The 72,089-nt window shown below is 44.0% G+C and overlaps 4 protein-coding genes and 1 long non-coding RNA gene across 6 annotated transcripts; 2 read left to right on the top strand and 3 right to left on the bottom strand.

Annotated features, from left to right (window-relative positions):
* Positions 1-5,642: 5,642 nt before the first annotated feature.
* Positions 5,643-7,922, top strand: LOC133889074 (SWI/SNF complex component SNF12 homolog). Its single transcript, XM_062329529.1, has 2 exons — positions 5,643-7,319; positions 7,420-7,922. Exons 1-2 carry the CDS (start codon positions 5,794-5,796, stop codon positions 7,496-7,498), a joined length of 1,605 nt encoding a protein of 534 aa, XP_062185513.1. The 5' UTR covers positions 5,643-5,793; the 3' UTR covers positions 7,499-7,922.
* Positions 7,923-10,308: 2,386 nt separating this feature from the next.
* Positions 10,309-29,274, top strand: LOC133889075 (exocyst complex component EXO70B1-like). Of its 2 annotated transcripts, none has more exons than XM_062329530.1 (2): positions 10,309-12,652; positions 28,908-29,274. In XM_062329530.1, exon 1 carries the CDS (start codon positions 10,560-10,562, stop codon positions 12,624-12,626), a length of 2,067 nt encoding a protein of 688 aa, XP_062185514.1. In that variant the 5' UTR covers positions 10,309-10,559; the 3' UTR covers positions 12,627-12,652; positions 28,908-29,274. The 2 variants fall into 2 exon arrangements, with proteins under 2 accessions (XP_062185514.1, XP_062185515.1); XM_062329531.1 differs by lacking the exon at positions 28,908-29,274 and adding an exon at positions 25,490-28,320.
* Positions 21,478-22,810, bottom strand: LOC133887854 (uncharacterized). The gene is made up of 2 exons (XR_009903658.1): positions 22,726-22,810; positions 21,478-21,665 (listed from the first exon to the last, which is right to left on the bottom strand). It is a non-coding gene; the product is annotated as an uncharacterized LOC133887854 (long non-coding RNA).
* Positions 29,275-30,118: 844 nt separating the features above from the next.
* LOC133888261 (SNF1-related protein kinase regulatory subunit gamma-1-like) lies at positions 30,119-35,631 on the bottom strand. Its single transcript, XM_062328432.1, has 6 exons — positions 35,179-35,631; positions 32,846-33,018; positions 31,995-32,201; positions 31,636-31,911; positions 31,109-31,272; positions 30,119-30,657 (listed from the first exon to the last, which is right to left on the bottom strand). The coding sequence occupies exons 1-6, from the start codon at positions 35,336-35,338 to the stop codon at positions 30,360-30,362; spliced, it is 1,278 nt and encodes a 425-aa protein (XP_062184416.1). The 5' UTR covers positions 35,339-35,631; the 3' UTR covers positions 30,119-30,359.
* Positions 35,632-57,272: 21,641 nt separating this feature from the next.
* On the bottom strand, positions 57,273-58,239 carry LOC133888798 (uncharacterized). Its single transcript, XM_062329162.1, has one exon. It carries the CDS (start codon positions 57,990-57,992, stop codon positions 57,393-57,395), a length of 600 nt encoding a protein of 199 aa, XP_062185146.1. The 5' UTR covers positions 57,993-58,239; the 3' UTR covers positions 57,273-57,392.
* Between the last annotated feature and the right edge of the window lie 13,850 nt (positions 58,240-72,089).

Here is a 72,089-nt window from a genome sequence, read left to right on the forward strand (position 1 = left end):
AGTGGATATTTATCTCTCCGATAGGATAGAAGGTAGTTATCCGGGATAAGGCTCAGCAATTTGACCGGATCCTGGATATTTATACATTATGATAACTTGTACACCAAGCTACGCATGGCCTATAAATAGGAGGCCATGGTCCTCTGGGTGAAGAGAACGGGACGGATACAACAAAAAAGAACACAAAAGACAGCGAACGCTGTGATACTCCTCCCAAAGTGATACATTTTTCTATCATCAATGTATTTGTGGCGTTCCTTCCTCTCAAACTTTATCTCCAAGCTTGAGTCTCCTACTTAGAATAAACTCTCGCCGTACTTGTTGGGGCAAGATGAACTATTGCTCCAACAGCGCTTATTTTGAATTTTCACATGAATAGCATGGAGAAGAGTATGGCCGAATTGCATGGGATGCTTAAGACGGGTGAGGAAAGTATTAAGAAAAGCTCTAGTCATGTGATTATGGTTAAGAAGGATTGCAAGAAGAGAAAGCACAAGGTCAAGGCTAAAGCTTCAGATGAGATCTCGAGGTATGTTTGAGAACCTCTTGGCCCTTGCTTGGTTCTCAAACATGACTCGGAGTCCCACAATCATATCATGGGTATCTGTGTTCTCATATTTCTTCTAAAGCTCAAAGGACATGGTGGCAAGCATGAGACAACTAACATAAAGTGAATTGTTGGTGTGCTTCTCATAAGCCTTCCGATCAGCAGCAGATGTATTATCAGCTGCTTCATTAGGATAAGGAACATCTAGAACATACTCCATTTTCTCTTATTTGAAAACAATTCTCAGATTTCTATACCAATCAATAAACTTTATTCCGGAAAGATTTTCTTTTTCAAGAATTAAATGCAAATAAACTGGAATTGACGTTAATAGTAGGTGCCATGATCTACAACAGAAAATAAACATGCAAAGTTCAGCATTATGTTTATGTAAATCTTTTATTAAACAAGTTAACAAAAGATACTTCTATTATATGAAATCGTCTCCCTCTAACGACATATAGTGGGTCAAGATCCATATTCAACTAAGTTCTAGTGAGCTTTAGCATCACTGCTAGAAACCCAGTGACATAGGTAAGCAACACTTTGCTAATCATATCATATATGACTCTTGTTTGTTGGGTGACATCCACTGCCCCAGCGCCTAAATCCATGCCCTAAAGCTCAAAACTGTTTTGATAGCTTTATTAAGTAAACTAACACTATACATGTGGATGTCTGACATCCACCATATCTGGTTAAGATAAATGATGGCACCCTGCTTTGGCAGACCTACAAAAAATGATCAAAACCTATGTAGGTGCAGCTACTGTAAGGGCATCAATTAATCTTAATTTTTCTGAGGGAAGCTATTGTATCATGTAAATATAACCATCTCATAGAAAATATGAATAAAATAGCATGAAAAGAACATAAACAAACATCACAGATAATCATATTAACTGTGACATAGTATGGCCCTTTCACATTGTGATCTCCATTGCCTTGGTCCCTGTCATCTGGGTCATCATGCTTCAAGTCTCCGTGATCATGTACTAGACTACTACACTTAATAGCTAGCAATGAATTACATGAGAATATGAAGCATCACAAGTCGGCACACAGACTGTTATACAATAAAATGATAGCCTTTGGCTACAATTAACCATGACATGCAAGCCATGAAAATTACACACATGCATCATATACACATAAAGGCCATACTATTCACATCATACCCTGCAAAAACAAGTTAAACGCAAAATCAAATTCTAACGACGCGATGTGAACATGTTATCCTTAAAAACTCTAGGCTCAGACGCAAAATCAAATTCTAACGACGCGATGTGAACATGTTATCCTTAAAAACTCTAGGCTCAGACAGCACGGCGGGGTGAGGGGGAAGCCACCCCATGCGGGTTTGAGGGCAGCACCCTAAAAACCTCTCGGAAATATATATATTGTATCTATGAAATCGCTATGAAAATATCATCAAATTGATCCCATCAACCCGATTCTGAGTCATTCACAATGCCTCAATTTCCATTGGGTCAATCATATTGATCGTCGCGTGAGGTTTTCTGGAAATGGCGACTACACACACAACCTCGATCTGCTACTCTTCCAAATATGCAGCGGTGCATGCTGTTAACCCCCATGGTGATTCCAACTGGTAGGGGCAAGTCACACACACAGCCAGGTGGGAGAGCGAGCTAAAGGTTGTGTCTGCACCCAAGTTGTCTATGGCATTATGTTGCATCGTTCGTTTCTCTCCGCTGTGTTGTAGGCTCTTCTGCTTGGCTGATCTGTTGTTGATCCTTGTCCATCAGACCATCTTTAATATCTTTCAGGTAATTATTTTACTTTATTTTATTTGAAGTATATATTTGATTTATTCTGTTGAATTCTATGTGTATCAACTATTTGATCCAGGAACTGATACATGAGGCATAGGGGAACCCGAGGTAGGGGTTCTGACAACAACCATGGAGGATTACGCAGACCTTTGGGTTGAGGCCGCATGAACCACATTCACGTGTAGGAAGCTCAGGAAGTATCGAAAGTTATACTCGGTGAGTTCTCCATCAGTTCAACTCTTGCAACAATATTATTTGATTTTGGAGCTTCACATATGTTTGTTTGTTCAAAGTTTGCTGCACTTCATAAGTTATCAAATGTGGTTTTTAAGAATCCTAAGCTTATTCAACTCCCTACGGGAAATATCTTATGTCACCTAGGATTCCCCAGGGTTAAACTCATTTTAAGTGGGGTAGAGTTCCTGACTGTCACACCCTAAAGTCCTAATCTATTCATTAAGTATGCATACACATTATAACATCATAATTTATGTTTTTAGCTTTTATTTTAAGTGTTCAAAAATGTTTTGGAAAAATATTATGTTGTTAATCAACGTGAGTTCCCACCATATGCTTATGAGTGGGAATTGTTTAGAAATAATTTAGATAACCAAAACCATTTAGGAAAGAATGGGAAAGGAATTGCAAGAAATAGGGAAAAGAAATAAGACTTTCACCACGTAGGCCCTACTCGCGGTCTTATCGGGCCTCCCCACGGTCAGACTGCCACAGCTCAGAGGCGCCACTTAAAGCCATCAGCCAACTCAGCCAATCTCTCCCCCTCATATCACTGTTCAGTGGGTTCCATGTGTGGGCTCCACCTATAAATAGTATCTTTTCATAATATTTTTTATTTAATTTTAGATTAAATCTTCTAAGAGTTATAACTTCTTCATTCTAACTCTAATTCCAGTGATTCTTTCGCCTAAATTCATCTAAATTAGAGATGTCGCTAGTGGAATACATCTACTCAGAGATGTAGCTAGTGGAATATATCTCTTCAGAGAAGTCGCTTCACTATTTAACCAATTCAATTCATATGTCATGAATCTTTGGTGATTGTGAAATCCTTGATGTCGTGCGGGATATGATGGGTGGTGTGTAAAATAGGTGAAAACTATTTTGGTGGATGCAAGTAGTGTAGTCCTCCGATAGAGGATGCTCTTGGGGACTTGAGTTATCTTTGTGGAATTCATTGCCAGCTAAAGATGCCTGCCCTAGAGGTATAAGTACCGAATCACTACGCCATCATGCTAAGCCACCCTAGTGCAGCCATGCGTCCTATACAGGCAGAACTTGATTTTTTTATCTTCTGACCAAGCTAGACTTTTACTAGGAGGGCCGGTGAGCATTGAGAACCCAGGTGTCTATCAGGTGCATCGTGGGGGTGTTATTGAACTAGACTCTTTACGAATGTCCCAATGGTACCCTGGTATCCAGTACGAGATCTAAAGCACTTGGGATATCTTGTAGTATAGTTCGGTAAGGGAAGGTGATTAAAGTATCTCGGTATGATTCACTCTTCCACTTGCAACGGTTGGAGGCTAAGCATATTGCGTGAACAGTATACAACATCTGCATAGTGTAAATATATTCGAATAGCCGTGACTACGGTCATGGACATGCAAAGCAATGACCTCACTTGGTTAAACTCGAGGCATGTGTGTCTTTGATGAGTGAGTGTGTGGACTAGATGTCCATGTGATAAGGTTGTTGACTCAGTCTACCAGGAGCTATGTGATACTAGAGGTACACCAGACATAATGACAGGGACTGCAGAGCAAGGTGTATCCCCTCCTAGGACTAAAAACCCCTTAGATATACATTGTTACCTTGTTTACACTGCTTTCAAAGATAATGGTAAAGAATATAACTGGATACAAACATAAACTACTTTACGCTTAAAAACTAAACCCATAAAGTCTTGTCCTTGAGATATCCTTTATACATCTATTAATACCTTGAAGTAGTATAGGACTTGCTGAGTACCTTCCGTACTCATTCTTGCTATCATTCAGATGACGAAGCAGATACCAACTTTATTAGAGACAAAGACGTGGATGAGGAGTAAATTTAGTATTCACGTTTGCACCTAGCTGTCTGTTTGTTCCGCTGTGCTTTTGATAACCGGTAGCCAGATTTGTAATATACTGTATGATTTGAAGACCTTTTGCACTCTGTAACTTTAATATTTTTATGTACGATGTATGAATATGATGCTACAAATGTTGTACTATACATATCAGTTATTTAATCTAGAGACTAATGTAGGAGACATAAGAGATCCAGAAAAGGGGATACACACACATACACACACACACACATATATATATATATATATATATAGGAAAACTAGTATGTACTCCTGGGTGTATGTGTGTGTATCCTATATGTCCTATATATATATATATATATGTGTGTGTGTGGATGTTTGTTTCTTTGACTTATATGGATAATGCAGCAATTTATTTACTGAATGAAAACAAATCTTAAAACAGATTTCAAATTAAAAGGTTATGCTCGCTAGAAGGTGAACTAAACAAACTAGTACAACAGGCCCATAAACGTGATGAAAATTTCACCCCACGGCAGCCTACGTGAAAAAAAAAACTCAACCTCAAAACTCAGCTCAAACTCTGGCCCCCGCTGTCCACGTCGCGACAAAAACCTCCTCAGCTCAGCCCACGTCGCGCGCCACGACTGCTGACTTATCGACGTACAACTACAAGATGTCACAATAATTAAGGCTCCCAATCTCAGCCCGGCCCACATGGCCAGAACCAAGGCCGAACTCGATCCCGTTCGACTATAGATAGAACGTTTCATATTTTTCTAAAACTTCATGGCATGGTTTCTAAGATTTTCTTCTTAGTTTTCAACGCTTAGCCCTTTTTAATATGTGCAGAAAATACGGCGTAAAAGATGGCAGCAGGGCTTCAAAATTACCGGAAAGTGATCTTTAAATCCGCGGATTAAATACATTAAGGCTTCACCGCGATCTTTTCCTCTCCTCTCCTCTCTCTTTAGAGCATTCTCTTTTTTCGAATTAAAATGAGATGTTTTCCTCAATTTTTGCCCTTTTATAAAGAAGGGAGGAGGTGGGCGGGCAGCCTCCTTAAGAGTGCGGTTAGGGCCCTTACCGCCCTCTCTCTCAGAGACTGCAGTCCTCTCAGAGACTGCAGACGCCTATTTTTTAAATTATTACGACGAGAAATCTATTTATTTAAATTTTTAATCGAGAAAATATAAAAATAAAAAAGCTCGCACAATAACGAAGGCTCACATTCTCAGACCGGCCCAGAAGACCAGAACTAAGGCCCAACCACCCCTCCATCCTCACCGAAGCCGAAACCTTCTGAGTTCTGACTCGCAAGTTGCCAACCTCCCCAAACCCTAGCTTCTCCACTCCCCTCCCCGCCGAGATCGGATCTCGCCATCCCCGCTGCCGCCATGGCCACCGGCGGCAACCCCAACCCGACCGCCACTACCTCCCAGCCGCGCCTGCCGCATCCGCAGCAGCAGCCACCGCCCGGCAGCTCCCCGGCGACGCCCTTCAACCACCTCCGCCCGCCCTCCCTCGCTGGCTCCCCCTTCCAGGGCCTCTTCCACACCCCGCCGTCCCACAACCCCGCCTTCCAGATCCACATGGGCGCCTCCTCCCCGCAGACCCCGATCATGGCCGCCAACGCCGCCACCGCCGCGGCATCCGCCAAGCGCCCCCCGCAGAAGCCCCCGGCGCGGCCCCCGGCTCCCACGCCTTCCTCTGCGGCGGCGGCGTCGGCGGCCGCCGCCTACAAGGCTGCGGCCGCGGCTGCCGCGGTGGCGAACTCGGGAGGCGTCGACCTCACGCCCGCCGCGCGCCGGAACAAGAAGCGGAAGCTACCGGAGAAGCAGCTCCCCGACCGCGTCGCCGCGCTACTCCCGGAGTCTGCGCTCTACACGCAGCTGCTCGAGTTCGAGGCCCGCGTGGACGCGGCGCTGGCGCGGAAGAAGGTGGATATCCAGGAGGCGCTCAAGAACCCGCCCTCGCTCCAGCGCACGCTTCGCATCTACGTCTTCAACACCTTCGCCAACCAGGCGCCACGCACCATCCCGCCACCCAAGAACGCCGACCCGCCCACCTGGTCACTCAAGATCATCGGCCGCGTGCTCGAGGACGGCGCCGAGCTGGACCCCGCCAGCGTCGTGCCCAAGCACAACCCAGTGTACCCGAAGTTCTCCATGTTCTTCAAGAGGGTGACCATTGCGCTGGACCCGTCTCTGTACCCGGAGAACCCACTGATCATCTGGGAGAATGCGCGGTCTGCCGCTCAGCAGGAAGGGTTCGAGGTGAAGAGGAAAGGGGATAAGGAGTTTGCTGCGAATATCCGGCTGGAGATGAACTATAACCCCGAGAAGTTCAAGCTGTCACAGCCGCTGATGGAGGTGCTTGGGGTTGATGTGGACACTCGCGCACGGGTGATTACTGCCCTCTGGCAGTACATTAAGGCGAAGAAGCTTCAGAACCCTAGTGATCCTTCGTACTTCATGTGTGATCCTCAACTGAAGAAGGTGTTTGGGGAGGATAAGTTGAAGTTTGCAATGCTGTCACAGAAGATATCTCAACATCTGTCAGCTCCACCACCCATCAACTTGGAGCATAAGATTAAGCTATCAGGGAATGGAGCGCACGGTAGTGCTTGCTATGATGTGCTGGTGGATGTTCCCTTCCCGCTGCAGAAGGAGATGATGGCGTTTCTCGCCAACACAGAGAAGCACAAGGACATTGAGGCTTGTGATGAGGTAATATCTGCTTCCATCAAGAAGATCCATGAGCATCGAAGGAGGAGGGCTTTCTTCCTTGGATTCAGCCAGTCCCCAGTGGAGTTCATCAATGCAATGATAGCTTCTCAGAGTAAAGATTTGAAGCTGGTTGCCGGCGAAGCGAATAAGAATGTTGAGAAGGAAAGACGTGCTGACTTCTATAACCAACCATGGTAAGCTTTAACTTTGTCTAGGCTCTATCCTTTGTTGTTCTTATTTGAACATCATATATTGATGTGCTAACAAGATGATTTTCGTTCCACAATGAAATAGGGTTGAGGACGCTGTTATAAGATATTTGAACCGCAAGCCAGCTAGCGACGGCCCAGGTGGTGGTGCTGGTGGTTCTTGAGTGGATTGCTGTATTGCCTTTTTGGTGTAGAAACAAGTTGCCTGTTCTGTATTAGTAAAATTCAGATATGTTAGCGAGGAGGTTTGTTAGGTGTTACTTACTGTATGTTGTGTCCTATATTATCTTACTATATGGTGGGAGTATAATGCCAAGTGCTGAGCTGAAAGCCGGTCTATGTACCGAACATATGTGACCACAAGGTTTACTTTGTGTAGTGCCAAACTGGTTGGCATTTGTCAGTGAGTCTGAGCATTGCTGCTGCTGGAACTAATGGTTGATTAAAGAAGGTGCTTAGTGGAGGGGACCTGATGGAGTGTACTTTTGCGTTTGAATGTCGAAGTGGAGGGAAATGGAAAGAGATGTCTTTGTCCCTGTCTTTAGCAGTACCTCAAGGATAAATAATTCAAGGAATAAGTCCATTTTACTCTCTCTCGAACTATCACGTTTGTCCGAATAATCTACTGAACTTTTAAACCGTTCATTTTACCTCTCGAACTATTAATATCGTTCATTTTACCTCTCGAAGTGGTTTTTCTTGATGGTTTTGATGACATGGCAATTTCTCATGTGGTAGTCCTAGTCAGCCTTGTATTTATTTAATCAAAGAAAATATTTTTAAACTTTATCAGAATTAATCTATATTTTCTAAAATTATTTTCCAAATTAAAACATTTATTCTAACATTTTTGAAATAATTTTTACACTAGAAAAATATTAAATAATATTTACAGAAATAAAAATAGAGCTAAAAATACATTAAAACATTTATCTAAATTATTATATATTTTTTTGGATTTTTTTAAATATAAAACCTATTTTTTGGAATAATCTATTTTTATGAATTATTTTTAAAAAAAATTGAATTACTGCGCAATGCTGATGTCATCATGCTGACTGGACACGCTGACTAGGACTGCCACGGGGCGAAACCGTCGTCACATCATCAAAACCACTGAGAAAAACCACTCTGAGAGGTAAAATAGACGGTATTGATATTTCGGATGAGTAAAATGAATTATTTAAAAATTCAAAAGTTATCTGAATAAACGTGATAATTCGAGTGAGTAAAATAGATTTATTCCATAATTCAATACAACTGGTTAGTTTTTTGAGCCCTTTTATTCTTTGTCACTACTGTCACACAAGTGATGGCTTTTTAGTCTGCTATTGCAACACTGATTTTTACTTGACTGCTTTGATTATAATCCTTTTGCTTCATCGTTCTTGCTAAACCCCGAGTGTAAACCTAAGCTACCGTCGGTTCCTAAGCTACCGTCGTTTTTTCTTTCCCTTTTATGTAGTTATTCATCTGAGTGCAAACCTGTGGTTCCAAAGCCAGGACCTCAGCTCAAAATGCATGTGCTCTTCAGCCCATGGAGTGCCATTGCTCTCCCCTTGTGTATCGTGAGCTCACCTGTGCTTCAGCTACACATGGATGTTGTGCGACTGCAATCACAGACCTTAATTTAGTCCCTTGACAGAATGCTAATGTACATCTCGGGTGCAAAATATGGTTAATCGACAAGTGCATTACTGCAAGATCCGTAACCTGCTGCCAATAAACAACACCCAGCTTCGCTGCTGCCTGTGAGCGTGTGATGTGGTTACGTGCCAGCTCATTGAGAAGACTGAATGATTGCACCTTAGGTTCATCCTCGTGTTCCTTGAGCCTTGCAACGGATAAGCAATCTCCCCCCAAATCTACATTGTCGTAGCCATGGGAAAGAGAGCGATCATAGTCCCTGATCATCGCGCCATGGATTGGCTTCTGATTACGACTAGGATTTTTCTCTTAAAACAATAAGAAAAGAGAACCTTTACAGTACACCATGATACTAAGATGATGGAGAGTATCATTGTTGTGATCCAACCGTCCATTTTAGTAGGTATTGTTGTAATTATCTTGATACCCTTAGGGGTAATTACGTCATTGACTGACCGGATTTCGGACTTTCGCCACCCATCATCGACCGACCGACAGAGGGTGGAAACCCTAATAAATGAAATAAACAGAATAAGTGAAAGCTTATCCGAAGAATAAATTAACATTTTGATCTTCCCTAATTAAACATATAATTTACAAGTTTATCATAGTTTTTTCCCAATCCTACCCTTATGATACCCATGATACTCTTTAATGATACCTATGATACTGATGAGCGATAGAGTATCATTAGATCAATCTAAACCACTGGATAAAAAAAATGGACGATATGCATTCATTTAGGTGTACTGTAAAAGTCCTAAAAAAAAAGAAGGTCAAGCGTGACGACAGTAAGGCACACGATGATCTCATTCGGAGGCTGTGACCAGTAGCAAAATCCATGCTAGTGACACATCTCAATAGAATAGGGAAGCTTGATTCCCTCGAAGAAGAGAGGAGACAAGCTTTATGTCGCGGCAATCATAGGAAATAACACCTAAACCATGGTCATCGATTCCAACCTTAAGAGTTAGTAGATGCCAACGATACATCCTCAGTGAGTTCAATTTAAGTATGTCAGACTATCGCGAGCGATTTGGGACGCAAGAATTTCACATATAAATAATACTATCTGATTTGAGCAAAATTTTTTAAAAAAAATCCTAAATTAAAATATCATGTTTGGTAAGGTTCTAACTCCACCTTATATATGGAACTTGTATATTAAAATAAAGTAGTTTATGTATTTATTTTTTTAAGATGAAAACAGTTTGCTCAAACAATCTCGATATATTTACAACTTTAACTTACAAATTTTTAAAGAAAAAATATTCAATTTAAAAAATTATCAGATCTAAATCTCTAAATGGAATGCTCGGAAGTGGAACCCTCCGCTCCCTCAATCCATTTGACCATTTGGGGTTCTCTTCTCCGGCAACCCCCATTGCTTTTGCCGTCTTCTCCTTGCAATTGAATCTTCCATCCTCCTCTGAACTCGCCTCTATCCGTCCGCGCCCTTTTACTAGCGTGCAAGTGTTAGCGTGCCCATCGATCAGAACTACCCTGCCCGGCCGGCACCACGCCGCGGCGTGACTTCCCAACCCGCCTGCCCAAACCCTAGCCCACCGCCAGCCGGCGATGTCGGCGCCGCCGTCGCCTCCGCCCCCGCTGCAGCAGCAGGAGGAGGGGCTCCCCGTGCCCTTGCCCGCCGCCGTGGTCGGCGACGACAAGGTCCTGGCCGCGGCGCAGCACATCGTCAAGTCGCTCGCCACCTCCAAGAACGCTGCCGACGACATGATCCGCATCCTATCCGGATTCGACCACCGCCTCTCCTCCATCACCTCCGACCTCTTTCCCTCCCCCTACCCCGCCCCCTCCGACGCGGCCGCGGAGCCGGTGTCGCAGGAGGAGGAGGGGGCCTCGTTTGCCGCCTTCGACGCCGCGGAGCAGCTCATCCACCTCTGGGACACCACCCCGGAGGCGCTCGTCTTCGAGGCCCCCGAGGACGACGCCGTGCACTACCTCTCCGCCGTCGACGTCGCCGTCGACCATCTGGACTCCGCCGCCGTCTCGGGCCGCGCGGGCGTGGTCGTCCAGCTTGCCATGGCGCGGCTCGAGGATGAGCTCCGCCACCTCATGCTCCGCCACGCAGTGCCGCTCGACGCCAGCGGCCTCTACTGCTCGCTACGCCGCCTCTCGCTGGGGTCCATGGACGACCTCGACACCTCCTCCGAGTTTGATCCCGCCACCCCGCACAGCCTGGAGGGCGCGCTGGACACCGCCCGCAGCGCCAGCCTCGCGGGGAACAACCCCTTCGACGATCAGGTGTTCGACCTGGTGCGTCCGGAGACTGTGGGTGAGCTGCACGCCATCGCTGACCGAATGGTGCGTGCGGGGTACGCTAGTGAGCTCGCACAGGTGTACTGCGCCATCCGGCGCGACCTGCTTGATGAGTGCCTCACAGTGCTCGGCATCGAGCGTCTCAGCATCGATGAGGTGCAGCGTGTTGAGTGGAAGCACCTGAATGACATGATGAAGAAGTGGGTGCTTGGGGTCAAGACGGTTGTCCGGTCCCTTTTGACTGGTGAGCGGCGGCTCTGTGACCAGGTGCTTGCTGCGTCCAATGAGCTCCGGGATGAGTGCTTTGTTGAGTCCACCAAGGGTTGCATCATGCAGATCCGTAACTTTGGGGATGCTGTTGCTGTGTGCTGTCGCTCAACAGAGAAGCTTTCCCGGATTCTTGACATGTATGAGGCACTTGCTGAGGTTATCCCTGAATTGAAGGAGCTGTTCTTTGGGAGTTATGGGGATGATGTTATCCATGATTTGGAAGGGGCCTTTGAAAGGCTTGGTGATGCAGTGAAGGGTACCCTTCTTGAGTTTGGGAAGGTCCTACAGCAGGAGTCATCACGCCGGCCAATGATGGCTGGTGAGATCCACCCAATGACACGTTATGTGATGAATTATCTTAGGTTGTTAGTTGTTTACAGTGATACACTTGACACACTTTTGGATGACAATGGTGCTGGAGATGTAGATCATAATGTTTTACATAATGGCACTGATGAGGATGGAGAGTATCTGAACAGCTTGACCCCATTTGGACGCCGTTTGGTTAAGCTGATATCTTACTTGGAGGCCAATTTGGAGGAAAAATCTAAACTTTATGAGGATGGTGCGCTGCAGTGCATATTTTCCATGAATAACACACTCTATATTGTCCAAAAGGTGAAGGGTTCCGAGCTTGGGAGGATTTTGGGTGATCATTGGATACGGAGGCGCCGTGGCAAGATTCGGCAAAATTCAAAGAGCTACCTGAGAGTTTCGTGGACCAAAGTTTTATCTTATTTGAAGGATGATGGACATGGCAGCAGTGGGAGTGGAAGTTTTAGCGGCAGTGGGAATTTGAGCTCTAGGATCAAAGAAAAATTTAAGAACTTCAACTTGGCCTTTGATGAGATATACAGGAGCCAAACACTCTGGAAGGTACCGGATCCTCAGCTCCGAGAAGAACTCAAGATTTCTATATCTGAAAACGTTATCCCAGCATATCGTGCTTTTACGGGAAGATATGCGAGTCTAGTGGATAGTGGAAGAAATTCAGGAAAATACATAAAGTACACCCCAGAGGACTTGGAGAATCATTTATCTGATCTATTTGAAGGGTCACCTGGGTCTGCCAACCACTCCAGGAGACGATTGTAATTTCTTTTGATGGGATTTGGCTACAGGTACGCTTTGTTACAAGGGACACCATATTGCTGAACTGCTAGTGTAAACATGTGTCAAATTGATGCTTGTCCCCTTAGATGTTACTGTGCTGTAATTCAAAAGACTAAAGAGGATCCTTTTGTTTCACTATCTGTTTATGTGTACCAATGAATAATGTACATGTACTTTGCTCAGTATATTCTTATCTTTGAGCATTTCGTTGTTCAAGGCTCCAAGCTCTATTGATTTTGCATTATGTAGAGAGGCCATATACTGGAATAGATCAAGCATGTTATGATTGTTAAATACTGGACTTACCTATTTTTATAAAGTGCCCATGCAGTCTGAAACCCAAACATTGTATTTTTGACCAACAGTTAGACCAACAATATTGTTTTGCTACACAAAAATGGTACCGTTAGATTCATATTTGAAAGTATTTGCGTATGAGTGTGATTTCGTACTTCTTAAAAAATATATTGTAAAAGAAATGAGTTGTCAAAGTTCAATTATGAAGACCATGCCCAGTCAAATCCACGCCTTTTAAAAATCAGTTAAGGCAGAATGATTTTGGAAATGAAATTCATACACCTGCATTAATGACTGGCCTTCTCACTCACTTTGCTTACAAAATTCAGAGATCCTGTTTCTCCTGTATTTCTGGTTCCAAGTTCTTGCACACTTGAGACAAGATTCTTGGTGTCTCCGTATCTGTTTTCTTTCGAGCATCTTACAGAGTACATTTAGACTAATTTCTTTTGAGCATCTTGGCAATATTTGACCTCATAATTTTAGTGTCCTGTTATACCTCATGCTTTTACTGATAATTACATTGCACATATTATCTTCACATAAATGCACCATAAGTTAAGTGATTTTTAAGAAATAATGTACTTCTATTAGTATCTAGGTCTGAACCTCTATTTTAAGTGGATAAATCATGAGAGTTTTTAGGATCCATGGTATATAGAAACACTATGGGCACAGCTATTGCTCTTATTAGATTGTTGTCTTGATAGAGTTTAGATGTGACTCTCGTGACAAGATCTCCTGTGGGCAAAGTATCTAGCTGTTGCCTAAATGGAAGCTTACTGGGTGGTCAAAATTGCCTGAGTGAGATTGAGAGCACACTGGCTTTATAAACTTTCAAAACTGCGAAAAACACCATTATTATTAACTTATATTAAGTGCATTTTTAGATTTCTCGCCTATAACAACTACTGACAAACAGCAGCAGTGAAACCTGATCCTCTAATCTATTCCAAGTATACTGGTCATACTATTTCCTAGGAATGAGCCTTACTGGTAAGGATGAATTTATATCTTGCAAGATCCTGTTGCAGTAATGATAACACATTTTCTTACGGTACTCTCCTATGAGGTTGCTTTTTTGACTGTTTTGATCAATTTGCTAAATCTTATGCGCAATAATATATTTATATGTGAGTGTGATTCCTATCTTATTTAGTCCTTTTATTGCAAACAATATGCTAAACAAGCATTGCTCCCTTTGTATCTAAAGGGGCATGTACAATTTTTGGATTAATCTTGTTTTATGTTGCACAAGAGTATTTCTTGATTAAGTCTACTCGGCGAGAGGGTGGTAGTCAGGAGGAGTTGTTGGCCGCTATAAGGTCCATGAAGGAAAAGCTGAGGACATTGAGGCTAAGGCAGCCTATCCCTGTCGCTAGCGCTGCTTCAGCGCCTAGGGCCACGGCAGCTGGCGCTGTTAGCGGCATATCTCTTCGCGAGTGGGTTGGTATGAAGTTGGACAACTTTGACGACAGTGGCACTCCTGTTCAAGCTGCTGACTTGTAACACCCTATCTCCAACTGAGCCTAAAAAAATCTGAAAATAGGAAATTTTAGCAGCATTTCCTCTGAAGAGCGGTATAACTGACCACCAGAAACCAATCTCAGGCAGTCATAACAGATATAACCAACATATAAATAACCTTCACGACGCTACCAGCGTCTCACCACAACATATACCAAATCAATCGTCAACCCATCAACAAAGCTCAACTCAAACATCGGGAGACTATTGGCTTTGTGATGAGGGCGTGCGTGCAACTACCCAGATCCAACCCCAATGCACGTCAGCAACTAAACATACCTGTAAAAGATTTAACAGGGGGGTGAGACAAGCTCAGCAAGTAACAGCTATGTATATAAACACATCTCACTTTATTTTGAAAGTATTTGGAAATACACATCCTTCTCACACCAACAAGCCAAAAACTCATGGTTTTTAAAGAGGTTTTCACTTTCAGAATATTTGTCGAGGAAACAACGACAAACTCCAACCCGTTCTTTCACACAAAATGGCATTCAAACCTCAGAATTCTGTATTCTCCAAATTTCGGAAAAAAAAAAAGAAATGTATGAATGCCATGATGCAACTCCATTTGAGAGTTAGACGATGCCAACATCTCATGCAACTCCATGTACCGGTACGAATCACGCACGATGGCAGTGATCGGCCTTTATCACCATATGAAGTGCATAAATGCATATGTATGCATGTGAATTGACGTCAATTCTTTATTCTTTTTTGAATGGCTCAAGATGAAAACCACAACTGATTCATGAAAACAAACTGATTTCATGAAGATAAAGGTACAGTCCAGATTAATAAGAAAAGCATTGATTTAAATAATCAAAAGCAACGACATCCATAAATTAAATGGATTTGAAAATAAAACCATATATTTAAATTTCTGTTTGCAAAAGAAGTAAGACATGAATATAAACATAGCATAGAACCACACCCCCAAGTTACTTGCCTTTTAACAAGAACGACGAATCCAAAGCAAAATCACGGCCGTCCAAAAGAGGTAACACCTGTACAGATATGCTATTAGCACTAAAACACATTTAAAACACATAAAATATGAAGCGTCAACCCTACGCCGGAAAATGTCGTGTCTACGCCGATATTTCGGACAACTGAACAGAGAACTGTATCACATGAAATGATGCACTATTTCCAATTCAGGGTTAAACTAAAATCATCATTACTTAGATTTCACTTCAAATAACTGAATGCTGCAACTCGGATGTCGTATCTTCGAGTCAACCACGATTATCAAAATGAATCGATCTATTGATTACATGCAATGATACGACACGAATAACTGAGTTGATTTAATCTAACCACAAACGGCCAGAAAATTACCGAAAATTCGCCTTTGAAAGTTTGACGACAAATCCGACGAAATTCCAAAATTTCCAACTTTTTTCCCTCTTTTTCTCTTTTTTTTTCCTCTTTTTTTTCTCTTTTCTTCTTCTTTTTTTTTTCCTTCTTCTTCTACCTTTCTCTTTCTTCCTTCTCTTTTCTTCCTGGCTTCTCTGCTCTGCCTGGCACTGGCCGCTTCGGCCGGCTGGGCTCTGGCCGCCCGACAGAACAGAGGGAGAGAGGGAGGCGCCGGCGGCGGGGTCGACGGCGGCCGGCGGCAGCGACGGCGGCCGGCGGCGCGTGCATCAGCGGCGGCAGCCGACGAGCGCGCGGACGGCGGCGCAGCAGCAGCGTCGGCGACGCAGCAGGCGGCGCGGCGGCGGCGGCCGGGGCACGGCGGGTCAGCGGCGACCAGCTCGGCACAGGCGCGCGGCGGCCAGAGCAGGAGCAGCGCAGCGGCGGCAAGCAACAGGAGAGAGAGAGAGAGAGAACGCGCGAGAGAGAGCGAGAAGCCTCTGGATGGGTCGGGGTGACGACCGATCCATCCGGCTTTATCACTCTCTTTTTTTTAAAAAAAACGAACGGTCTAAACTCATTGGGCTCGCTACGGGTCTCAGAGTGTCCGGAACGGACATATGAATAGCAAAATGGGTTCGTCTCGACGAGATGAACGCAACCACGGTCTCCGATCGTCGATACGAGCCTCGGATCAAAAAGTCAAATTTGGTCAACTCTCTCTTCTTCTTCTTTCAAAAAAACAGTATTACATTCTCCCCCCCTTAAAGGAATTCGTCCCCGAATTCTGTCGCTTCCATAGCAACTATGAAAACAGAGGTATAAACAATTCAAAACTTATGACTCATCAGTCTCAAAGAGCTCAGGATACTCCGTGCGCATTTGTTCTTCGAGTTCCCAAGTTGCTTCTCGTTCTGTTTAGGTTATTCAAAGGATTCTCACAAACTTGATAGTCCTCCTCCTCATAACTCGCTCTGAGGAGCCCAGAATACGTACCAGGTGGCATCTTACAGTCAGATCCTTCTCTATCGTGATTGATTCCACATCAACTTTATGCTCCGGATCTCTCAAATATTTTCTTAGCATAGAAACATGGAGGACATTATGTATTCCATTCATTGAGTCTGGTAATTCAAGACGATACGCCAGACTGCCTACACGGACTGTGATTAGAAATGGACCAATGTACCTCGGGTTAAGCTTCCCCAACCTTCCAAAACGTAACACCTTTGGTTGGCGACACTCTGAGAAGAACATAGTCACCAATTGAAAATTCTAGTTCTCGCCTCCGGATATCTGCATAGCTCTTCTGTCGACTTTGAGCAGTCAACAGGTTCTGACGTATTTGGTACACCTTCTCTGAGGTTTGCTGAATCAAATCCGGACCAAGTAATGATCTTTCTCCCACAGAATCCCAACACAAAGGGGAAACACACCTTCGGCCATACAAGGCCTCAAAAGGAGCCATCCGAATACTAGCTTGATAGCTGTTATTATAAGCAAACTTTGCTAAAGCCAGATGGTCTTCCCAACTACCTTTCCAAGATAAGACACAAGCACGGAGCATGTCCTCCAAAGTCTGAACGGTCCGCTCTGACTGACCATCCGTCTGAGGGTGGAAGGCTGTGCTAAGAGAAAGTTTCGTGCCCAAGGCACTTTGCAAACTCTGCCGAAACTGAGATACAAATTTAGAATCCCGTTCTGAAATAATCGATTTTGGCACACCATGTAACCTTACTATTCCCCTGATATATAAGGGAGCCAAAACATGTGCCGAACTGGTTGTCTTCATTGGAATGAAATGTGCAGATTTTGTAAGCCTATCCACGACAACCCAAATAGCATCTCTGCCTCGAGGTGAACGAGGCAACCCAACAACAAAGTCCATAGTGATATGTTCCCATTTCTATTATGAAATTTCTAGGGATTGCATTAATCCTGCAGGTCTTTTATGTTCAGCCTTTACTTGTTGGCAGACACCACAAGCTGCAACATACTTAGCAATATCTATTTTCATCCTTTTCCACCAAAAATTTAGTTTTAGATCTCGATACATTTTGGTTCCACCCAAATGAATTGTATAAGGAGTCTAGTGGGCCTCTCTCAAGATATTCATTTTCACATCTGCCTTCTATGGTACACAGAGACGGCCTCTAAAGCGTATTGCACCTTGCTCATCCACACTAAACTCTTTTGATTTTTCCTGCTGAAATTCTCTTTTGGACTTCTAAAAGAAGACAATCATGCTGTTGAGCTTTACGAATATGCTCAGATATAGTAGACTAAATAAACATTTGAGTCTCCTTCTGTATTGTACTAGTAAACAAAAAGAAATCTTCATCCAGCTCAAATCCAACAATATAGATATTACTGTTTTAGGAACATCTATTCTGTTAAAAGCATCTGTTGCCCCATTCGTCTTCCTGGATGATACTAAATTGTCAGATCATAATCTTTGATTAATTCTAACCACCTTCGTTGTCTCAAATTCAGATCTCTTTGTGTGAAAATATACTCGAGACTCTTATGATCGGTGAAAATATCACATGACTCCCCGTACAGATAATGCCTCTAACTCTTCAAGGCAAAAACCACTGCGGCCAATTCTAAGTCACGAGTGGGATAATTCTGTTCATGAGTCTTCAATTGTCTGGAAGCATATGCAATGACCCGACCTTTTTGCATAAGCACACAGCCAAGTCCAATCCGAGAAGCATCAGTGTATACTGTGAAACGCTTACCACTCTCGGGCAAAGCCAAAATAGGAGCATTCACCAACTTATTCTTTAAGGTTTGGATACTGACCTCACAATCATCAGTCCATACAAATGGAATACCCTTTTGAGTAAGTCTAGTCATAGGTTTTGCAATTAAGGAAGAGCCTTGTATAAAAGGCCGGTATTGGCCAGCGAATCCAAGAAAACTCTGAATCTCTGTTACATTGGACGGTCTTTACCATTTCGTTGCCTTCTCATCATTAGAAGGGAAAATAAATGCAAGAACACACAACATCTCTGCTAACACTATACCAGCCAATTATGAGACACTCTCTTCGACTAGTTCTAAAACCAAGGCATTAGTTGCCCAGACACATCCTTTTTGGTGGATGCAATCACACCAAAAACATTATTTGGCTAACTCCACAAACTCGGGTCAAAACCCCCAATAAGAATATAAACCTTCTTCGCTTCCACTTCAACTCCTTCATAGGGAGGATCAATTTTTAAACCTTTATGGTTCAAGATTAAAGAAACATTAACACTTCACCTCTTCTACCAACATCACTAACTCCAAAAAAAATACGAGTGTGGGTAGATCTATACAAAAGACAGTCACAACGTTAAGATATAAACCTCCAGTTGGTCATTCTCATCTCGATGTGCCACCAAGTCTAGGAGGGGTGGTCAGGAGATTACAACTACTTGCCTAATTCAATCCTTCCAAACATCTAACGACTCATCCTTCATGGTACAAGTTTAGGCTTGCACTTTCCAACTTGAATACCAGAACACTTCCATCCAGAGGCAGTTGGACCACTAGATAAACGGTGTTGACCGGTACGTTCAAAACATGCCAAACTGGCATACTAAAGAACTTCACATCTTGCTCATATTCCCAGGCCAGTCATACTATCGGTAACCACGCCACAACTTTTTCAAAGTAAAATTGCATACAAAAACACATCCTCCTCAAAAGTTGAAAAAAACATCGGTTAATCTAACCGACAAGATGATCACTGTGGAAGGCTCATGGAGAGGGTTGAAAATATGACTTCTGCAAACTCAACCCTATTAATCCAACTCCAATTTAGTTTAGAAAACACCATTTGCAACACCAGTTTACCGTCAACGGGTTGAGCGTTAGCACACAATGCTTCTCTCCGGATCTTTAGAAGGCATACCCTCTCCTGAATAGCAACAAAACTACAAAGATACACCCCAATGGTTCATCCTCTTTCACAAAACTCCTTTAAACAGGGGAGAAACCCTTAGTCCCCAAACATAACTCTAATCTCAGCATTTAAATTCCAGAATGAACTCCACTTTTACAACACTCTTCCCTTGAATCAGGGTTTAGATAGACTTACTCCCAATAGAAGCAAACTTCCAATATGTAAACCTACTCAGGCATTTCTCATCAAATCTCCATCTTTAGAGAAAACTGGGTCGCCAACAGATATCCAAAACTTTCACGTCAGAAATTGATCTATTACTCCTTTAACTTCATTCACTCCACAAGAGCCAACAAGAAACAAAGTTCTAGAATGAATCATGTTAAAAAAACTTGTCAATAAAACACCATGACAAGACCTAACAACACCTTCGGTTATTAGGTCAGGAAAAGTTTGGGCGACCTTAAAATCCAACATTCACTTCAACGAGCAACACTCACCAGGTTCAATTGATAATGCTCCCATAGTGACAAACCAACTTAGCATCCTATCATGAGGTTATAGGTCATAGACTATTCAGCAAACCCTTGACAACGCCAATGCTCCTATAATCCCAGTATATTCTTGGTTTCAAGCTTCAAAGCAAATGAATTCCCATGTCAAGATGACAGGTTTAGCTAAGCGATATCAGAATCATAACATGGGTCATCCAAAGTCTCTACCTCAGCCCCGCAAGGGCCAACCTTAGGTATTCCTCTTGTGAAACCTCACAAAACAGGTCTGAAACAACTGATGCCTCCTTAAGGAAGGTGTCACTCCATTAGCATCACTTCGATGCAAATCGGTTGTTTCAACGCAAATCGATAACTCCAACTCCCATAGCTAGTGGACTATTCCACAAAGGCCAACTTAACAAAAAAACTACCTCAAATAACCATTTCAAAACATGCATAGATATTCCAACTACAAAAGATTATAAACAACTCCCAGGACCCCACTAGGATATCACTATCATCACAGCTTCACACAATCGGCAAAAGATCGCCCAACTTCATGGGAAAAGAAGTTCCTACACCATTCTAATGGTTAGGTTGAAAACATTATCACTTTATCTTCTATGGTAAGACACACATCGATCCATTTCTCCGACATTCCGAGAACGAATAGTTAGGGTCAACGACATGGGGGCCAGTCCATCTCGTACCCAAAATATTCGCCCTGTATGTGGATAATTGGATCGCAAACCTAACTCTTGGTCAACCTCACCTGGCAATGCAGAAAAGGCATCATGGGGGCCCTCCACTTAACCCTTCTGCAGTGCCATACAACAGCTATACCATTGATCCTCTGAAGCTTCTCAGGTTCTAATGACCAAGGTAACCCTTTTAACATCCTAACAAAACCACCATTCCAACGGAACTGACTCCAACAACTTAACAATATATATCAACGATAAAATACTAAAGAACATGTGAAGAATCGAACAAGTAACTTCATTAGTACTTATTCGAGATAGCGAACATAAGCGAACAAAGATAAACAAGACGTATGCAATGCAATGCATCCCGTACCCATCCTATTTGTGCAAGTGTGTCAGGTTCGTCATTCTATTACCTAGGATCTAAAGCCTAGGCTCTGATACCAAGCTGTAACACCCTATCTCCAACTGAGCCTAAAAAAATCTGAAAATAGGAAATTTTAGCAGCATTTCCTCTGAAGAGCGGTATAACTGACCACCAGAAACCAATCTCAGGCAGTCATAACAGATATAACCAACATATAAATAACCTTCACGACGCTACCAGCGTCTCACCACAACATATACCAAATCAATCGTCAACCCATCAACAAAGCTCAACTCAAACATCGGGAGACTATTGGCTTTGTGATGAGGGCGTGCGTGCAACTACCCAGATCCAACCCCAATGCACGTCAGCAACTAAACATACCTGTAAAAGATTTAACAGGGGGGTGAGACAAGCTCAGCAAGTAACAGCTATGTATATAAACACATCTCACTTTATTTTGAAAGTATTTGGAAATACACATCCTTCTCACACCAACAAGCCAAAAACTCATGGTTTTTAAAGAGGTTTTCACTTTCAGAATATTTGTCGAGGAAACAACGACAAACTCCAACCCGTTCTTTCACACAAAATGGCATTCAAACCTCAGAATTCTGTATTCTCCAAATTTCGGGAAAAAAAAGAAATGTATGAATGCCATGATGCAACTCCATTTGAGAGTTAGACGATGCCAACATCTCATGCAACTCCATGTACCGGTACGAATCACGCACGATGGCAGTGATCGGCCTTTATCACCATATGAAGTGCATAAATGCATATGTATGCATGTGAATTGACGTCAATTCTTTATTCTTTTTTGAATGGCTCAAGATGAAAACCACAACTGATTCATGAAAACAAACTGATTTCATGAAGATAAAGGTACAGTCCAGATTAATAAGAAAAGCATTGATTTAAATAATCAAAAGCAACGACATCCATAAATTAAATGGATTTGAAAATAAAACCATATATTTAAATTTCTGTTTGCAAAAGAAGTAAGACATGAATATAAACATAGCATAGAACCACACCCCCAAGTTACTTGCCTTTTAACAAGAACGACGAATCCAAAGCAAAATCACGGCCGTCCAAAAGAGGTAACACCTGTACAGATATGCTATTAGCACTAAAACACATTTAAAACACATAAAATATGAAGCGTCAACCCTACGCCGGAAAATGTCGCGTCTACGCCGATATTTCGGACAACTGAACAGAGAACTGTATCACATGAAATGATGCACTATTTCCAATTCAGGGTTAAACTAAAATCATCATTACTTAGATTTCACTTCGAATAACTGAATGCTGCAACTCGGATGTCGTATCTTCGAGTCAAGCACGATTATCAAAATGAATCGATCTATTGATTACATGCAATGATACGACACGAATAACTGAGTTGATTTAATCCAACCACAAACGGCCAGAAAATTACCGAAAATTCGCCTTCGAAAGTTTGACGACAAATCCGACGAAATTCCAAAATTTCCAACTTTTTTCCCTCTTTTTCTCTTTTTTTTTCCTCTTTTTTTTTCTCTTTTCTTCTTCTTTTTTTTTCCTTCTTCTTCTACCTTTCTCTTTCTTCCTTCTCTTTTCTTCCTGGCTTCTCTGCTCTGCCTGGCACTGGCCGCTTCGGCCGGCTGGGCTCTGGCCGCCCGACAGAACAGAGGGAGAGAGGGAGGCGCCGGCGGCGGGGTCGGCGGTGGCCGGCGGCAGCGACGGCGGCCGGCGGCGCGTGCATCAGCGGCGGCAGCCGACGAGCGCGCGGACGGCGGCGCAGCAGCAGCGCCGGCGACGCAGCAGGCGGCGCGGCGGCGGCGGCCGGGGCACGGCGGGTCAGCGGCAACCGGCTCGGCACAGGCGCGCGGCGGCCAGAGCAGGAGCAGCGCAGCGGCGGCAAGCAACAGGAGAGAGAGAGAGAGAGAACGCGCGAGAGAGAGCGAGAAGCCTCTGGATGGGTCGGGGTGACGACCGATCCATCCGGCTTTATCACTCTCTTTTTTTTAAAAAAAACGAACGGTCTAAACTCATTGGGCTCGCTACGGGTCTCAGAGTGTCCGGAACGGACATATGAATAGCAAAATGGGTTCGTCTCGACGAGATGAACGCAACCACGGTCTCCGATCGTCGATACGAGCCTCGGATCAAAAAGTCAAATTTGGTCAACTCTCTCTTCTTCTTCTTTCAAAAAAAACAGTATTACATGACTGGCTGTCCTATGTGGAGGACAAGATGGAGGCGTTCAAGGTGGTTGCTCAATGTCGGATGCGGTACATGGCACAACTCCTGAAGGGTGAGGCGTAGATCTGGTGGAAGGGAGTGCAGTCAGCTCGCACGGCTGCACATGGACAATTATCTTGGATTGAGTTCGTTCGGCAGTTCGAGAAGAGGTTCTATCTGGAGATGTTCCTCGATAAAATGAAGATCGATCTTAGTAAGTATGCTCAGGATAGGAAGACAGTGGCAGAGTACGAGGTGGGCTTCAACCATATAGTCCACTTCGTTCCTCATGTGGCACATGATGATGTAGAGAAGGCCAGGCAGTTCCGTAGGGTCTTAGGCCTTCGATCCGCCACTTGTTGGGTGCTTTTCTGATTACGGACTTTCGTACCATGGTGGAGCAGGCCTTGGGGATCGAGATGCAGCAGGTTTACACGGATGACATCCGTAAGGTTTTTAGTGGAGATCAGCTTAGAGGGAAGAGCGAGACGAAGGGCCATTCTGGTGGCCCTGTTCACAAGAAGGAAAGAGCCACCGCCACCAGCCTTACCGTGGTAGTTCTGGCTCTTCTGGTGGGAGTGGTCAACAGTACCGTGCCGTGCTGAAGCTCGGGATGGGCTTGGTGTGTTTCCGCGGTGGTGATCCAGTGATCCACACAGGCAGAGTGACTGCTCGTGGAAGGGATAGTGTTCTATCTGTGGTCAGAACCACATGGATGTGGTGTGCAGGCAGAATCCCAAGGGGAAGCTGCAGTGGGAGCTAGTGTCTGCACCTTTAGCTGGATCTACTCGTCCTAGCGGTACCGTGCAAATGATGGATGCAGCTCCTACACTGCAGTACTTGTCTACGGCTCCTACACCGCACTACTTGCCGGTGCTCTTATCACCTTCGTCAATGTTCCAGCACCTCCACCCAGAGGATACTGGGTTCAGCAGCCTGCTACTCATTCGACTCCTGCACCTCAGTGGACTTCTGCACTGGTTCGCTCGGGTGCAGGAGGTTCTTCTTCAGCTGTTCCTTGGGCGTACTCTATGCCCGCAACTGATGGCAGGGATCGTGGAGACGTGGTGACATGTATTATATCTGTTGATTCTTTTGATGCTCGTGTTCTTTTTTATTCGGGTGCTAGTTTCTCTTTCATCTTAGAGGTTTTCATTGGTCGGGTAGCTCTTGCTGGGCAAGTGATTGGGAGGGTAGTGGTTGTCAGTTCTCCTAGTGGGCTTGTCTCTAGTTCTCGGGTTTGTTCGTGTTGTATGGTCGTTCTTACGGATGAGGAGAATCTGGTGGTTATTCCTCTGGAGCTTTTCGATGTGATCCTTGGCATGGATTGGCTTTCTCAGTATCAGGGAGTCATCTCTTGCTTTTGGAAGACGGTCACCCTGCAGTCTCCATCTGGGTGTGAGGTTATCTTCCAAGGGGGTGCCTCGCGGTTTTCTCTCGTTGTTGTGCCAGTTGTTTCCTAATCAACGAATGCAGAAGTCTGGGTTGTTCTTGGCCATGGTTGATGGTCGCGAGGTTGTGTTGCGGGTGGAGGACATTCCAGTGGTGTGTAGGTATCCTGATGAGCTTCTAGGGTTGCCTCTGGAGCGGGAGCCGATCTTTCACAATGTGTTTGTTCCGGGTATAGCATCGTACATTGTTGTAGTACGATGCACACTCTTACGTTGCCAGGTAGGTAAGAGTGCAGTGGATCATTTGCATACATATGCATTTCATGAGGATAATCTTTGATCTGAGGTTCAAAGAATTATTGACTCGTGAGAGTCACTTGTGGCATGAGGTATATTTGTGGATGCTGGTTTAGTAGTTGAGGTTTTGGATATGAATGATGCTATAGTGTGGTTGACGAGAATTAACTGTGGATGTTTTATCTTTGTACCATGAGATTTTAAATTGATGTTTAATCAATCGTAATTTATCTAACTTGTTAAACAGTTTGCTTGTTGAAATTTTATCTCACCCTCGTATTCTCTTCCCAGATCGTCCTTAGCATGTTTGGGAAGGGAAGAGCAGCATGACACCATTACACAAGTCTTCATGAGTTTTGCTAGTTTTGCTGTAATAAGTTAGAGGAATTTAATTGTTTCTTACTCTCAGACATTGAGGATTATACTTTAATGATGCTAGGTTGTGGTTGGCTTAGTGAGGTTTGAGACTTCAAAGCTAAGATGATAAAAGATGATAGTGTGTTATTTTTATGCTGTTTTATTATCTCCTAATATATGATATGTTGTATGCTTTTGCGTAGTCCCTCTTTTCTAGGGAGGTGCTATCGGATTTTCTTGTGATCTGGTTGGTTGTAGGTGTAGCTTCGTAGCATCCCGGGGTAGTGTGGTTCCCAAGGTGTTGCATTAAGCATCTCCTATTTTTTTTTCTAAGAATCCTTTCATCAACAACTTTATAGGTTTGTTTATTTTTGTTGTTTGCTCGTGGCTATATATGGTATATGACTATTGCAACTTGTTTGCCTCTAGATTGTTTTACTATTTGTTATGGAAAATAATCAACAAATTAGTTTTCTTTTACAAATTCCGGACTAATAGTCCTTGTATATCCTTAGCCTTCCTTTTATTGTTGGTCTTTCTATAGATAAAATTTTCCATATTTTGGAGTCTTTAATCTCTATATAAAGAGGAGTCTAGTTTGTAATAGGTAATCAATAAGTAATTCAGTAAAGGGCTTTGCCCCCAATCGGCTATGATCAGAGTCTCTTCTCGACTGATAAGCCCCTAGATTATAGGGTGATTAGCCCTTATCTTGTTGTGTTCATATGGTTCTCCAATATTTTGGTATCAGATTTGTCGCTCTTGCCTTGGGTTTGCTCAATACCGCCACCATTGCCTCCTGCTCAATACTGCCACCGCTGCCTACCCTGTTAATTCCGCTAATTTGCACTGCCACTGTTGCTTTGTTTTCACCCGCTAGATCCTCAAATTGGAACCAGTTCACAACGCCCCCCCCCCTCTTCCCCCTGCAGCAACCCTCCACCCAATCCCGCCCCTACAGAATCCAATTTTCACAGCCCTTGTTTTCCGCTGCTATCACCCAGCCATCTCCATCTATTAGCTCCACAACACATCGACCATGTACAACATGATTCATCTCAAGGTAGGGGTTCCGCCCTTTCCCAAGCTCTCTTTTCTTACTTACGTTGGTAAAGAAGATCCGCAACCTGACTCAACTTCTGTGGATAATTTTTTTCGTGGGGAACAAATATTGGAAGAAGAAAAAGTCTGTTCTTCTACATATCATATGATTGGCGATGTAGAACAATGGTACATGCAATTTGAGCGTAATCATGGATTGGTCAATTGGGATATGCTTGAGCACTACGTCAACATGCGCTTTGATACTTCCATCTGCAGCAATGCTTTGGGCAAACCAATGGCACACATCGGAGGTTATGATCCCATGAAAACCCAAGCTTCAAGATTCCACTACCCTAGCTCCCAATATTTGACAGCAACGAAGACCCCCAACCTTAGTTGGATTGTTGTGAGCAAGTCTTCTACATGCATCAAACATTGACAGATGAACAGGTGTGGATCGCCTCGTGTCATTTGGCCGGTACTGCACAACAATGGTATCTTGACTTGGAGCGCAAGGAAGGAATCGTACCTTAGAAGAGATTCTTGGATTGCATGCTTATTCGTTTCCAGTCTACTACATCAACACAAGCCTCCCCCAGCTTGTCTAAGATCTATACCAACGTCGATGCGTTGTTGATGAAACTGAAGGAGCAGGTGCCACCTATCTCAATGGTCACATTAGCCCAAGTCGTTTCGCCGCTACCAATGTCAGCTGAAGTGCTACCATCTGCTCTCGTGGCCACACACTCGGAGCCCTCCATAGTGCTACTAGCTCTTGCAATCTCATGCATGATACTATCAAAGCCTCGAGCATTGTCACTCGAACTTGTTGCGTCGCCATCTGCACCTAGTGGTTCAGTTCCAATGAAGGAGGTAGAGGCAAAGCAGGAGGCAACATTGCTTCCATCCGCGGCGTCAGCGGTCATCAAACAACCGCCTGCTACTTGTGCTCCAGTGTCACTTGCATTGCCGGTGGCAAATGTCTCACTCTCAATCCAGTTGTCCTTAATTGTTCCAACTGTGTCTATGCTGAGAAACAAGGATGATATCACCTCCATCCTTCACAATGTGGGTGTGTTCAAGAACTACAAGGAACCTTACAAGAACATCAGACTTTCATCAGCGTGGGACTTTCATGGGTTGCAGCCATGGCCACCACCGTAGCTCGAGGACGAGTTGTTTCATAGCGATGAGGGAAATGTTATGGAAAGAAATCAACAAATTAGTTTCTTTTTACAAGTTTCGGATTAATAGTCTTTTTATATCCTTAGCCTTTCTTTTATTGTTAGTCTTTCTATAGATAAACTTTTCCATGTTTTGGGAGTCTTTAGCCTCTATATAAAGAGGAGTCTAGCTTGTAATAGGTAATCAAGAAGTAATTCAGTAAAGGGCTTTGCCCCCAATCGGCTATGATCAGAACCTCTTCTCGATGAGAGAAGCCTGTAGAATAGAGGGCGATCAGCCCTTATCTCGCTATGTTCATATGGTTCCCCAATATATCATTGTAGATTTTCTGTTTGAAAAACATAATCTGTGGTTTCATATTATTTGTTTAGTACCGATGTTTATTCTTAAGCATGTGTTCACATCGGCAAGTTCGTCATTAACAAAGTGGCTTAATTTCACTAGAACTTGACGCCTTGGGATGAAAGCAAGAATATATGTTTTTTGCAGGAAAATCCACCTAGTAGTATAACTGATTTCTCCATTCTGTTTTTGCCTCCCCCTTTTGTTTGGTAAAGTTGGGCAGTGTCTTTAGCTGCCTGAGCCTGGTTCAAGGTTTCGCAGGATAAATTCCCTTAATGCCACTGAAAATCTTGGCATTTCCTTAATGCCACTAAGGTCTCCATGACATGTGGGTCCAGGGGCCACATTTCATTGAAACATCAGTGGCATATAAGGGAACCGTGAAAATTCTCAGTGGCATTACAGTTTGTTACTTTATTTTGTTACTTTATTTTTGGCGGGGATTTGGCTACTTGGAACAATGGCATCCCTATTTGTACCTTGCATTTCTACTTCTTTATAACCATTTAAGGTCATGGTTTGGCAGGTTTACTGTTGTATGTGGAGTCATAATTAAATGAACATGGAATAATTTACAAACCATGAGGATATGGAGAAGAAATAGTATTAAATATCTTCTCCTTTGATGCCTGAAAGTACAGCTCTCTTGTTTCCATTTTTCATGTTAGTTAGCCATTCCTTTTTGTCAACTGTTGTACTTTGTTTTGCTGAGTTCTAGATTTTAAAGATATGAAAACTGATAAGGTAAATGAACTACTGATAATTTTAATGCTCGTTGCAGGGTAATTCATTGACCGTCCGCTGGATAGCTGGAAAAGTTTCTTGTTTCATTTCTACTCTTTCTTGTGTTCTCGGTGAAGTGCCTGTACGTGCGAAAAACCAAGAGAGATGTTAAATCAAACTGATTGATGTTTCTTTAAAGATGTGAACTCGTGGATATAGTGCAATATGAGTTCAATGTAAATCAGCAAATTACGACACAACAGAATCGTATTAGTTGTTTTGTTGCATATAATGATGATTATCGTCTTGTACTGATCTCTGTAAGAACATTCATTGTTTAGTTGATAGCTGCTTCAGCCTCACAGTTTCTGACTTGTATCTCCATGTAAATACGCATCAAACAAATAAATTTGATTTTCTGTTCATACTTATCAGGTGCATCATGTCTCCAAGAGAAAGAATGGAGGTACAGTTATCTTGTATTTGTCGTTACGCATGAGATGAAAAATCTGTGTACCAACAGCGCACTTTTATGTTATTATCAAATAAGCACATGCGTTAGATGTATAATGTTTGTGACCTGACCATGCAAATTCGACTTTAGTTCAAATTTAGTACGAACTACCTCCCAGTTACATCAATGAGACCAATGTCTGAATTCAGACAAACCGGTTAGTAGCAGTACTTGGTTGTTCTTTGATCCTGAAGTATGAACTGGGGCACCATAGTCGTGCCGCATTGCTTCTTCACGTCAAGTTCATCAAATCAACTTACTGTTTTCGGCTTGCGGATTCGCATTTCTTGTCGGGGTTCACATATTTTTGGAGTAGAGCTGTATTGACAACTGAGAGTGAAATTGAAACTGCAATCATTTGCTCTAGTGGTGTACCCTGATACTGAATTTAAATTTTCTACAATTGCTGGGTTTTTGAATCTGTAAGCACTTCTGTTATGATGCTAAGGAGACAAACATATGTAGATGTAAATCTCATGCAACACCAGTATGTTTTGGTGGACCCTGGCACTATCAGGTATAGCGGAATGGAACATGGAATGTTGGAAATGACATGGACATAATAGATTGGAGCAAAGCTGGACTCTACCAGCAGGCAATTACAGTTACCCAAGCATGTCACAACACAAGTCTAGTTCAAAAGTCAAAGGGAAGATCAACGACATCCTCCCTCACAATTTTCCTTTGACAAGCAGCATGAAGAAGACAAATCAAGCAAACCAAATCATCAGCAAGACAGAAGAGCAGAGACGGGATTATCATCACGAAAACATACGAAAGTATGCTCAGGTACTTCCCTAATTATTCAATGTACACCATTTCCGTCCATTAGCACATTAGTCCCCCCCCCCCCCCCCCTGTAGGCAATAGTCTGTTTACCTGAGGAGGTTGTTAAACGGAATACACAGCAAAAAACAAAGAAAAACTTCAGAAGAGAACAGTTCATAATGAACATTTGCACATGTACATCATTGCGATATGGATCGCCAAGCGGTGTCATACAGTGCTGTTTGGAGGAAGGGGAACGACACCATCAAAGAAATCCCCAAAGTAATGGCGCGGCTCATGTACCAGCTTGGAGATTATGTCCCTCAGTGTGATAACCCCCTCGGTGTTCCCTTCGTCATCCACGACATAGATCCTGTGGATCTTTTCGGAGTCCAGCTTCAATATGACGTCCTTGATCGTATCATCCTTTTTGCATGTGATGACACCATGTAGCAAGGGCGAGGCCACATGTTGCTCCTGAAGATGGTGTCGGACCGCCGTAAGGAAATCCTTCGCTGTGATTGTCCTGTGTTGCATTTATAAAATTAAAAGAGTAAATTTCCTAAAACTACAACTATTTGCACCTAACTATCACATAACTACAAATTTTGCAACGAGTTTCACATAACCACAAGTATTTATGCCCCTAGTAACACAAAACTACATTTTTATACAAAACTACAACTATTTTGCGCAAAATAATTGTAGTTTTGTGAAACGCAAAAAATGTAGTTTTGTGCAAAAAATGTAGTTTCGTGTTACTAGGAGCATAAGTACTTGTGTGAAACTCATTAAATAGTTGTAGTTTTGTGAAATTTACTCAAAGTTAAAAGATGGTGTGCAGCTGCAATGGTCTTCCTAATTCCAAAAATGCAGTTTAAGTTTGCCTGATGCATGGTGTGCAAAAAAAAAACTGGCACCTTTCGCTTTGGTGACCAAAGGTAGCCTATCAACAAGGACCCATCAGAATTACAAACCTGTGCTCTTTGTATATCTTGGGGGCAGTTAGAAGATACTGGACATCTCTGATGCTAATATTACCAATTGCTTTTGCTGCACTGCTGTCCATAACTGGCAGTCCGCCAACTCCTTTTTCCCTCATCAGTTGAAAGGCTTTTAGGACCGGCTGATCTTCATTTATCTGTAAAAAGGGGGATGGAAGTTGTAGTCTCATATCACACACAAGAGACAATGTGCATGATTTTTCACAGGTAGGTTTGTTAAAGCAGCATGTTTATAGTGAATTCTGTCCTCCCTAAACCTTATTTCTGACAAACATTCAGTGCTGTTTGATCTCATCAGTTACTGGTGCATCTGTTAATGCCTATTGGTTAGACACTGTTAATAATTGAATGCAACTGTTGCACACGCTATTGACAACTTCCACTTGGGTATTTGATGAAGTGATCTATCTCAACGAGAATGGAACTGAAATTTTTTTATTGTATTTACAATGCAGAAAATCTTAAGCAGATTAAGCTGTGCAGCAGCCACTCACAGGTACCTTGACAAGTTTGTACGGCTTCATGATAGGAAGCCCCAGTTCAGAGAGTTTCTTGGTTCCCCAGCTCTCAAACCAGGGAAGTCCAACACATTCTGCAAGCATGTGCACAACAGAAGATTGTGTGATGATGTTCTCAATCTTATCTCCTCCCACTTCTACAACAGGCAGGCTCTTCATTCTGTACTTGGATAGAAGCAGCAACATGGTAAGGAATGTGTCAGACATCTGCAGTGCAAGAAATGGTGCCCACCGGAAGCTCCCTGAGATATCGCCAACCTACAGCGACGTAACTTTGTTAAGAATTGGTCCTCACTACAGGTTAAAATGACTATTTAAAATGTGGTGCAAAATAAAATCACCTTTGTATTCTTGTAGAATTCAGAGGAAGTAAGGGTTTCAAAAAAGCTTCCAGCAACTGACGCAGCTTCATCTGATTCTGACTCAGTAGTAGTTTCTACCCTGCCCGATGATGTCCTTCTGAATGTGAAAGAGCCCAGCCTAGCTACTAGATTGGCAACAGGTGATCCTGCTGCAGAACCAGCCGTCCCATTAGCTGCAGCATCCGACTGTTACAGTGCAGAAGATTCATGTCAGAAAGATGAGTGGGGAGTAATATATCAGTTACACAGTTGATATTATAACAAAAAAAAAAATTCTGCGATAGCAGATATTAATTTCTTTTACTCTACTGAGCTGTGTTATAATTCAGAATTTATTTGTTGTTTCTTATTGGCCAGAGTTACATACAGTAAATGTCTCCCTTACTGTTTTCCCAGTAAAAGAAAAAAAGAAAACGGGGTCAGCATTATGAGTAATTTGAAGATGTATTTTAACAAGACCATAGAAGGAATAAGCTGCAGTGTGAGTGACTTGATGGAAAGTTCAATCTACACTTATATTGAGGTGCTTGTATGTAGTCAACTTTTAAATTTATCTGTTCGAATTCAGCCCATAATACATATATTTGAAACGTGGTGACAAGACTGAAGAAAAATAGATCAAATTATGGAGACCCTGATTAGTGAAATCTGCAGTAGAACAACATATTCTGACTATCATGTTAATAACATAAATCTGGCTAATCTACCAAATTATCCCATAATACATATATTTGAAACGTGGTGTCAAGACTGAACAAAAATAAATCAAATTATGGAGAGAGAGAGAGAGAGAATGTGCTTAGATATGTTCCAGTGTCAAGGTTACAAACCTGACTGAGCAGCCACATGGCAATACCAGCAAATTCCACAATACCAATGTATTTGTCCATCCAACTAGCATCTTCTGGAGCCTCAACATTTCTTATAGGTGCACTCAAGATTTTGTTTTTGGATAATATTTCGACAGTTTCAGCAAGACTGGCATCTGAAGATATCTCAATTACTGCATAAAGGATAATCACATTTGACTTTAAAACCAGAAATTATGATCAGATTATATTTAGTAATGGAGTACAGTTTTTTGTTGCAGAAAAAAATGCATATACAATTATGTGCATCAATTAAATCATCGCTATAAAAAAATAGCATAGGCTACTAAAGAAGTTTTAAGAAGGCATTGAGGTATTCCAGTACTTCACTTCAAAATAATCAATTGGCACAGTCGGACAGATATCCAACATAAGATGACCTTTGAAGTTCAATAGTTTTAGTCTTTTAGATTCGACTATTTTGATGGGAAAAGCTGAAAGCACGTCCGAACAAATCAAAGGAGCTGTAAATTATAACTGCAAAATCAAGAAAGCATGCATTTTTTTTAACAAATCAGCATGTGTTATCAATCCAGATTAATGCATACATGGACATGAAAGACCACAGATGTTTGCTCTATGGCAACCAAGAACACAGATTTCTGGAGTAAAACAAATTGGATAATCTACTAGTCATTCAATTTTGTATTAAGACTGTTCTTTAGATCCAATGAAATGGTAAGGGAAAGGACATTTCTGGTAAACATACTGCATAAATCACCAATTGATAATTGTAATGCCAATACCACTGTTCCATACATCCATACAAACTTGTTGCAACATGCAATAGCCATCACCCAAGCCCAAAATGGGTTTTGCCACTCAGCTAGAACAACAACACCTATAAAACATTTGGCACGGCATTGATGCTATTCAATCTAGTTTTGGAGGTCCAGATTTGTCATCAGGGACGGAGCTAGAAATAATACAAGGGGCCAACTGGTAACACATTTCAATGTAAGGGGGCAAATATTAACTTGCTATCTTATTTCCATAGCAAATGCTGCTGCCAGTCCTTTCACCAGTGAATGCTGTCATGCGCTACTTCCCGAACCTCCGTGTCTAGGTCCTGCCGAAAGTGTACATACGGGTGTACATGAAGCATGAGGGGGGCCATGGCTCCCCCTAGCCCCCTGCTAGCTCCGTCCCTGCTTGTCATGACCAACTCGCTTGGATTTTGCAGTTGGAGTTGCTCATGCTAACATCACCTTATTATTAAAACTGATCACAGAAGAGTGTGTTCAACAAAGAGACAGTTGTGGAACAATGTAGGCAACGCAAAAAGTTGATTATGAAAAAAGCTACACCTCTTTGTACAACTTCTGTATTACTGTATAAGCACAACGCATACAAAATTGATGCACTCCGGCATATGCACATTCATTTATACAAACTGTGAAACATACGTGACAAGCTCAGATTAGATTATTTATAGCCAATTCACTAGATTAAATTATCCAGATAAGATCACTACTAGGAAAATGGTACAATGGATCCTCACTGTTCCAGAAGATAGCTCTTGCAATCATGGCACTATGGCAGTAGGGCCTGATATCCACATCAACTCACACAATGACACATACCGAAGAAAGTCCACCACGGCTCTTCTTTAGTCAGTCAAGAAATGAAAAGGACCCTTCAACCAACTGGCAGAGTTAAATGTTCCGGCTCACTTGAACAAACTGGACTTAAACCTTAAACATCTACAGCAGTTCCACTGAACCGCAGAAGAAATAGAAGATCACAGATGAACGAAGACAGCACAAGTGTTATCAGAGAAAATGAGAAATAGTATCACACTATCAATCTACCAAGAAGCAAATATGTCGTGTGCATTTTCTCCAGAAAAGACATGCCCACTAAACTTACCACATGAGGCACAATAGGGCAACTAGGCAAGAAACAAGACTATGGACAGCAGTGCCTCCAATCCACCAAAAATATTGAAAAGGAGAGGACAAACTCAAATTATACATTTCTGCTATCTCGAATCACAAGAAGGGCAACACCGGCAGTGGTTCAAGTAGACTCTCTCCAATCAGCCCGAACGACAGACGAGCGAAGGGTTTTATAGCAACATCAAGAAAACAGCAATTCAGATGCAAAGGCAACCGAGACCCAAAGAACTGTTTGTTTTTTTTCAAATATATTTCATCACTTGAATGACATAACAGCCGCAGACCATCTGAACCCACACGAAATGCTAATTTGTTAGTGTTCCCGGATCACGACCGAACGAACGACGTGTAATCCAAGCAGGACGCGAAGCGAAACTAGTAAGCAAGAGGATGTACCTTGCGAGAGGTGGGTGAGCGGGAAGGATGCGACGGGGATGTCCTCGAAGCAGGAGTTGAGCTTCTCCGACGGCGAGAGCTGCGGCTCCGCCACCTCCCACAGGTCCTCCACCCGGTGCCCGATCTCCGCCTCGGGGCTCCGCGGGCTGTCCATCTCCATCGCCGTCTCGGACTCCAAAACCACTCCTCCCCTCTTCTCCCAACACCAAAACCACTCTTCTTGACCACCCTCACTTGCTCGCCTTCTTGGAGGAACTCGCTCTCTTGCAGGTCGCTGCTGCCACCCACGCCACGCGCTGCGGTTCCTAGAGATAACTACGACGAGCTAACCGCGAGTGCGCGTGTGCGGCAGACGCCGAGGAAATCCGCTGCACCTAATACCGCCTTCCTCTCTCCCCGCAGTCAGACCGCAGTGGAGTGTGCTCCGCCTCTGTTCTTGTCTGCGTCAAACCGCCGTCAACGAAACGGGGGGATGAACACAACCGAAGGCGCGTACCGGTTCAATGGCCGGGGGGCCCACTGTCAGAGGTGGCTGGTTCTCCACATACGCGACGCTCACAGTCACTGACACCAAGGGACGATGGAAGATGCGGTCCACGTGTCAGTGGGTGTAGGCCACGATGAGCCGAACACGCTGTCGCCTGCAGGCGGCTGTGCTTTTGCTTCCGGTCCTACTACTAAAGAAAACCGCAGCTGTCAGACTAAAACCGGGATGACGTGGCGTGCTAACCTGGATCTCGTCCTCCCGGTCTCCCACGAGCCACGACACAAGGACATCCCCTTGTACACTTTAAAAAACGCGGAAAATTTTGTACATATATCGTCTATCAAATTTGATCCATGAATAAAAGCTGCCGGGCAGTAGTTTTATGCAGGAATTAAAATCTCATCAAAATTTTACAAATTTTAAGAATTTCATATGAAAACGAAATATCTAATTCTAATATTTTCTTTTACAGGCATGTGGGATTCATGTAGTGTAGGATGTAAAATAATTGAAGTTTTGATGAAAATTTATAATTTTCGGCTTTTTCACATGTGATTAAAAAATTATAAAACAAAATTAAAATCCCTGATTTTACATTTTGTCCCTCTTCCATCAGGCTGAACTCCTCACAAAACAGTCGTAAACAGGGAAGAGCCGGATCCCGTCGGCCCACGAGCACAAACTGTGGCATCATGCATGTTTGTATATTTACTTATTACGGGAACGTAGTCCTATTTAAAGATACTTTTACTCGTTAGAGTGTAGCACTTGCATTACATGTTTATAGGAGTGTACACACAGGACACAAGATAATACTGTATTTCACAACACCAAACCTTTTTTTTCTCGAAACAGACAACACAGAGCCTGACATTGCGAATCCAATCACAGTACAAAAGAATAAAGCCCACCTGTCAGAGACGTAGTAACAACCCCCGCGTGGATCAGTGCGTGGGGTTTGTGCGCGCCAAGAAGAATCTGCGATGAGATGGGGCAGGTTAGTGCAGTGGGGCCACCTGCAGCGTCACCAGCAGCTTAATGCTTATCCTGTATCTGATAAAAATATCTCTTCTCATCTCTGCCTCCACGTTCTCATCATGGACTCGTGGAAGTGTAGTGACGCCTAGATATGACCGGCAACCACGTTTAAATGGGCGATGGCAGACGACTCGATACGATGATAGACAAATATATGTGTTTAGTACTCCGTCTCATCTTAAATATAAATATATTAGGATATTAACTCGGTTTTTAATATGATATTTAGACTAATAATATCTATAAAATAGATCATTTGAAATAGTGAAAGATCAACGACTTTGTATAGATTATTTGTGTTTTGGTGACTAATATCAATATAGTCTACGGGACTAACTTAATTTATGAGTATGTTTATGAGTATGTAAATGTTTAGTCTCATGAATGATATGTGATGTGCCTAGGGTATCAAATATCTCAAAGGGGTTGCAATTCAAGGTTAAAAGAAGAGCTACATGAAGATATAAGGACATATTATTTAGACAAGTGATCATAATATTGAGATTATCACTAGTGTAGATATGTTTATTTTCTTTACCTTTACAATAAATAGGGATTTGGGTTCTATAGCTAATCTTTAGGTTAGTTATCTAAAAGTGATGTACATTAGGCTTGGCAAGTCCTAATAGATTAACTGAAGATCTCTTTAGGTTAGTTATCTAATAGTGATGCACAATAGGTTTGGCTAGTCTTAATAGATTAGCTGAAGAGAATGGTTATCACTTGGTTGATAGACTGCACCAGGCCTTAGAGAATAGTCATCACTTGGTTAGCATCCATCAGAGGGGGCGAGGGTGGAAGATCATGCTAGTTGGTGTTGGTGTTGGTGTTGTTGTTTCGATGTTGTCGTTGTTGGTGTTGCCACGCCTGGTGTTCACCATCTGTTGGCAACCAAGATACGATCGGGAAAACATAAGAGAAAAGTGAGGGTGGAAAAGCAAGACAAGAACAGATATAGCGCAAAAAAAAAAAGCAAGAGCTTCTAACTATTATTATATTATTAACTGATACAATTGTAGAGAAAGAACCTCCACATTACACTAACACATAGACAAAGATCCAACTCATAACAAGGTTCACACTATAGACACAAACTTCAATCACACACTAGAACAGACGACACAAGGCAACTAGAACACAGGGCTAAATGATTTATTCAACTAAGGACATCCTCCTAGCTCGACACTAGTCCTCACCTATTGCGCCTGATGGACTTGCTGCATTTGCCAGACGAAGCCTCTTGCACGATAGGGAATGGGGTGGTGCAGCCACAGGTGCCTCGGGAGCCTCCTCAGGGAACTGGTCAGGGTCCTCCAGCAGAATCTGCAGCTCGTGGATGCTCTACTCCTACTCTATGTGACTCTGATGCATATCCTCTAGCTCATCGAGGGCTCTGTCGAGCTCAGCGTATAGGGCAATAGTGAGGCAGACCTGCTCTCTCAGACATCCATCCGGCTTGTTGTTGACAGGCGTGAAGATGACCTCTAGACTATCGGACAGGCGCTGCGGGAACTTGTCGAACTGAGTGAGGCAGAGGGCATTTCTATTCTTCTTGCAAAGAACAGCCAGAGCCTAACGGGCGGCATCCTCGATTCTAGCCTCGAAGGTAGCTCTGAGGACGACGACGGAGTGAACACAGCGAACCTGGCGAAGACTGTTGTCAATGGGCTTCTCGAACATGATCACCTCCACTGACCAGGAGTAACCACGGCCTCTGAGCAGAACTCTAACTCCCTTGTAGAGTGGACCATCGTGGTAGCCCAGACCCTAAAGCAGGTACCAAAGCGTGTGGGCGAAGTAGCTAGCGAGCTATCCGTTAGTGTAGAACTCGGCAAGGGGTTGGCGCGCCTAGACAACACCAGCTGGGATCTCCGGATTATGAACCAGCACACATTTGAACGGGGTGATCTTCGTGCAGGCAATATAAAATTATGAAGAAGACAGAAAATTAGTAACAATTTTATAAAGAGCAATAGACAGAGTAAGAAAAAACTGAAAGGAAAATAATTTTACAAAAGTAGTTTGTACAAACATAAGTCCTTAACACGTCCTTTCTATCTAGGCTACGTCATACGATCAACACGGCTCTGATACCACTTCTGTAACACCCAATTTTAAAGGAATAAAACCAAGTACAACATATGTATGTCACAATCAAGTTTTCATACATGCATTACATCATCAATATATCATCATAGTGCCATTATTATAATAATATTATTAACTTACTACAAAAGGACCTGGGGGTCTAAAAGAAAATACAGCGGAAAAAGAGAGCTTCAGCGCCAGAGGGTCTTCCATCTTCCACTGACGTCAACCGAGAGCACACCAACCTAGAACAGGAGCTCTGGGTCAAAGTCGTCCTCATCGAATGATGCAGCTTCATTGACAGCTTCTGAACAGCAAAGGGATGCAAAAAAGGGGACAACGGGTGGGAGCGTGTGGAAAACGTGCGGAATGTCGCCAAGAAGGAGGAGGGCGGCTTATATGCGCAAGAGGGGAAGTGAATTGGCTGAGAATCGAAGAAAATGGCCGACGGCCTTCATGGCTTTAAATGCGGCGATTTTCGCATTTGAGAGGGGTAAATGAAGGGGAAACGATAGGGAATACTTGATTGAGGGGCGAGGATCACGGAGGCGGCGTTTAATTGGCACGAAACGGCTCAGGGAGGCGGCGAATTTTGAACGGACGGTGGGATTTGGTGGCAGAAACAGCAGGTAGGAGGAGGAAGAAGCGGAGCCAGGCGGGCGACTCAGCTCAGGCCCACTTGGCAGAGAGAGAGGGTGGGAGGGGCCGGCTCGTGTGCTACGACAGCGTCGGCTCAGGCATTGCGGCAACGGCCGGATCGGGCGCGGGCCAGGTCGGCCCGAGGCCCAACACGGGAGAGGGAGGTGGCCCACACGGGGGGGGGGGGGGAAGGGGAGGTAGGAGATTGGACCGGGCTTGGCTGAGGAATCGGCCCGAGAAGCATTTGAAATTTTTGAAATTGCTTTTCTTTTATGATTTTGAACTATTTTCAAAAGAAGTTTTAAATGAGCGACTTCTAGCGATCTTTTGCAAACATTTTTTTTTCAAGCATAAAACCCTATTACAACTACTACAGTATGAATGCAACAAACTTAACTATAACCTATGACAAATTTAAATTTAGAAAATAATTTCTTTCTATTTGATCAAAAATTACAACTCCTATTTAACTCTAGCAAAATTTTAAACTGTTGTAAAAATTGAAAATTTAGGTGTTACACATGGGAGGTCCTTGTGTGTTTAACTTGTAGAAGCCAAGGCCCAAATTGCAAAAGCCGAGAGCTGTATCGTAGCAACTAAATAAGTAGTGAAGACGACAGAGGATCGCCACAACATGATGATCAGTGAAGCCTATCTCACTAGCCACGCCGATAGAAAGACTCTCCGCCTCCCCGACTTGGAAGGACGTCTTATGCTTAAAGGAATCCCTATCTGTCCCATGGGAAATCTCAACAGGAAGTTAGTGGAGGATGTTCCTGCACCACCACCTCCCTCACCTCATGAAGCCGCAGAAGAAGAAGAAGAAGCTCTCCCTCTGACCCAAAAATCCCTTAGCGGAGAAGAAGACAAAGAGTACAATCCCCTCATCCTACCAAAAGACCCTCTCCCTAAGGAGAGTAAAGACGTCACCAGCTTCGCAGAAGCCTAGAGTTCCAGAAGAAAGGGAATGAATCATCTTGATCCGACCTTAGTTTGAGTCGCGCTTATGTACCCCCCCCCCATGTATCTTGGAGTAGTCGCATGTAGCAGCTGCGAGTGTTGTACCCTTCCCTCCCTTAGTAATCGAGCTTGATGTGTGCTTGTTTGCACTTGAGTGTGTTTTCCCTTGTGTTCTAGAAAGGCTTGAAGCCTTGCGATCCTTCTTTGAAAAGAGTTTTAAAACAAAACAACCTTAGTATCTTCTCTCAATTTATGCTTCCCTCTTTACCTCTCAAAAGATGGCACCTAAGAAGTCTACTAGGATCCAGCAGCGTCACGAGAACCACAGGATAGAAGAGGAGAATCATGGTGAAAGTGAAGCAGAAAACCAAGGATGAAATTAGAATGGTCAAAGACTACCATATTCTCCTATCAATGACTTGGTGGCAGTTATCGCTCAACAGACCCGTTTGCTAGAAGCTCTAGATCAAGGAATCCAGCAACCCCGACACCAAAAGCACAAGGACTCTCCAACAAGAAGGTTGAGTTTGTCAGAATCAAGCCACCCACCTTTGAAGGATCTAATAATCCTATGGATGCAAATAACTGGCTAAGGAACATATAGAGGAAGCTAGATGCTATCAATTGTGTTGGAAGAGACAGAGTTCTCCTAGCATCCCATTAGCTCTCTGGTATAGCCTTGGCATGGTGGGAGAACTATTGTGAGGCCACAGATAATGCCGCAGCTATCACCTGGGAGGAGTTTGTCGAAGAGGTCCGCCAGTATCATGTTTCGGAAGGAACCATGAAACTCAAAGCAGATGAGTTCAAAAGGCTAAAGTGAGGCAACATGAGTGTAAATGAGTGCATACGCAAGTTCGTTGAGCTGTCACGCTATGCACCAGAAGAAGTCTCCACCAACAAGAAGAAGCAAAACAGGCTCAAGAAAGGGCTAGAAAGCAACTTGAAGGCACATCTGACTCCTCATATGTATTCAGACTTCAACACTCTAATGAACATGACCATTCTACTATAAGACGCCAGAACAGAACTGTACAAGGATAAGAAGTGCAAGTTTGCAGTCCACAAGGCTCAGCAACAGGATAGGTTCAGAGGTTTAAGCATCATGCTTACTCTAGCCAGAAGGCACAGTCGAATATGCAGTGCAGGACTCCGATCTCATCTTCAAAATAGCCCAATCCTTCCTACTACAGCTAGAGCAACATCAGAACTTAGCAAAATAGTGATAGTCAAGTGATCAACACCAGCAAGGCATGCTTCAACTATGGTGACACCGGGCACTTCATCGTCAACTGCTCCAATAAAGCCAAGCAAACAGTATCTGTTCAGTCCAACACAGTGAATGGGTCCCTACCAGCAATGTTTGGAGCCAACCGTGGAGCCTCTCACACTCCCAACCAGCCAATAAGGTCGCAACAAGAGTTGTGCTTGGTGAGTTTTTAGTTGAATCATTTCTTGCAACAAATACCGTTTGATTATGGAGCATCACACTCTTTCATATCATCAAGTTTTGTAAAGAAGCATGATATACCTACAATATTTCTTAAGAACCCTCTAGTAACCAGATTGCCCGGAACAGACATTAAGTGTTAGTTGGCATGCTTTTGGGTAAGGATCACTCTAAGTGGGGTAGTATTCCTAGCGAACCTAGGGATGTTTAAGTCCAAAGGGATATATGTAATCCTTGTAATGGACTAATTAACTCAGCATAATGGTACTATAGCCTGTGCAGCTAGGACAATGACCCTAACCAACCATGAAGAAACATAAGTAGCCTATCATACACTTGGGTATAAGCCAGCCCCCATAGGGTATAGCTTGGAGGCTAAGGCCCTTGAGGAGGTACCTATAGTGGATGATTACCCAGATGTTTTTCCGGATGAGTTATCTGGTATGCCACCAAACCGAGATATAGAGTTTATCATTGAACTCATTCATGAAAGAACCCCCATAGTTAAGAGACACTACGGTTTGATCATAGGAACTAGCATGGAATGTGTGTGTTTCCTTTGTGTGTGAGTGGGCAAGGTGTGCCCATTTTTGGGAATGTTAGGTTTGGCCGTGTACCATGGATTGCCGTGGACAGGGTGTCTAGCAACAATAAAATTTGGGCCCTGATGACTTTCCATCGCAGTCGAAAACCCCCTTCATACAACGACGCTGATACAATGTTTTCATGAAGACTGCCTTATGAAAAATAAACCTTGCATGAATAAAATTAGTTTTTCCATAAAGATAACATTACATCTTATTCCTCGTCTATCCATATGTATGTATTTATACCCCTGTCGTAGGGTAAGGGTTTAGACTTTCTGAGTACTCTTGTAGTCACCATTGCTTGTACTTTCAGAGGACGATCCGGACTTTATCGAGGCAGACGAGTGGGCTCGGTTGCGTCCGCACCTGAGTTGCTAGTGGAGTGACGTGTCTCTCATGCTATCTTTGATGTGTACTCTGATATCGTGGACTTTGTTGGTTATGCACTGTTGCTTAGTGTTCTATGTTTTATTAGGCTGGTGGAGTTTATTCACCGCCTCTCATATTGTATGATTGTGATAACATATGTTGTAAGACTTTTATTTATAAAAACTGATCTAAAGACTGGTATAATAATAGTTTTTAAGTATCGAAGATAATCCGAAGTGCTTCACTATTCAAAAGGGACAGAGGTATAGTTAAGTTCGTTACGCAGTGTGCTTCTAAACTGAGGGGACACAACTTTTTACCCATTCAAGAACATGAAAGTTTAAAGAACACAAACCGATGATCTAGTACAAGGAACAAATAATTATAGCTTACCTGTATTTTCATGAATAGCAACATTTTGGTTAGACTCGTGTGCAGATGTAGCCTGCATTTAGGTCATCCGGAACATCTGCAAGATGATAAAAAAAAAAAAACAAATGTTTGCTCACAACAAAAAGGAAATGGCAAACCCTGAATCGTTCTAGAGCTTACATACCGAGCTCAGCTTGCTCAGGCGATGGCAGGTTGAGGTCTACCAATATTTCTTCCATAGGTTCTATTCACTCATTATGAGGCTCTGAGCTAATGGAAAAGTGATGTTCGGTGCTGAGACAACTCATACTTATGCATATATTTGGCAGTTAAATTTCATTTGGAATTACATTAGGATGTAAGCGCGGGTAGCTAATTTTTCATTAGAGAGCAGCGTGGCGCGCATACGAAAATGCAAGCATTCATTCGCAATTTCACACTACTACAGAAATTATTTTCAGAGACAATTCATAACCTGTTTTTATAAGTGGTTAGTGTACTCGCATATGATTGAATGCATGTAAAAATAGATGATTTTCACAAGCGCAAAATAAACAGTATGTGAAAATCAATTTTCACAGACGGTTCACTTGCGGTTCCTTAAGTGAACCGTCTGTGATAATCGATTTCCGAATCGATATTTTTTTTTCCAAAAAGAGTGAAAAAATCTTTTTTTACCCGAGGAACCCTCGTAGCCACGCCGTAACAAGTCAATGACCACGCTATATTTTCGCACTATTTTCAGTTTTTGCGTTTCATGGGAATCGAACCCGCAACCTCCCCCCCTCTACCCTCGCGCGTGAACCGACATACCACCTCACCTATCAAGTAGCTGTGATTGAAATGGGATATTTTATCTTTTTAACCTTTTATGTCGAAGGTTTTCATAGGCTATTCTCTTTAGAAACCGCTTGTGAAAACCGATTTTTATAGATGGTTCCTTAAATGAACCGTTTATAATAATTGTTATGAATCGCCTTCGGTAAAATAACCATAACTTTTGCATACGGACTCCGATTTGAACGTTTTTTTTAACTCTATGGACATCTACAGAAAAAGTTACATCCGTTTCCCCCTCCGCCCCCCCCCCCCGACTTTGTCAGTTTCAGTGATTTTTTCAAGGCCAAAAACGATTTGGAAGATTGAGTTCTCACCCTCGGAAGTTTCTACACTATTTTCAAAACGAGCGTTTGCGTACATAGCCATCACCACTTACATAAAACTTAAGCAGAAATATACTATAGTTCCTATTCTAGTGCTGCTGAGGTAAGGAAAAATAAGAGAAAAATAAAATAAAAATAAAAAATATTTATGATCGTGCTGACGCTTAATGAAACTTGATGCTATTGTTATCACTAGTACTTCTGTAAACAGAGTCTTGTTATTGATAGTGGAGGTCTTTAATCTTCTTCTAGTTGATCTTGTTAGACATGTTGAAGTTGGTAGTATTTTTTTTTCTTCTCTGAGTTTATTCGTATTAATATGACTTATGGTAACAATAGAGTATGCGTGATCAAAACTTATGTGTAAAATTTTAACTGATTATTTGGATATATAAATTACCTTAAATAAAAAAATTTAACTATAAAATATTTGTATCATCATCACATAATAATCATGAGACTTCATGCCACTTAATTTTAAGTCTTTCATGTTTACTAGTCTTTATGTTGGTGGAATAATTAGATGGAACTTTGATTTCATACAAGCACTTGCACATTGCAATTTTCTTCGCCTTACTCAGATTGTAGCTAGCGGGACCAAGATATTTGTTGCCTTCTTGCATATCTTCGAGATGTAGATCATGTCTGAGTTTCAAATGTTTTAGGTCCTTCTGTGCTTGTGTGTACCCTTTGTTTTGCCAGGTATATCTAGTAACGTACCAATCAAGCTATTACACATATTCTTCTCAATGTGCATGACATCGATTGCGTGTTGAACCACGAAATCCAACCAATAAGCTAAGTCATAAAATACATATTTCTTTTTTAATATAGGAGCTCTAAAATTAGATTTGGAACCGGTGTACTCTCGCGTCTCTTTTCAAGGATAACCATAAGTTCCTTTACCATCTCATATACCTGTCTCCTAGTGCGATGCTTAAGAGGTGATCGAGTCTCAACTTTCTCATCAAAAGTTCTCATGTTGTTGTGACATTGGTGATCCTTACGAAGAAATTTACAATGACCTAGGTACACTATTTTTCGGCTGTTCTTCAGCCACAAGCTATCTGTTTCATTCAAGCAATGCACACATGCACAGTAGCTTTTGACAGTCTAGCCTGATAGGTTGCCAAGGTCTAACCAATCTTGGATTTTTACAAAAAACATTGTGTGTTGGGTAAAGTTCTCTCTTTTGTATGCATCCCATACCTGCACACCATCGTTCCACAGTATTACAAGATCTTCGATTAATGGTTTCAGGTAGATGTCATCATCGTTGCCAAGTTACCTCAGCCCTAATATCAACACTGGCATCATAATGTACTTCCACTTCATACACAACCAAGGAGAAAGGTTGTAGATACATAGATGTAATACTGAATTTTTGAGAAAAAAAGAGAGAGAGAGTTGACCAAATATTGACTTTTTGATCCGTTGCTCGTATGGCCGATCGGAGACTGTGGTTACGTTCATCTCGTCGAGACGAACCCATTTTGCTATTCATATGTCCATTCCGGGCACTTTGTGATCCGTAGCAAGCCAAATAAATTTAGACCGTTCGTTGTTAAAAAAAAAAGATAAGTACTGGATGGATCGGTCCTCAACCCGATCCATCCAGACTCTTCACGCGCCCGCGTCTTCTTTCTCTCACTCTCTCTCTCTGTCGCGCCGCTGCTACGTGCCACCGGCCGCCGTCGCCGGCCGACCTGCCTGCTCCGGCCGCCGCGCCCCCCTACTGTCGCCACCCCTGCTCGCCGTCCGCCAGCTAGCGTAGTCTGTGTCGCCGGCCTGCACGCTGCCGCTGCTCGCCACGCTGCTGCGCCGCGCCCGCCAGCCGTGCGCCGCCGCCGGCCGCCGTGCCTCTGTGCTAGCCGCTGTGCAAAGCAGTAGCAGCTGACCGAGGCAGCACCAGCCGGCCGAAGCAGCGCTGAGCAGAGAGCCAGGAAGAGAAGCCAGGAAGAAGGAAGAAAAGGAAGAAAGAGAAAAGAAAAGAAAAGAGAAGAGAAAAAAAAAGAAGAAGGAGAAAAGGAAAAAAGGGGGAAAAAAGAAGAGAGAAAAGAGAAAAAAAAGGGAAAAGTTGGAAATTTCGGGATTTCGTCGGATTCGTCGTCAATCTTTTGAAGGTGATTTCTCGGTAATTTCTGGACGTTTGTGGTTGGATTAAATCAAATCAAGCAATTCCTGTAGTATCATTTCATGTGATCAAAAGTCTGATTCGTTTCGATAATCGTTATTGATTCGAAGATACGACATCCGAGTCGAAGTATTCTTTTCGTTCATCGGAGTGAAGTCTAATTAGTGAGAATTTTTGGTTCGACTCTGAGTTGGAAATAGTGTATCATTTCATGTGATACAGTTTCTGTTCGGTTTTCCGAACTATAGGCGTATACGCGACGTTTTCAGACGTAGGGTTGACGCTTCATATTTTATGTGTTTTAAATGTGTTGTAGTGCTAATAACATACCTGTACAGGTGGTACCACTTCTGGGCGTTCTTGATCGAATTTTCTTCGTCGCTTTTGGTAAAAGGCAAGTAACGTGGGGGTGTGATTCCGTGCTATGTTTATATTCATGTCTTACTTCTTTTTGCAAATAAAATTGAAGTATATGGTTTTCTTTTCTAATTCATTCAAACCATGGATGACGTTGCATTCGATTATTTAAATCCATGCTTTTCTTATTGATTTGGATTGTACCTTTGTCTTCATGAATCAGTTGTGTTTTTTATCATGAGCTATTCAAAAAGGAATGAAGAATTGACGTCAATTCACATGCATACATATGCATTTATGCACTTCATATGGTGATAAAGGCCGATCACTGCCATCGCGCGTGATTCATACCGGTACATGGAGTTGCATGAGATGTTGGCATCGTCCAGCTCTCAAATGGAGTTGCATCATGGCATTCATACATTTCTTTTTATGATATCTGGAGAATGCAGAATTCTGGGAGTTGAATGCCATATTTTTGTGGGAGACCGGGTTGAAGTTTGTCGTTGCTTTCTCGACAAATATTCTGAAATGATAATCTCTTTTAAACCATGTGTTTTTTTTCTGGTTGATGTGAGAAGAATGTTTATTTTCCCAAATACTTTTGATCTAAGTGAGACGTGTTTATATTCATAGCTGTTACTTGCTGAGCTCGTCTCACCCCCCGTTAAATCTTTATAGGTACGTTTAGATGTTAACGTGCATGTTGGGGGCGGGTCTTGGTAGCTGCACACACTACCTCATCACCATGTTGATAGCTCAACCGGTGTTATAAGTGGTGTTTTTGGCGGTCTGTCGTTTACTTGGTTTATATCGTGGTACGACGCTGGTAGCGTCGGGAAGGTTTCTATATATATGCTGGTTATATCATATATTGCCTGCCTGTGATTTTTTTGTGGTCAGTTATACCGCCCTATAGAGGAAATGCTGCCAAAATTTCCTATTTTTCAAATAATTAGGCTTAGTTGTAAAGTAGGGTGTTACAATAGAGTCACAGGCCAAGTGCTATGACTACTGCTCATGTTGCTGAATGAATTCGTCCCATCCGTACTCAACCCAAATCTTATATTCCTTACATCTTCTGCAAAGGGCTCCTTGTATTTCCTATCAATGTTTCTCCATTGCGTAGAATCAGTGAGGTGTCTCAGCATTCCATCATCCTTGCGCTCCTCAACGTGCCATCGCATCAGTTCAAAATGTCATTTGTTCGCGAATAAATGCTCCAAATGGGGGACTATAGAAAAATACCATATCACCTTGACGGGAGGCCTTTTCTTCACCATCGATATCATCACCATCATGCTTGTACCATGCTACACAATAGACAAGACACGCTTCTAAGTCTGCATACTCTTCATGATACAATATGCAATCGTTTGGACATCGATATATTTTCTGCACTTCCAACCCCAATGGGCACACAACATCTTTGGTCTGGTACGTGTTTTCTGGTAGTACATTTATCTTTGGAAGCATTTTCTTCAAGAATAGTAATAGCATTTTCTTCAAGAATAGTAATAACTTTGTGAAGCTTGTATGAGACCACATGTTGCTTTCCTTCAATTGTAACAGTGAAAGCATGATACATAACGTTGTGTGCTAATTCTTGCAGCTTGGGAACAACGTTGTTTTAGAATCCTCTACTATACGCTGGAACTTTTGAAAGTCTCTTTCATTGGTGAACTTTTCCTCCCCATCACGCAACATCTGCTCCAAATCATTAATATCGGTGGCAGCCAACATCTCCTCTAGATCATCATCTACCAACATATCTCTGGCAGGTGGTATATTTGGGTATTCATTAGCTGGCATATCGGTGCACAAGTCTTCATCTTATATGCTAATGTATTTCCCTTTCTGTATGATCTTAGCTTCACCGTGCTCAGTCCAACAGGTATAGCCAGGCATAAAGCCCCTTGGTGTCAAGTGGGAATGTATCTACTGAGTGGTGGAAAACTGCTTCTTGTTCTCGCAATAGACGTATGGACAACACATGTATTGAGATTGTGTATTTGACTTGTGCGTCGTGACTGCTGCCAGGAAATACTCCATGCCGTTCTTGTACTCTGTGCTCACACGGCTCACATCGTACATCTATCCTCTATCCACCTACAATTATATCATTATTGTAAATCCAAATTCATAATATCTAAAAGATTTTGTAATCACCAACAAATAAATTACCTCTATATCTCCTACCGGCAATTGACCTGGGTTAGAGGAGCCGCCTTTTGTATGCTTTCGCGCCCGCTTCCGATGAATGTTTGTTGTGTCATCCCTATAATTTTTCATTATCATTAAACCCTTGCATGCATGACATACATATAGCTATAACTTATCAAAATTAAATAGCATATTCACCCTCGGGATCAACCTCGTGACACTCTGTGATGTTGTTCTCTAAATAACGATAAAGTGCATCAAAATGACAATAAATGAAATATTATGAGATGTGATCCAAACAACATGAAATTTGGTAGAGATGTAATGCATGAGGTTATGAATACAGTAAAGGAAGAATAACATGAATTGGAGTTCATTTATCCACTTAATTAACCAAATTACACGCTTGCTATATTTAAATCCAAAATTGAATGAGGTAGTTCAAACAAACTCACATGAGGGAAGTACTCAACATGACAAAAGGTATTTTTACTGTGTAAGGTATACATAGAGAAGACCTAAAACATTAGTTTCTCATTTATGATTTTTATTAATTTATGTAAAAATTGATCAAGTTTAAAAGGCTTAATCAAGATTAACAATGAATTAGTGCTAAAAGAGATATATTTTTCCTGTACAGAGCATGACAAAAGAAGATTAACAAAGTTTGATTGACCAATTTTGGATATTTCAAGATTTAATTATGGATTAATAAGTTACATCATATTTAATCAAATAGAGATATTTCAGTGAACATTTCATGCATGTATGTATTTTTATCGTGTAGACCATGACAAAACAAAAGTAAAAAACTTTGTTTCATATTTTCTGAGCACTAGATATTATTCTACAAATTATAGATTATTTCAGACAATTTATCAATACAACTAATATTCTTTTCAAAATTTTCTGGATTTTTCGATCGCTGTTGGCCGACTTTGACTGGTCACTGGCAACAAACGATGGTTGAGCTTGGCCGGGGAGAGGTACCAAAATGCTCAACTCATTGTGGCGAACTTGTTTGAGCGGTTGACAGTAGCATATACGGCGGCAAGCACGACCAGCGATTACCATGGTTGTGGCATGCTGCAGAGGGAGAGAGTGGAAGGGAAGGGGGCGGCGAGGTTCCTTGGACCACGGTGAAGCTCACTGTGTGTTCGGCTTGGTTAGAGGCAACTCACAGCCCGGAGTTCGTTGGGAAGGTGGGCGAGCTCGCAGTGGCGGCCAGCCGGCTTACGTGGAGCACTAGGCAACGACGGGCTATGATCGAACTAGCATGCACAAAAGATTAGGTGTGGCACTATGAAGCTCACCGAGTAATGTAATTGACGGAGAGAGCTCAGAAGCGGTGGTGTGTCGGTGAGGGCGATGAAGGTCATCGGGGCCCAAAAGACGGTGTTGTGCTCAGGCTTAGGCGAGGAAGGGCCACTATTTTATACTGTATACATCACTGTTGGCTCATACCACTAGCCAGAAGTGATGTTCCAGTATCACTACCGGTCGGTGGGTTCAGTTGATAGTGATGATGGAGCTGGGCATCAGTGCCAGCTCAAGTCGTCGGTCGACAATGATGACCCTTATAACTATCAGTTCATAAGCCATTATGACAGATTCTTCCCACGCGGCTTATGAACCAACAGTGATGTCACATCACTACCGGCCCTTCCTCGCTGGCAGTGATGAGCTGGCATATAAGCCCATTTCTATAGTAGTTATGTCATTTCTTGCTCCCCTTCTTTAAAAGAGATGATATCGAATGACAACCTGGTATGAATTTGCATTTTTTTTTAACAAAGATGGTGTAGCAATAGTTGTGATATATAGTAGCACTTGATGGATGTATGGTAGCAGCCAACTGTAGGTACCCGATTTCAGCAGTCCATTCACACAAGTGTTGTGCGCCTACACCCTTCGCCCCAGCAAGGCAAGGCAAGCATATATTCTTCTAGTCCTCTCATTCACACATGCTAAATGAGTGAATGAGACAATTTCTTATAAGTTATCTCCACTAACAAAGTGAGACTAAAAGATACACACCCATCTCTATTTAGTTGGACATTTAAGATTTATTTAGAATTAGTCAAATATAATAGGCAAGGGAGGGGCGCACAGGGGCCTGGCCCCCCAACGAAACTGCGATCCACCAGGCCCAATATGCGTGTAGACGTTCGATGTTTGAGCCCAGCAAGCAGGATGATCATTTCATTGATTAATTAGCCCAATGACCTAATCACACATGTAACCATGCCGCAAAATCATGTTGGCTGTTGATCTACGAAACCATTGCTTCAGATCGACCATCGACGTCTCGACTTCCTGTTCGACTTCCTCGGCTCCTCGCGTCACGCCATGCGCCCATGCCATCATCGCCAAGATCGCTTCGTTAGGACGCCGGCCGCTGCGCTCTACAAGGTATGGTGCTCCGTGCTCGCTAGTGGCTGAGACTCCTTTTTCTCATTGTTCAAGCAATCAGGCTATGCATACAGTAATTAGCAAGTAGCAACCGTGAATCCGTGATGCTGCTGGTCTTTCTACAATTCTACAGCCTCATTGGTGAATCTGGTAATTCAAGTTAGCAAGTAGCAAGTTAGCAACCGTGAATAGTAATTCAACCGCGAATCTAATTCCCTTTTTTCTAATTGTAGTATGCTTTGATAGTAATTATTTGTTTACTGTTTAGCCATGAAGAGGCTAAGGACGATCCATAGTTTTTATAAGTCAGGTAATACAAGTTCCAGTTGTGTTAAAAATTATAATGCAATAATTGATCAAGTTATTGAATCGGATCAACCGGTTGATGTGCAAACTCATGAGCATAATACTTATGTACCGCCACAAGATCAACAAGTAAGAATTATAACTATAGTATGTGAGAGGGATCTAGGTAAACGCCTCCAAATTTGGACACTCCCTCCTACGGAACAAGATGAAGCTAAGCTGTTTTATACATCCGAGGGTCCATAAACCAATCTTGGCAGAGTACCCATTTAATAATTCGTCAAAGCATCGTCGTCGATTCAATAGCAATTGGTTTACAGATTTTTGGTGGCTACTGATCGTGCATATTGCTTGCCTTCTTTCCTATTTTCAAAGAAGCCAACTGGTAAGTGCAGCTAGGATGTGTTCACAGTCACACGATTTAAAAGTTGGAAGAAGGTTAATGATAGAGATAAATTTGCTTTTCTATGTCATATGGGCCATGATGCCAGCTCAGCTCATAACTATTCAGTTCGGTGTTTCAATAATCTCAAATATAGTACGGTTCATATTGACAACGTGATGATTAAATAAAAAGAGAAAATTATTACAGATGCAAGACTTAGCTTACAACTACAATTGATTCCATCAGGTAATAAGAATTTCTTTTCACTTCTATTATTATAACTAGAATAATACATGTTGTACAATCTAAAAATTATGCATTCTTTATATCACTAGGTGGTTAGCATTTCAAGCATGTCCATTTAGATGCCACAATGAATCTCCGGATTCCATCAATCAAGGCAATTTTCTTGAAATGCTCAAACTGTTGGCCTCTTATAATAAGGAAGTGAACCAAGTTATGTTAAAAAAATGCTCCAAGAATGCTAAGTACACTTCACATGAAATCCAAACAGAGATTCTTAGCATATATGCTAGAAAAGTGCAAACTGCAATTAAAAAAGAAACTGGTAATAGCAAGTTTTACATAATGGTTGATGAAGCTCGAGATGAATCTAAGAAAGAGCAAATGGCGATAGTTCTTTAGTTTGTCAACAAGGAAGGACTTATAAAGGAGAGTTTTCTTAACCTCATTCATGTTAATGAGACTACTGCATTGACTCTGAAAAAGGCAATTTTGTGCTGTTCTGTTGGATAATAACTTGAGTGTGCAAGATATTAGAGGTCAAGACTATGTTGGGGCAAGTAACATGCGAGTGGAATGGGTTGAAGGCTCTAATTCTCAATGAGTGCCCTTATGCATATTATATTCATTGCATAGCTCATCAGCTTCAATTGGCTCTTGTTGCAGCATCAAGGGAGGTACAAGAAGTGCATAACCTTTTCCAGCATGCAAATTTTATCATAAATATTGTTAATGTTTCTCCTAAGCACAATGATGAGTTACAAGCTGCGGAAATTGCTCCTGAAATTGAATTAGGAGAGCTTGATACAGGAAGAAGGGCAAATCAGATGGGCTCTCTACAGAGGCTAGGTAACACTAGATGGAGCTCCCATTACAAGTCAATTTTGAGTTTAAAGAAGATGTTTGGTGCCACGGTTTCAGTTCTATACAATATTGCAAATGATCGTTTAGTTTCAAGATATTCCCGACGAGATGCTGCAGGTGCCCTTCGGATTATTGTTACATTTGATTTTGTATTTATTCTACTCATGATGTAAAAGATAATGAAGATCACTGATGTGTTGTGCCAAACACTCTAGAAGAAATCTATAGATATTGTAAATGCAATGGAGTCTGTTTCTAACACAAAGGTATTACTTGGTGACTTGCGAAATGATGGTTGAGAACCACTTCTTGAGGAGGTCAAATCCTTTTGCATGAAGCATGAAATTGAGATTCTAGATCTAGATTGCAAGTATGTTCCGTTACCTAATTCTTAAGTATGAGTGAATACATCAATATTATTTTTGTCTATGATATAAAACTTATTCTTCTCTACATTGCATTCCGTAGGTATGTTGACGTAACCAAGTCTCGGAATAAGCATGACAATACCACAACTCTTCACCATTATAAATTAGATGTGTTCAATGTTGCTGTAGATCAACAACTATTTGAGTTAGAAGAATGATTCAGTTCTCAAACGACAGAGCTTCAATCACTTTGTGCCTCATTGGATCCAAGATTCAACACCTTTGACAGGTAAAAAATATTCACTCTAGTAAAAAAAAATACTATCCTGTCGATTTTTCAAACCAAGAAAGAGCTCAGTTGGAATGCCAACTACCATATTTTTCAACTTGATGTATGCAACCATCCTGACATGAGTAGATTGCCATCACTTGCTGATGTGACAAATGGACTAGTTAAATTGAGAAAAGATTCTACTTATCCAATGGTCGACAGGTTGTTAAGGTTAGTCATAACTCTCCCAGCGTTAACTACAACCACCGAAAGAGCATTTTCAGCTATGAAACTTGTGAAGACGCGTTTGCAGAATAAAGTAGGTGATGATTTTCTACGAAGTTACATGATAGTTTATATTGAAAAGGAATTGTCAACGAAGATCAACTCCGCCGATATTATTAGATCTTATGATCTAGTGGGTTCTCGTAGAGCTAAATTCAAGTTAATAGAAATGTAATTCTTTTGTATTGTCAAGCATATGCTACCTTGTTTTGTTTTTATATGTTGGAGCTAATTAGTAGAAAAGATATTGATTTTCTTTTGTATTGCAAAACATATGTTGATATAATGCTATAATTATTATCTATGCTCCGATTGAGTCCGTATTTGTGTATATATATTATCATGTCGCACTTCTTGTATAATAATTATTATCGACGTTGGCGAGTTGGCCCCCATATGTTCGATTCCTAGCCCCGCCCCTGCCCATATATTCTAACATTCTTTTGGCTCAGCGCGCGATGGTTGTTGCAGCGATGAGGTCCGTTACATCTTCATCTATTAGTGCCCAAACACACTTCCACATCGTGTAATTTAGCAAGGCATGGTCCAATGTATCATCAACCGCACCACATATTTTACAATGCAAATAGCCACGGTGCTCCAGTGTCTCCTCTTTCGGGGCCCAGTAGAACGTCCATGGATTTTCTCAGCAGCTCGGTTGGGATAGAATTATGCGAAAGCCTCCACGCAAACATTTTTACCTTGGATCGTGTACCAGCACGCCCCAAAGGTTCTTCCAAACTTTCTCAGAGACACATAGCCAATCCTCCATCTGACCTTTATCCTTGACTAGCATACGATATGCCGACCGAACACTGAATATTCCCCTAAGTGTGCCACGCCCAAAAATCTTCTTGATTCATCGTGCTCAGTGTGATATTCATGATGAGTACTTCTTTGTCCATATCGAGGAAATACTCATCTATTAAATCCTCGGGCCACTTACAAGTGGTTTGATGAATCAGTTCATTAACTGCCAGCAAGGGTGACGCCTTCTTTGCACAAACTGGCCTCAGCATCCAATCTGTCGGGAGCCAATTGTGTTCCCATATGAGAGTTGATTCGCCATTGCCAATTCGTTTGATGAGACCTGCTTGAGTACTTCCCTTCAAGATAGACCGCCATGTTTGCGACGGCCTGCTACCTAACTGCGCCTTCATGAAGTCTCCCTCAGGGTAGTATACTGACTTCAGCACTTCCGTTGCCAGAGAATCAGCAAATTGGATTAGCCCTCCAGCCTTGTCGAGCAAGAAGTGCCAATTTCGAGAGATCATGCTGGGGGAACCGAACCGGCAGGGCCATTTGGCTGCGAGCGACGTCGTCCACGGGCACCACTCGTCATCCTTGATGGGGGCGGCAGGGCCGAGCACGGCGGCGACGGCGAGAGGAAGAGGAGGCTGTTCCGGGAGGAGTTACGTTTCTGCGCCGCGGTCGGCGGACGTCGTTGACGGCGGCGGTGCCCGGGAGGCCGCGGGTAGGAAGCACAGTCAGGCGCGCGCGTCGCCGTCGGAGAGAAAGGGTGCTGGCTCCAGCAAGGAAAACGCATCCGTGCCTGTACCAGCTTTAAACGGCGTCGACATCCACTCGATGTCTCCGTCGGTCACGAGACTCGTCACGACCCAACCCAGCGGCATCGTCATCGGCGGCAACAACCAGCAGGTCGCCGGCAGCTCAATGGGGAGCGGCAAGGTCTACCGTCTACGCCCCCAACCAGGAAGGCACGTCGAGTTCTTCCTCGAAGCTTATCTGGGACCCTGCCCCGCTCCACCTTAATCGTAACCTAAGCGGGCCAAGGCCTGGGCGCGCTCGGCCCCGTCGCCGCTGGCGCTGCCGTGCGCCTGTGCCGCAGGAACCCGACGAAGTCGAGCTCTACCACCTGGGACTGGAGGCGGCCCGGAAGATGAACGCGGCCGCCCTTAGAGCGGAGGTGAACAAGTTCATCGGCGCCGCGGAGGACTACCACCAGCAGAGGCGGCAGCAGGCGCCGACGAGTCCCTCGGCGAGGGAGGAGCCCAAGCCATTCTCCTTCAGGATCTCCGAAGAGAAGGCCTGCGCGGACGTGATGAAGGTGCGCGACATCGGTCGCAGGGTGGCGGCCGCCTCCGGCAAAGGGAAACGTCGCCGGCACTGACACGTTACGTACGAGTTCTTGCAATGCAAAATCGTTCGATTACCTATATATTCCTCCGATCCATGCGTTGACTGCACTTTTTCGGTATGTTGGAGCGCGCTTTGAAATTCTGAAACACTTGCATCTGTTTCTCCAATTCTTCCGCTCGCCTTTGATTTCGATATGATCGATGCGTCGATTGTACAGGCGTACTGCTATGTGCTGAGACCAAAAACAAGGAGCGAAAAAGGGCAATTTTCTTTACGATGATGTGTGGTTATAAGTATGTGTCTTCCATGATTGCTTTTATTGGAGCTGCTGGAACTAACAGGCATGTTGCGTTCATCTCTGGAACTGACCACATCTTATCGTTGAAAATATCGTGATGTCCCTTTTCAGAAAAAAAATCACAGTATGGTTCCTGGATGATCTCCCAACCTGGTGTGTTTACCAAACTGCTGTATTTGTTTTCCAAAAAGAAATCCATCTTATTATGTTGTGAGATTTCTAACAGATAGCGATGTTTAACTATTTCTCAGAGATCTAACTTGTTTACTTGGTGCCTTGATGTGAGTTGTGGCAAGCAAGGCCGGGTGAAAAAGAACTTCAGATCCATCCACTATCAGTTACTCTAACTTGCATTCGCTTTATTGATTTCTTGAAAGCTAGAGCACATGAACAATGTTACCCCAAAAGAACAAAAGAACATGATTAGTTAAAGAGCATCACTTCCAATTTCCATCCCTACTTCTAAGGCCATCTCCAACGGAGTTTCCAAATCTGTAAATTCTAGTGCTACAGTACTTTGCGGTCTACTGTAGCACTGGAAATTCATCTCCGACAGATCCTCTATCCAGTGATACAGTACTGCTACAGTGTTAGAGATAGAGTATGCTGTAATAGTATTTTGAGGATGAAAATTTGAGGTAGCTGTTAGAGATGGTCTAACCCTACTGCAAGAAAAACGTCTTCTTACCTGCCACTTCGAATTTATTCCTTCTACAGTTCTACTTACATGCATGGAATCAGTCTCCAAGTTAATATAGACTTAATTGTGCTGAGATTGGGAGAAAAGAAGAAGAAGAAGAAGCAAGCCTCTTAATCTTAATTTCGCCATGCACACTGGTTGGTAGTGGACTAGTAGTAGAGTGGATCATCGATCATCAGGCGCTCCTCTCGAGCATCTCGCAGAACCTCTTGAAGGAGTCGAGCTTCTGCAGCTTGAGCTGCTTGTGGATGCGGCGGATGAAGACGTCGGCGACGTGGTCGATCTCGTCCTCGAGGCGGAACTCAGCGCCCTCGCCCTCCTCCCTCTCCCTGGCGTCGCGCATCACGTCGATCACCGACCCCGGCGCGTTCACCAGCTCGTCGTCGTCCCCCTCCTCCTCGGCGAACAGCGTGTGCGTCAGGTAGTCGTCGCTGTCCTCCTCCTCCTCCACCTCAGCTGCCTCATGGGTGCCGAGCTCCGTGGAGAAGCTATAGCTCGGCGCCGTGTAGAGCACGACGGCCTTCTTGCTGCCGTCGTCGTCGCTGTTGACGGCCTCGTCCTTAGTGTTCCTGGCGTTGTCCTGCTGGCCCATGATGGAGTGGATCTTGTGGTTGATGGCGCTCATGAGCAGCTTCTTGTTGCGGAGGATGCCGAGGATGAGGAGGCGCGTCTTGAGTGCGCTCGTCTTGGCTCGCACCACCGTCGACTTGGCCTTGACCACCGCCACGATGGTCGACACCATCTGCTTCAGGAACGTGGACGCCTTGGTCTTCATCTTCGATGCAATGCAAGTGCAGCTACGAAAACAACAGCAATATAATGTAGTGACAAATTAAATCAAGCTGCGTGTTGGATCAGGAGATTTTGGCTGTGTACGTATGTGACAACACAGCAGTACTAGGTGTGTGTGTTCTTGGATGGTTGGACATGGAGTTTGGCCTGTCGGACGCCATGGGGATATATAGAGGAGCCATAGAGGCCAGAGGATGGTGGTGAATAACAAGTGGGCTTTTGTTCCTAGAATTTCAACATCACACGAAAGCAAGGTGGGATAGAGGCTAAGGAATGGGCAAATTAAGCAAAAAGGAGAGTAGAGGCTGGCAAAAGCAAAAGCAGAAGTAACTAAAGATGGTGGGCACGCATATGCATGCATGCAAATTGCAAAGTTGATAGAGAAAGAGAGATGAGGATGGTGGTCATATGTGCAAAGTAGAAGTTCTAAAAAAACAGAAAGAAAACATGAGAGAGAGAGAGAGGGCGGTCATATTTGCAAAGTTGCAGTTGTAAAGAAGAATACACATGCAAAGGAGAGAGAAAGAGAGACGATGCTCACACTGCTAATAGCTCAATGAGCTGGTGTTCTAATAAATGAACCGTGGCATGCATGGTCCCGACTGCAAGCCCCAATTATGGGGTAGATTTGATCCGTGATGCAGGGCCGGCCGGCGGCGCCTCGTGCGCAACAGTTGGCCAAGTGTTGCTGAATAACTCCTTGGGTTAGTTTCCTTGTTCAATTTGTTCTTGGCAATTCCGGTTTCACGTCAGCCTGCCTTTGATTCTATCACATGGTCGGCTGTGGATAGATTATGCTTCCTATATACTATGCATGCAGTTGTGCACTCCATTCATTGTGATCAGGTGGTTTTTACATGCATGATATATCAATCTTTTCGCCTTAATATATATATATATATATATTAGTGCGATTTCAGAGCTAGCTGAGCATATAATACATACACCAACCAAGCCGCTGAGTTGCTTCAGAAAACGAGCTAGAGGTGAACTGATCACCACCTTAATTTCACTGGCATCCTTTCAATTTAGCAGCAAAAGCAGCAGTGGTTACTAGCCCGGCCTGCCGCCGCTGGCCTGGCCACTTGGAGGGCGAATATAATCCTCCTCTCCAACGTCTAGTGCGCGCGTGCGAATGGATCTAGCCATCGCGCAGTGGGAAAGCCTTCGCCGCTAAGGCTCCTGCCTGCCAGCCTCGCTGGTTTACGGCTCGTTGCGTTGTTCAGAAAGGGCTCCTCGCCGATCGAGCTGTCGGATCGCCTGGCCGCTCTAGGCATGCATGGTCGGCTTCAAATGGCATCCAGTGATGCTGCCATTTGGTGGGTGGGGGGGGGGGGGGAGGGGATCTCCCAGGCTGCAAAAGGGAAAGATGATATTTTATGTACGGACGCACCGACCTTGATTTGGGAATAAAGCCAGCCATACCGGAAGTGAAATTCAAGATTAATTCGTACGTATAGTCCCGCTAATAAAGTGAAAGAGGTTTTTAATGGTGCATGGAAGTTTACTGTCGGTAACCTTCTACTTTTGGTACCTCATATTTAGAAGAGATAACGTGGTAAATCACAGTGGCTAAGATTGATGAGTGTCATCAACATGACCAAATAAAGCTTAAGGGTCACAATGTGCAAATTTCTGTGGATAGATGGTTTCCAGCTGCTCTTGCCAAGGCAAGACTACATACAGTGTGGGTTAGAGCTTCAGGGTCCCTGAGGAAATGATGCATTATGGTAGGATTTTTGAGATTGGCTGAAGTTTAGGGGCAGTTCAGATGGTAGATGTCAACCTTGATGACTATGATGTAGTGAGATCTAAGGTAGATGTCAAAGATCCTAAGAAAATTCCATCCTACTTCGAATTTGCACAGAGACCTTATCTTTATGATATATATTTCAATTGAGTCAGTTGAGGTGGAAGGATCGGAGGTCCAACAATGCCTGCATACATTGCAAATAAAGTTGGAGACAATAGTAGAAAACGATAAGGCAATGCTGGAAGAGCTTGAGGGGAGGCAGCCGAAACAAAAAAAATAAAAAAATCAAAAATCAAAAGTTGACTCCTCATCAGGTGGTATAGGTGAACATCAAGATAGAAATGAGTTAGGAAAATGAAAGGTGTTAAGTCAGAAAGATGCACATATAGTTTCTACACAAAAACTGCAAGTGGAGGCATATAGGCAGCTAGCCCAGAAAAATCAAACAATCAAGATGATATGGAGGAGGAAGCAGAGAAAGTTAACATCACATGGAGTGTAGAGGAGACTAACTCAAACTCTACCCCTTTTGATGTAGCATTTGGAGTGGTTGTATCATCAGTGGAGAAAGAGGCTGATCACGCATCACAAAAAATTGAGAAAGGAGAATAGGTGAATGAACAAAAGAAGCAAAATACAAGAGGGCAGGCAAAGCAAGTTCAAGCTGATCCTAAGGAACAAAGATGATGCTCCACAGCTCCAGATTCAATGGTCAGGAAGAGATTAACGGGGTGGAGAAGGCTATAGAAAGAGCAAAGACTTAAAAACGGTGAAAGGTACATCAGATACACATCCTCTTTTTAATAATGCTGGTCTAAATAATGAGAATCTTGAGTGGTTGGGTTTGTAGACAGGATGTTGGTTATAGTGATACTAGCAATATGCAAGAGCTGGGAGCTTTGCAATTGCTTATAGCAGTAATAAGTTAGTATATGTTAGCGATTTTGGTTCTTTTGCATTAGACAACAAGAATTATTCAAAGGTTGGCAGCTATGAGAACAAAGGGGTGGTGGTAGATGTGAATGTGTCACTAATGTCTATACGAGGTGAAAGAAGATAGAGAGACATTGCACTAAGACATTTACATTGGAAAGTGACCTAGCCTCTAGGCTACCGTCAAAAGCTTATGTGTGCACGTGCATGCCTACGTGACAGTCCAACATGTATCCAGCCCTCTTTGGAATTCTGAGCACCGTGACTTTGGCCACGACTCATGGCTAGACACACGCAGATCAGTGGCATAGGAAAATTGGCTCTAGTGCACGGGCCATAGGAAAATTCAATCGCTAAAAGGGCTTTAGGAAAATTCAACATTTTATATATTACTCTACTTAGACCAAGAGAAACAATGTGCTGCTCTAGTGCACGCACACGAAGCGCTGTTACTCGCGCGCACTGCAGCAATTTTTGAAAACTCGGTCGGCCAGTTCAAGAAAATTGTAGCAGTTAAAAAATTAGCTCGTGCAACGACACAGATCTACCGAGATAAACTATGCAAAATCACAAACCGACAACAGAGATATAATATTTATTGACAAAGTTCAGCTGAAACTTATATCGCAGAACATGACTACGAGCGCTCATTAACAATCACCCCACGCATATGAATATGTCACTATGTCATTATGATGGTTACAACAACGACCCTCTTATATTTATGAAGATATCGGACTACAAGAGTCTAACTCCAACTCTACTCTATACCGCTAATACAACTTCAAGTCATATATAATCTTTCCATTGAGTTATTGACTTTGCCACTCAACTAGAGTTGTCCCACTAGCCTAACTTGGTCTCAAACCCATCATCTGCATGAGACATTGCTATTCTTGTAACTCTAGATTCCATAGATCCGCTTGCAATTATGCTCTCTTATCCTAAGTTGTCAGGGTAAATCAATGACAATGATTCTAGGGTATGCTAGACAATGGGTGCGTGATCGGCGTTTCGGGTGTGCCTGTAAAATGTACGGTTTGTTGATCAAAAATACTAGAGTTATCCAGGTTCATGCCCCCCGTGGGATAATAGCCTTGTATCCTGTATATTCTTCCCTGTCCTCCCTCTTTACAGAAGATATCCCCTTTATATTTTAGGGGGTAGAAGTCTTACAGGTGGGCCCAACAAAAAGACCTATGCCTACTTAGAGAAACGATATAAATAATCATTACAAGTATACATGCGTTGTGTCCGCCCTGGGTCCATGTGGCGCCCGTCCCGTCCATCGGTCGTAACCCCGTTTGTCTCGCCCGAAGCACCCAGCCTGCCCTATCCTGTCGCAAGCTTCCCACGCGCGCATGTTGCGCCCCCTATCACATCTGCGAGCTCGTCCTGCAACAATTAATGTTTGCAGGACGGGATACGGGAACTCTGTGCTGACCATGCCGCCTCAGCCAGAGTAAATTGCCTAGGGAAGGAAAACGGCGTGAGTAGCGGCATTAAATGAGGTTTGACTGGTCTAAACGAGTACCTGCACCGCGACCAGTAAGGATTGGTCGCGAGGAATCCTACGAAGGCCCTGGCCGTAGTTGCGCTGGCGTCGACTAGTCGCGCGGGGGTTATGGGCCAAAGAACGAAAGTGGATACTGCCCAAAATTGACCGTTGCGGGACATCCCTGTGGGGGACCCCTATATTCTTTACATCGATAGTAGCCCCCAAGCTGCCCCGCGGATGTGATGATCTGAGCTGTTTTTCATAATGTTGTGGTCGGGCCCAGTCGTACCACTTGGGCCCTGGGTGAACAAGAGCGCTGCCTAGGGAGTGGTCGGCGACATGGTCCACCACCGTGTCTGGCTTAGGAAAAAGCATCCCGAGGGGAGGTTAACCGTCTAGAGAGAGAGAGAGAGAGATCGTGGGGGAGAGAAACCTCGACGGTCGTCGAATTATGAGGGAATTTCGGTTCCCCAAACGGCTCTCAGAATTAGAGGTGACGGGACCGAGTCGATCTTATAAATCAAAAGGCAGAACCCCCGGAAACCCCTTCGCACTCAAAGCCCCTACGACAAAGCCCATCCCTCCCAACCTCATCCCGTCTTTCTTCCGAAAACCACCGTTGAGCTCCCATGGCGCCGCGCACCGGAAAGGAGCCTGACTTCCCTAGGTCCAAGTGCACCGTCGTGAAGCTGAAGCAGATGTACGAGAATCACCTACTTCCGCGTCGCCTGTCTGCGAGATATCTCTCTAGGGGGAGGTCCCTACTCCCCGCCAGGTGGAGATTGTAATCTTCACCTTGTTCTTCCTGGCGGATCTCGTCCGCTCCTTTTCCAAGTTCTTCACCACCGTCATCTCATTCTACGACATCTGCCACCTCCACCTCAACCCTAACTCCATCATCATGTTGAGCATCTTTGCTCACATGTGTGAAAACTTCATTGGGATCAAGCCGTGCCTTGATCTCTTCTAGTTTTTCTACATGGCCAGGGTGCAGCCCAGGCTGGCCACTGGGAGCTGCGGCTTTCGTCACCGTGACGGTGTCGCGAGCTCCTATCTGGAGATGAACCTCAAATCATCGTGGTCAGGCTGAAGGGACGACTGATTCTACCTCACAACCGATGACTCCTTGGACAACATCCGTGTGCCAAATGCGTCAGCACGTCTTGCGAAGAGTTGGGGGAGCTCCCCCAAGCTGACCGCCGAACTGTTGTTCCTTGCCGGCTGGGTCAAGACGCTAGCGGAAGTCGGCCTGTCAGGGTTGGACATCGTCCGCGACTTCATCAAGCGCCGGTTGTGTCCCGTGCGGCGGAGAGCACACCAAGCATATCTGTATACCGGGAGTGATGATGACACCCAGGAAAGCTCCGCATGTAACATCACAGCCATCCCTCTGTCATTATGTGTTGGACGAGCGGTGTCTTATTCCCTTTGATCAGATCTTCCCGACGATGTCATCGACTTGCGGGTTAGGTCGCTGATGGTGGCAGCCGCCAGGAAGGATGACCCTCTGTGTGTCCCCCTGTGTGAACTCCCCCTGTCGGAGAGGGCTCAACTGAGACTGGTATGTTTACAATTTTTCCAAAATTTCCTACTCGAGCCTTTTCCTTGGTCATGATCTCATGGCTCGAGTTATTTTTAGCGTCTCCCCGAGCTAGATGTCTTGCGACCGATAGTCGACGAGGTCAAGGAGGCCTTCCAGGAGATTGAACGTGAGGACCGCCAGCCCTCGCCGTGGCCTATCGCTGCCCCAGACACCCACCGACCTGGTCACGACACCAACCCTTTAGGTCAGGGTGCCAGTCAATAGGAGGTCGACCCACAGCGCCTCAACCAGACCCGCCAAGACCCGGGGCCCTACGACCAAACCCGAATAGGCCAGACCTACCCCACCAGGCTAGGTCTGACAAGAGACCTCACGACCAGACCGTCGTGGACCAAATGTCTGTGCAGAAGAGGCCGGCGGAGGAATCGTCTACCGCGAAGGCGTCTAAACATGCTCGCGGAACCCCGAGTACTGGCGAACCCCTAACGGGGTTGTCTTCCCCGGTCGGTCGGTCCGGCGGCTTCGTGAGGACCAGATTTGTGCTTAGCTCCTCTCTGCCATGGTAAGTTTCTTTGGGTAGGTATATATGCCTTGAATTTACTTTCCTTCCTGATTCAGTAACTTTATTGTTTGCCACCGGCCCGTGGTAGCCCCTACGGCTCCCATCATGACTCCTCTGACGGCGCCTCCGCAAGACGTCCCTATGCCTCCGCCAGCTCTGGCTTTGACCTCAGGAGCGTTGGTGGTGGTCCCGGTCCCTGTGGCGCCGGTCGAGGAGTCCGTGTCGACCCCCGACTTGCTCGCTCTAGTCAGCCATATCCCCGCTTCTGGTCGTAGACTAGTCAAAGAGAAGGAAGTGGTGGCCAGCAGGTGTGCCGAGCTGGAGAAACAGCTGGCCCAAGAAAGGGAGGCTGGGCGCCTACTGCAGCAAAGGTGTGGCAAGCTCCAGCGGGAGAAGTCTACGCTTTCTGTCGAGCACTCCCAACTCAAGGAGGACGAACGCAATGCCCTCAGCATTCTCCAGGACGTCTTCAAGGAGTTGGCGGATCCCTTGGGGAACCTCGGGCTGGGAGCCACCAAGCTGAAGGATAACCGCATAGCCTGGGCCTGGGCCTACACTATCAAGGTCTTGGTAGAATATTTTTCTGAGCTCCCAGGCACCCTGGCGATGAGGGGTGCAGAGGATGTGGCGCAGGTGGTGAGGTCGACTGTGGAGTACATTTTCCGATGCTACCGTAGTCACGACCCCAACTTCAACGTGGACCTTATCCGGGAGGGAGCCATGGTCGTCAGACCCGAAGCTGAGGAGAGGCTGCAGCGAGAGTGGACTACGTGACTTCTGTCTTCCAGGTGGAGACCACCGAGGAGTAAAAAACTTGATTCTAACTTTTGTTTTGTAATATATTAGAATGAAGCATCCCGTTTTTTGTTCTTTGATGAGTTTGTGTTGTCGTGGTCATAGAGTTCCTGGAGTGTCCGAACCATCTGCCCGTACCAAGCCCCCACCTACGCTGACCAGCCCCCGAGCCCTCGTCGAGCCCCCGATCAATCCTCCCGACGATCCCGTCGACCGGCGTATTTTGGAGGCGGCAACCGAACATAAGCTGGGGCTTGTGATCGAGCGAGTGAGTACGCCGAGCGACCGTCAAGGTGTGTTATTCCTACCACTTGAGCAACATGCTGGTCCCAGGTTACCTATGCAAGGCTCGACCAGCTAACTCCTGTGTCACTTACAACCTGTTTCTTGACCAGCCTGCCGGGAGGAGCTACGCACGGTGCGGAGGGATCTAGATCTGGTGACCAGGGAATGCGTCCTACAGAGAGAGGAATTCTATGACCTCCTTCTCCATTGTCGGGAGGATCTATCGGTGGCGTAGGAAGACCTAGAGTAGCTGAGCAAAGAGAGAGACGAGCAGCAAGTGAGATTCTACGACCATCTTAGCCAGGCCCTTACCCCCTTCGACTCCTTGCTTCGGTCCACTGGTGTTCAGGTTCGTCCAACACCTGGGAACACTGTGACCAGTCACATTGAGTGGTTTCTAGCAGCCTCCGAGGAGGTAGGTGGCCTCGAGCAAAGGATTCGTGAGGCCATCGGCAACCACCTTTTTGAAGTTGGGATCTTTGGCACCTGCCTTGCCCTCGCCTGCGTCCGCGCCCACTTCCCCAACCTGGACCTCTCGCCAGTAGTCGGTGTTGGTTTTGAAGGCACTCGGATGACCACAGAGGAGCTCGGCGCCTGTGCTGACTCATTTTTTATGCTGTTTGTTCATACCTTTGGACCACCTGGTTTGACCCACTTAGGGGTATTTTTGGGTCCTAGGAGTATTTTCTCGAGGTCGTCTAGAGCCAGTCCCCAGGTCTCATCCAAGTGGTCACTTTGTAATGAAGGATACTTGTCTTTATATGGATTTTTTCTGTGCTTGGGTGGCGAGTAGCCTCGGAATGCTCATAATGCCTAGCGAGGATCGCATTGACCCGCTATCTAGCTAGGTCCCGGCACTAAGGATGACCTTTAGCTCGACAAGCCTTTCAGTGACGACCTGCGCTCGACCCAAGTTAGAGCTTGTGGCATTGTGGTCTTTAATCCTCAGGTGCCATCGCCCTAGCAGCATGCGAGCGGTCAACTTTGGATCTCATCCCATCAACATGAGCGAGTGGGCTAAACAGACTTGGCTGCAAGAAAACAAATCACATATTCTAATAGTTCTAGCCCCTGACTGTCAGGTCGGTGGAAGAAACAACTGACCAGGCGGTCAAGTTCTTGAAACGGAAATACTTACAATTTGGTGGGAGATCGCGTTTGTCCGTGAAGTTTTGCAACACAAAAAGCTTGGTTTCTTGGATTTGAAACACTTACAAGTCATGTTCACGCTCGTACGGAAGGTCCTGCAAAATAGAAAACAAGCTCGTCGTCGAACACCCTCATACACAGGACCGGTGTTTCACAGGTTGTGTAATTTGCGGTCGACCACACTGGCTAACCTAACCCCATCAGGCCAGGGAACTGTAGATCGCTTTGGAGTACCCCCTTCCTCCCCAGGAGGAGCCTATTACGACCTGCCCAGCCTTGGACTGATCTCAGATTGAGGTCGCCCATGACCAGTGCTCTTCTCGTGCCTAGTGGTCGCGGCGGCGCCTGAGGCCTTGTTGGGACCGGGCTGCTCGAGCTTTAGAGCACGTTTGTGAAACTCTTCACTCGAGTTTTTATCTTCGTCCTCACCCAGCCACTTGTCAGGCTTGGATGGCTGGCCGTTCGAGGCGACCAACATGCGATTCCCAATTGGCGAATCGAGGTTGTCCGATTTTATGTGACTTGGACTGCCAAGTCGCACTACTAGTGCTCGCATGAACCTTAATCGCTGCTGTGGTGGTGATCTCCCTAACGGGCTCGGGTTCGATTCGCTTCGTGTACTTGTCGACTGCCACGCGTAGGAACTTAAAACCGCCTGGGGCTTTAGGGAACGGTCCCACGATGTCGAGCCCCCAGATAGCGAAAGGCCGAGAGAGTGGTATGGTTTGCAGTGCCTGGGCTGGTAGGTTGGCATTTTGGTCGTGGTACTGGCACGACTCGCACCATTTCACCTGCTCGCAAGCATCCTGGAGGGTGGTGTGAGGTTCGGCCTCCACGTATGCCTCCGAGGATATTAGGGAACGTTGTGCTCCCCCCGATCCTGAGCGATGTATTTCAGTAAAGAGTCGTTGCTCCCTTGGTGGCAGAGGCGTCCCTCTACCAAGTAGGATTCTCACGGTCTGCTTGCGTGACCCTTTCTGCTGACACATTGTTGTCAGGGGCTTCTTGATTCTGAAGGTAGTCCAAGATCTGATCCATCCAGGTCGTACCCGAACCGAGTAGGGCGACCACATGATGGCCACCCGAGGTTGACGGCACTGAGGGAAGCGTTGCCTCCAAAGGTGTTGCCTCTGGTGTTTCATTTCTCAGCGGAACATCCCTTCCATGTTGGCCCAAGACCGCGGTGGGTGGTCATGTGAATCTTTTTCCCAAAGACTCCGACCGGGGAGGGTTCGCAAGAAGAGGCCAGACGGAACAGCCCATTGGCCAAGGAAGTAGTCCTTGCGAGGGGCGTGCGTGACTTCCTGGTCGATGATGCGTCACTCTAGCTTTCTTACTTCAGAGTGGTATGTCACCATCATCTGGTCTGAGCATTGGAACACCCTTTGGTGCTAGGGTCACACCCAGTAGCGAGTCCCTTATCGCTAGTAGGTGTTACTCCCTCCGCATGGGTGCTGCTCGCGTTCCAAATAAGAGGCCCTCATACTCCGTAATGCTATTACTAATTAGAAAAATATAATTGAACCATGTACCTGACGATGCAGGGTCCTATGCTCATTCATGGTCGGTGGAAGCGTGCCTCGCTTAGGGACCAGTACTGCGTCTGTGGTGCCTTGAAATCCTGCAAGGTAGGACAAAGATGCCCCTTCCTATTGATGGGTGGTCAGTACCGGGGGAGGAGAGGGTTTGAAAAGACAATGATGTCACCTAGAGAGAGGTGAATAGGTATTTTTACAAAAATTCGTCCCATTTTACCGTTGGTCTAAACTTGCAGCGGAATATAAATTAACAGTTTTTTTACAAGTCAAAAACCTAAATATGCTAGGCTCAACTAGTGCACAATCACCCTAAATAAATGTGAAAGTTACAATCCTAGGGTGATAAGAATTATTCAAATCTAGCAAAAGATATGCAAGAAATCACTAATTGAAAAAGGCTGAAAACACTGTTCACATAGATACTCCGAGTCAACTCGGAGTCTCCGGGTAAATCTGGATTCTCCGGGTTCTGTACAGAACTGAGCTCGAAACTGAATTTAAAGTACGCCTAAAGAGTTCTAGCTCAAACCAAGTGATTTCATGTGTTCCAAATAATGATTTCAAGTAGATCCACGGAGAACCTACAATCAAATACACACGAACAAGTAGATCGAGCAAAATGCACAAATATTAAGCAAGAACTCAAATTAAAGGGAACAAGAGAGGAGACACAAGATTTGTTTCCTGAAGTTCAGATTCACCACCTTGAATCCTACATCTCCGTTGAGGAAGCTCCAATGAGTCGGATCTCTTTCAACCACTTTCCTCTCCAAGCTCGATCACACTTGAGCTTAGCTTCCACTCTTGATTTCTTCCCTTACGGAGGTGAAATCAAAGCCTTCACAAACTTTCCCGTGGCTCACCACAAGCACGGGAGCTCACCGGCGACACCTAATTGGCTAGGAGCTCAAAGCTCCAAGAGTAACAAATGCAATCGAACTTCTTGCCGATGAACTCAAATGCTAAAGATTGGATTTAGCTCACTTGCACTCAATCTTCCAATCCCACAACCCAACTCACTTTTCTTCTCAAATCACATACTAGATTGGAGTAGGAATGGGTTCTTTCGGCTGTAAAAATGTTCTCTTTCGTGCCTTTGCAGCCGCCCCAAAGGATGGGGGTGAGGGGGTATAAATAGTCCACCTCAAAAGACTAGCCGTTACAGCACTTTTTTGTACTGACCTGAAGTCTTCAGGTCAACCCGGAGTATCCGGGTAAGCTAAAGAAGGCAAAATCGAGCACCCAGACTCGGAATATCACCCGAAGTATCTAGAACCCGTAGTATTCGGGTCAACTAAAAAGGCCCAAACCGAGACCTCTCCCCGGAACCTCACCTGGAGACTCCGGACAACCCGGAATATCCAGATTCAGCACAGCTGACCTTCAAAAAACAGCGATAACTTTTGATCATGAAGTCCGATTTTCATGATTTTAGACTCTATGGAAAGCTTATTCAGAGGGCTACACATCCCAAGTGAATTCATGACCTCAAATAAATTGGATAAAATTATCAACACTCCGAAACTCAATTCAGACACTTCCATACTTTCCACACTGGGATTTTTAAAAGGAACTTTTACTTGGGTTTAGTTAGAAACTCTTGAGCACTGAGACACGACAATTAGCTCTACATTACATCCCTCTTAATAGTGCGGCATACCTATACTCAAATTCAAAAATAAAACTTGTTTAAATCACTTTGAGCCTTTGAATAACTTTCAAGTACCGCTTCTTTCATTCAAACCTTGAGGGTTGCCAACATTCATATATTCTTCACTCCATCTTTTCTTAATTCTTCATATAATTGATGCAAAACATTCATAGGTTTCCCTGGCCTCATACGGTCCATTGGCGCAAAGCCTTCACTCGCTCTTCACCACCGCCTTGGTCCTTCGATGCCAAGCCATTTGCTTGCCCTTCACCACGGATGGTCCATCGCAGCCGTGTCTTGCTTGCCCTTCACCATTTTACCATAGAAAACCACTTTGTATTCGACATATTTAAGGAATTAACTTTATCAAATATGGAGTCCATTCTTGTTCTTTACTCTTGGCATATATGATTTCAATTCAACTTATGCCTTCATATGGATCCTAACCCCAACTCACTCTCAAGCACAAAACATATGGGTTAGTCCATAAAACCTAATTGACAACTTTTGTACCTTAAGTTACTTGATCTCCACACATAACTTATTATCATTCATGCATATTGTCAATCTTCATATAGAACCTAACCCCACTCATTATTAAGCATATAGCATACGGGTTAGTCCATAAAACTCTATTGACGATGTCATACCTTTAGTTACTTGATCTCCACAAGTAACTTAGTCTTCAAGTTTATTGCCAATCTTATTGAGCTTTTCATTCTCCTTATGAGCATCACTAAGAGCTCAATGACAACGATGCATTTCTTTTGTTCTTATAGCATTTCTCAGTAAATCCATGATTCATCACTTATGCATCTCCTATGAAATAACCTAGAGCTCATTTATCTTGATGCATTTTCAATCTCCCCATTCACTTATAGCTCATGCATATCTCTCAATGCAATGGAACAGCCTACTAACACACTAAACACCATTGTTAGTCCATAGGTATTGTCATTAATTACCAAAACCACACATAAGGGCTAGATGACTTTCAGGGTTACCTTTCTGAGGTCCTGGTACCCAGCGGGAAGTGGTTGTTACCCATGTCAGAAGTGCAAAGTGTGGACCCCTCTGTCCGTCCTCGGGTTGAATCTGCTCGAAGAAACAAAACTCCTGATTACTTTCTGGGTACTCTTTTACCTGATCGGATCATACCTGGCTGATGGTTTCGGTTTGTGCCACAGGGCTGGGTGTTGACTGTCCCGACATGATGAGTGCTCCTCCGGGTGGGGTTACTGTTGATGAGGCTAGTTCCCCCGGGACTTGCGGTCCATGAGCCCCCGTCAGCGTCGGGAACATGGATGCCTCTGCTGCTCTTCGTCGAGCCCCGAGGCCTTCGGGTCTTGGTCCAATGTCCTAAATCTGGAACATATCGGGTTTTTCTGGGTCGTATCCCATGAACAACACCTCGTAGCAACTCGGATCCTTCGAGCGGGACTCATCGGTCGTCGGTGATTCGAACATGGATAGCCCAAAAGAAATTAACAGCACTTACCATAACTCAAAACCGCTCCTCCTACTTGGCACGCCAAATGTCGAGGCTAAATCCCTGACAATGATTTTGGGGTATGCTGGACAGTGGGTGCGTGATCGGCGTTCCGGGTGTTCCTGTGGAATGTGTGTATTTGTTGCTCAAGAACACCATAATTATCCAGGTTCAGGGACCCCGTGGGGTAATAGCCCTACATCCTGGGTATTATTCTCTGTCCTCCCTCTTTACAGAAGATATCCCTCTTTATATTCCGGGGGTAAAAGTCTTACAGGTGGGCCCAACAAAAAGACCCATGCCTGCCTAGAGAAATGATATAAATAATCATTACAAGTATACATGCGCTGTGCCTGCCCTGGGTCCTTGCGGTGCCCGTCCCATCCATCGGTCGCACTCCCGTTTGTCATGCCCAGAGCGCCAGGCCTGCCATGTCCTGTCGCAGGCTTCCCACGCGTGCCTTTTGCACCCCCTGTCACATCTGCGAGCCCGTCTCGCAACAATTAATGTTTGTGGGACTGGATACGGGAACTCTGCACCGACCATGCCACCTCAGCCGAAGTGAAATGCCTGGGGAAGGTTAATAGCGTGAGTAGCGGCATTAAATGTCACGTCCCAAATTCTATAATCGCATGATTAAGCTTAATCATGCATCATTAGCATCATAAATAAATTCGTGGTAAATTGTTTTGGCACATTAGAGCAATTTGTTTTGAGTCAATTGGGTGAGAGAGAAAAATTTGGGAGAGAAAAGAATGAATTTTGCAATTAAAATGGACTTATTTCTTTTACATGTGGGATCCACCACCCAGCCCCACACCTCACTCACTCAAAGTGGCAACAGCCCCACCTGCTCTCTCTCTCCCTCACTCTCTCACATGCTC

The sequence above is a fragment of the Phragmites australis genome, chromosome 13 (genome assembly GCF_958298935.1).
Source record: "Phragmites australis chromosome 13, lpPhrAust1.1, whole genome shotgun sequence".
Taxonomy (NCBI): domain Eukaryota; kingdom Viridiplantae; phylum Streptophyta; class Magnoliopsida; order Poales; family Poaceae; genus Phragmites; species Phragmites australis.

Bases quoted from the DNA above. Each gene is read 5' to 3' on its own strand.
- LOC133888261 (XM_062328432.1), bottom strand. From the start codon at position 35,338: ATGGAGATGGACAGCCCGCGGAGCCCCGAGGCGGAGATCGGGCACCGG. The intron at 32,202-32,845 runs GTTTGTAACCTT...GCACTGTAACAG, and splicing joins CCATGTGGCTGCTCAGTCAG to TCGGATGCTGCAGCTAATGG. The intron at 31,912-31,994 runs GTGATTTTATTT...ACGTCGCTGTAG, and splicing joins AATTCTACAAGAATACAAAG to GTTGGCGATATCTCAGGGAG.
- LOC133888798 (XM_062329162.1), bottom strand. From the start codon at position 57,992: ATGAAGACCAAGGCGTCCACGTTCCTGAAGCAGATGGTGTCGACCATC.
- LOC133889075 (XM_062329530.1), top strand. From the start codon at position 10,560: ATGTCGGCGCCGCCGTCGCCTCCGCCCCCGCTGCAGCAGCAGGAGGAG.
- LOC133889074 (XM_062329529.1), top strand. From the start codon at position 5,794: ATGGCCACCGGCGGCAACCCCAACCCGACCGCCACTACCTCCCAGCCG. The intron at 7,320-7,419 runs GTAAGCTTTAAC...ACAATGAAATAG, and splicing joins GACTTCTATAACCAACCATG to GGTTGAGGACGCTGTTATAA.